This window comes from Apodemus sylvaticus, chromosome 17 (assembly GCF_947179515.1).
Source record: "Apodemus sylvaticus chromosome 17, mApoSyl1.1, whole genome shotgun sequence".
Taxonomy (NCBI): Eukaryota; Metazoa; Chordata; class Mammalia; order Rodentia; family Muridae; genus Apodemus; species Apodemus sylvaticus.
The window spans coordinates 5,782,612-5,848,572 of NC_067488.1; the positions used below are offsets into that span (position 1 = coordinate 5,782,612).

Genomic DNA, 65,961 nt, shown 5'->3' on the forward strand with positions numbered 1-65,961 from the left:
TAGCTACATCTTCTTTTTCTGTCTCCATCACAAAACCCCTATCCCTCTCCTGCCTCCTCTTTTCTCTGTCCTACCCAGAAGTCCCGCTTACTCACCCAGTAATTGGTTTCTTTATTCATTAAGGGAAGGTTCAAAAGAAGTCATCTGAGTACACCTGAGTCTGTGACTGTTTCTGGGGTTCCAAACAACCCCTCCTGGGAAAGTGGAATTAACATCAAAATACAAACAGCACCAGGGCCCTCCACAACACTCCCCGCTTTCTGTCCACTTAAAAGATTCTTTTACCTCATATATAAGTTGAGCACAACTATTACCATTTTGTAATTTATAAAGTACAAGATAGACCTAACACCCAGTTCATCATTTTTGTAAATTAAATAGAACACTCTGCCATCTATCCTAACTTAAAAGACTTATAAATCCATATGTCAAGTCCTGGTTTAGCTTGTATACTATCTGAAAACTATCAAATATATTTTCTCAATGTTAAATAGCCTAGGTTGGCTATGAGACTATAAATAGTCTTTCAACACATCAGAAATCCAAAAGTGACCAATACTATCTGAAAATATAGGAAGCCTAACACAGCTTCCAGAACTGAGACAAACTGCAGAGACAGCTGCCTACCTATACAGCTCTAGTAAGTCAGGAAGTTGGAGCATCAGTCTTCAGCCTTCTGGACCAGGATCATCTGACAGACCTTGAAAAACAGGAGTTATTAAGGACTAGCTTATTCTGTCTCCGCAGAACTAAGCTGTCCTAACCTGTAACTTGTGTCATCTCAAGGGCTGCAGGAGAGATAGGCACTTTCTGCCCAGTGGCCACCTACCCACAATGCACAGCCTCACCTGGAGGTGAGATGCTCAGCTGCTTCTTTGAATCCCAAATGGGAAGCTGCTAGGAGCAGATTGGTCTCAACAACAGTGAATAAATAACATTAAATCTCACATTCTGTGGATTTCTGACGTTTTTGAAAACCAACAATCTATGTAAAGTAATCTGGACTGTTGTCCATTAACTACCCTCAGTTATTTCTAATTAAAATATCTGAAAACACCCCAACAATAAACTCAGAGCCATGAATTTGATATTTAGCCCTTAACTCGTGGGCTCAAACATCTCAGACCAGTGTATAATAACAGTTATAGAAGCACTGGGTCCAAGCCTTGCAATTTTAAAATTTTTGTATCAATAGAAAAAATTTATACCAATGAAAACTTGATTCTGCATCAAAATAAATTCTGCAGCAAAATAAGAAATTATGACTTTAACTTATAAACTGTTGTAAAGATTTCTACCAAATGAGATTATGGCTACGCAATAAATTCTAGCTATTTCCTCCCTGTTTCAATTAGGACTATTCCTCAGAAAGACAACCTTCGAGTAGCCACCTCCAGCCCCAAAGCCCAGGGAACTGGGATGACAACTCTTCATAATTTCTTCAGGCTGAATACGGGTGTTGAGATATCTTTGAAGGGGGGAGAAGGTAGGGAGATGAGGGAGTTGGTTGGCCTTAAGAAGTCCACACCAACAATTGTTATAGTCTCTGACACCTGTGTCCTGACTGGATCTGGCTGAAAGTCCAGGACATCAGGCGTTCAAGCAGCTCAACTCAGCATGTCTGATGATGAGACTCACCAAGGCTGTATATTCTGTAATATACAAATCTCAAAACAAAATGTTAGTATCATCAAGGTATCTTTTTTTTGTTTGATTCTCTGGAATCTAGTCCTCTGGGGGGTCTCCGTCCGTCATATCTGATCTATATGACTCTGGAAGGTGTATAGACATTAATTACCTTTTCTAAAAATGCAAAGAGAAAATCTTCCTCCCAAATCAGCTTATCCTTGAGCCAGTAACTAGAAAAAAAACCTTTATTTTGACCTCTCTCCCAAAGGAATAACATAACCACAAAACTCAAAATCACATCCATTTTGAAAATTAAAACAATCCAAAGCAAATGAAGTAAACTAAGATACTGTTTGTGCCTATTCTTAGGCTTTTTCTATTTTGCCATGCAGAAGAATAATTCGGAATTCCCATGGAGCCCACATTAGACAGAATTTGAGTATCCTGTAAGACACATTAGAGCAGTATGTCTTTATACCACTCTACTGGATCTCACAGGCCTCTGCTGTCCCCAGAAGATGGCCACAGTGCACCTTGAGGGGTAAGGGCTGTATTTCCATACTCAGCCTCTTCATGGTTCCTTGCCTCCACTGTTCACTGGGTTGTATGGCCAACCACACCAAACAGAGCATCTGCCCACCACCTCAAAGCAGTATGCTAAACCATCTTTCCCAATGGCTTCTCAGGCTCTAAGCCTGGGTAACATGCCCTACATTGGGCTCCATCTATTTACGTATTTATTTTTCTTCCTGGTCCCAAGCCTCCGGAATAACAACTCAGACTCAAAATATATTTAGAGATACCTAGGCCGTATAGCTAGGCTCTTCTCTGATCACCCATTTTTATTAGTCTATATTCTGATCACCTCTGCTCAGGCATAACTCATCTGTCCTCCTTACATCTTCCCCAGCAACTCTTCCCATACCTGGCTCTTTCCCAGAATCCTCTCTGCCTACCACCTTCTATTCTACTCTTTCCTATAGGCCATAGGTTTTCTTAATTGGCAGGTAATTCATCCATGAAATTCACAAGCTATTCTTTGTACATTCTTCACTTCCTACTGCATCAGAGTCTGTGTATGATGTTCTGAATCCAACCATATCCAATGGCCTCTTCCTTAAACCACTCTCTCACCTTTTTACTTTTACTTTAAAATGCACACTGGAGAATGTTAAATGTGGCTTCTTCCACAACCTAAATTCTATCTTTAACACTCTAAAAACTAACTTCTGGTATCAGATTACCAGTTCTCTGGCTCCTGTGGCTGTTCAGATCCAGAGTTTTAGAGCTGAATACTGCTCTCTGCGACTTATAGAACTACAACTATTCACAACTAAAGAAATACTACATAATCCTTCTTTCCCATACCCTCCCCTTCCCCCACCCCGTTCCTCTCTTCCAGCTCAAATAACTGTTTAGACCTATTAGGTGAGTCCATCAACTCCCCAGCCAGCTTTTCAGACCTGCTTCTTTCTCTTTAATAGCACAAATTGGGTAGCAATCAAAATATGGATTCACATTTGTTACCCAGTGGCATTTTAAAGTTGGTCCTCAACCACTATGTAAAGACCTGACAGGTACCACGGCCTTTTCTAGTCCTTGAGTTATGGACTCTCCCAAGATCCTTGTGAAGCAAACAGATGTGTTTAGAGTCGTTTCAACTTATCTCCTTTTCTCCTGTTTCAACATGTTCCTGCAATGGCAAAAACTGATACAGGTGGTTATGTGTTGAGGCAACTGCACATAGCTGTACAAATTGGAGACCTCTCGGGTAAGGAGAGAGGACTGCCACTCCTGCTATAGCCTTCACCCCTTGCTTTCATGAACTATCTGTTAGGGAGGGGGCATTTCTTGACCTTCTCCAATTGGCCTAGATCAGAACAGGGATGGAGGTCCAGTGAAAGACAGGAAATGGCCCTTAGACATAGGGCTTCATTGTTGTTATGACCAAGGCAACTCTTATAAAGAAAAACATTAATTAGGGCTGGCTTACAGTTTCAGAGGTTTAGTCAATTATCATCATGGTAGGAAGCATGGCAGCATGCGGGCAGACGTAGTGCTGGAGAAGGAGATTGAAGAGTTATTCATCCAGATCAATAGGCAGCAGAAGGAAACTGTATCACTGGATATAGCTTGAGCATAGGAGACATCAGAGCCTGTCTCCGTGGTGACACATTTCCTCCAACAAGGCCATACCTACTCCAACAAAACCACAGCTCCTAATAGTGCCACTCCCTATAGGCCAAGCATTCAAACATGTGAGTCTATGGGGCCATGCCTACTCAGACCCCAGCACAAGCTATGGATTTAGAAATGCATGACTAGAGGGGAAAGACAATCATCTCATTCTGAATTGCTTTTGAAATAGGAGGCTGTTTTGATGGAGGTGCATTTATTATAAACATAGAAGCCCCAAGTAAAAATGGCTTAGGTCATTTTGGTCCTTATGTCTCAGAACAGAAACACAGAGGCGGGAGGTTGCAAGGAAGTGTTGGGAATTGGTTTGTGCTCTGTGTACTCAGATGCTGATTACTGTGCCCAGAGATCTAGGTATAGTCTAGACTTGGGCTTTGTTAAGCATGTCCTGTCTCAGTCGTTTTCTATTAACTCTGATTGGTTAGATTGGTTAATAAAGACCTGATTGGCCAGCATCTGGGCAGGACTTTCTAGCCCAGTCAGGGGGTCCTGAAAGAGGGAGGGAGGAAGAGAGAGGGAGAGACCATGGAGATATATAAAACTTCTTATACATATGCACACACATACAGAGAGAGAGAGAGAGAGAGAGAGGCTATGTATAAAATTTCTTATACATATGCACACAGAGTGAGGGGGAAGGATAGAGAGAGGGAAAACATGGTTTTGTATAAAACATATACATGTAGATGGATGGATAGATAGATAGATAGATAGATAGATAGATAGATAGATAGATAGATAAGGAAAAACCTTGGCTATGTATAAAATGTCATATACATGTGCACACGGTGGCAGAGAGAGAGAGAGAGAGAGAGAGACCCATTACAGATGTTTATGATACAAGTAATTGAGGCAACCAACAGTGTTATGCCTTCATCTTGCTCTGCCAGGTACTAAATTGGCCTGTGGAGAAGAACGTCCCTCCCTCAGTGTGGTACCCTCTGTGCCTTATGCCCCATGAGGGCAAGGGTTCATGAAAAACTCTCTTGAGTGCTGCCTTCCCTCTTCTCTGTCTGGGCGGGTTTGCACAGCGGCCTCCATGATGCACTCAGGATCTCCGTCCCATCCGGTCACTGGGCAAACCTGTCTCAAGCTTGTCTCCTCCCTCGCTCCAGATACACACAGCAGGCAAACCACCACAGCTGCTTTTCCCCATGAGAGGCTGCACCAAAATTCAAGTATGTGTGGGCTGAGAGCCCCTGAGGCTGAGCCTTTCCTTAGAGCAGCAATACACGTGCTACTGAAGCTCCTTGCAGAGTGTAGTGGGAATTATCCATTGCTGGGACTTATGACTTATTCATGAGCCTTAAAAGGAAGCGGCCATGATTACAGCAACCAAAGACGTTAAGCCTGCACGGATAATTAATGTGAACCCAGCTTCAGTTGCTCTGAATGCCGTAGGCAGAATATTGGTTGAGAAAACATAAGGAAATATTCCCCCAGTAGCAAAAATGCTGTGCAATTTAAAATTTTTCAACCCTACTTTTAATAATGTTTTTTAAATGTTTTACCCTCCTTTCTTGCCTACCACCCACCAGAGGTAGTGGAAAAGAAAGGTTATCAGGATATGGGAGAGTGGACCTGTTTAGAAATAGTTCTTTGGAGCAAATTTCATCGACTTGTCAGGAAATCAGCAGTTCAGTTCACAGGTCAGCAGCGGTAGCCCGATCAACTCACAAATCCTTTATGGATACACCAGCAATCCAGTTCAGTAATGTCGGGAGAGCAGCAGTGGTAGCACCACCTAGCAGGCCAAGCCTCAGCCAACAGCACAAGTCAGCAGGAGGGATTAAGACCACCAGATATGCCAGGAGAATTTCTCAGTGGTGCCTCTCTCAATGAATCAAAGATCAGCAAAGACATGAGATCAGGAAGTGTTGCAGGGCTAGCTGTACAAGCAAGCCCCTCTCATAGTCTGTTGAGTCCCATTTATACTCAGAAGTTTTTTGGCGAGTCTATGGAGTCACAACAAAGTATGCAACGTAAGACAGAACAATAGATGCTTGTTGTTGGTAAAGAATACTTCATCTCACGTTCTTTCACATGGTTGTTTTAGCGGAACATCCTTTCTCCTGTGTCTGCTTCAGCTAAATGTTCCTTTACATTACTGCTTCAGCAAAACATCCTCTCAGGCACAGTGTGGGGTGAGGCTCCCACATTCACACATGAATGTGCACGTATGCACACAAACACACACAGAGACAGACAGACAGACACAAAGACACAGAGAGAAGCAGAGATAGAGAGGGGAAAACGGGAGAGACAGAAAGAGAAGAAAAACAGAAAGGCGGCATGTCAGGTGCCCACAGAACAACTTAGGCCTAGCTAACCTACCGACAGCGTTTTCCACACTAACAGGAATGTTCTAGCATGGAGTTGGAATCTCAATAATTGAAGTTTTGAGAAATAGATTTGTTTACCTAGTACTGTATCCTGAGTTAGTACTTGTACCTCATAAGAAACCCATACTGTTATTCTGCCCAGTAACGGGTCTTTAACTCAAGGCAGAAAGAAGGCAAGTAATGTAGCACAGTCACGCAGCCAGGAGTCGCAGAGCCAGAGCGTGGCTCTACAGCCCGGCCCTTCCTTCCTCACAATGCAGCAGTATACCCCACATTCTGTGGTATTTTCTGTGAGTCGAAAGTGAATGAATGGGCCGGGCATGGTGGTGCACTCTTGTAATCCCAGCACTTGGGAGGCAGAGGCAGGCAGATTTCTGAGTTCAAGGCCAGCCTGGTCTACAGAATGAGTTCCAGGACAGCCAGGGCTACACAGAGAAACCCTGTCTCGGAAAAAAAACAAATCCAAGAAAAAAAAACCAAAAAGAAAGAAAGAAAGGAAGGAAGGAAGGAAAAGAAAGAAAGAAAGAAAGAAAGAAAGAAAGAAAGAAAGAAAGAAAGAAAGAAAGAAAGAAAGAAAGAAAGAAAGAAGGAAGGAAGGAAGGAAGGAAAGAAAGAAAGAAAGAAAGAAAGAAAGAAAGAAAGAAAGAAAGAAAGAAAGAAAGAAAGAAAGAAAGAAAGAAAGAAGGAAGGAAGGAAGAAAGGAAGGAAAGAAAGAAAGAAAGAAAGAAAGAAAGAAAGAAAGAAAGAAAGAAAGAAGGAAAGAAGGAAAGAAGGAAAGAAAGAAGGAAGGAAGGAAAGAAAGAAGGAAGGAAAGAAGGAAAGAAAGAAAGAAAGGAAGGAAGGAAGGAAGGAAGAAAGAAAGAAAGAAAGAAAGAAAGAAAGAAAGAAAGAAAGGAAAGAAAGAAAGAAAGAAAGAAAGAAAGAAAGAAAGAAAGAAAGAAAGAAAGAAAGAAAGAAAGAAAGAAAGAAAGAAAGAAAGAAAGAAAGAAAGAAAGAAAATGAACGACCTGGGTCAAGACAGAATCATGTCTCAAAAAATCAAGTATTATTTAATAACACCACCCCCCAGCTCCCAGGAAAGCTGCCTCCCACACTCAAACTACATATCAGTACCCACCCGCTTGCCCACTGGCTTGACTTCACCCTCGAGTTTCCAGAGCCGAGACTCAGCAGCCCACCGTGCTGAGAGCATACACCCCCTCCCCGTGGGATTGTCCAGGCGTGCAAAAGGCTAAGCCGGCCTTCATTTCTCGTCCCCTTCCCTGCCACCCAGCTGATGATCCCAGGACTCTGTGACTGCTCCAGGCCTCCTGACTCCTCGCCTGGTTTCTTTGCTTCTTGACAGTTGTTCTATAACCACTTAGGATCTGTTTACAGAAACAGACTCGTTCTCTTTCGGTCTGAACCAAAACACAGGCTTTCCCCCTCTGCCGTTATCCGTTTGACTTTGGTCTCTGAACTTCCAGCTGGTCAGAGATGTAATACCCCAGGAGCGCCTTCTGGAATTCTGTCCTAGAGGAGAGGATGAGCACACAGATCGCAGGTGTCCTGTGAGAACAGCTTCCGAGTCTCTGCAATGAGGAAGTCACCCGCCCAGCTGAGACAACGGCGGCTCACGAGCGCCACCGTGTGGAATCCAGGAACGCAGCGCTAAGCAACACAATCCCATAGGTGCTGGTAACAGGTGCCTCCCTCCCGCGTTGAGCCCCAGGCTGCAAAGACAGGTCCCCCTATCTCCCCTTCTCCTTCCCTCTTTTTCCCCTCCCGGCCCTAGGGAAGGCAGGAGACCACAGCAATCTCTGGTACCTAGCTTTCCTCCATCTCCTTATTGGTACATAAGCGCAACTCACAGCTGGCAAGTTGCTGAAACTAATCCTCCCTTTAGGAGACCTAGACAGAATCGATTCCTTAAATTCTCCATTAGCCACATAACACTAAATTCCAACTGAACGCAGCAGCTCTGCTGGCCAGCGGCTATCAAGGGCGTTCTTGCCTCTGCAAGCTTCCCCTGGCTTCTCCCCGAAGCCTGACAAGTCTCTGCACTCTCAGATTTCTCCAGCCCCTTCCAGGCTGGCAAACCTTGGAGGCGGCTACCCACCAGCGCAGCGCCATCTTGCCTGGGACTCTCTAAGGAAATTTCGTGTGCTTTGATGTCAGAACCTGCCCAGAATTCGGGCCTTATCACTTTAAGGCACGATAGCTCCTGAAACTAACTTGAAAAGGAGGACAGTAGTTTGTGCCCTTGGCTTATTGTGTGTCGACCCTCCTAGGAAAGTAGATCCTGGTTTTGTCTCCAGCAACTCTACCGCACCTCACCAGGTGTTTGTGAAGAAAAAAGAAGAAGAAGAAGAAGAAGAAGAAGAAGAAGAAGAAGAAGAAGAAGAAGAAGAAGAAGAAGAAGAAGAAGAAGAAGAAGAAGAAGAAGAAGAAGAAGAAGAAAATACCTCTTGCTAGAATTGTTAGCAAATTGAATGATGCTTGTGGATAACAAGTGAATAATGGTAACTGCCTGTTATTCTGGTGACCTGACAGCTTCACCATGCAACTCATCCTGTTGCCTCATTGTTCATCAAATAACTGTTACTGAGTGTCCTTGTCACCCAGGACAACAACAAGGGTGCCTGTCGCTGCTGCTGTAGCTCTTTGGTGCTAGACAAGCATTCAACCACTGAGCTACATCTCAGGACAAGACAAGTATAAAGACCATATAGGTCCCGACCCTAGACTGGATCAGTCACAAAATCACTGCAACACGTGCCAAAATAATTATAAGTGTAAGGAGCAATAATCACAGAGAGTCACCAGTAAGGAAGACAGGGGCCATAGAAAATCCAAAATGGTTAAGAAAAAAAATCTTATACTACTGTAAGTCACTGAGTCCCCGGAAGCTGAGATGATGAATTTTAATATACACATAAACGATGTTTGGGACAGAGCTTCTGTGAGTCTGCTCGCTCAGAGACGGGAAGGCTAATTCTATATGTGTCTCAGAAAACTATGCCAAGAACACCAGAAGCCCTCTGAGATTTTAGGATTCAACCAGGTTGGTTAGTGTTATCAACTTGATAGAATCTAGACTCACCTGGGAGTTGGGTCTCTGGGTGTGCCTATGAAGGCTTATCTTGATTACAGTGATTGAGAAGGGCCCACCACTGTGCATGACACCATTGCTTAGGCAGGGGATACTAGACTGTGTAGTGTGGAGAGAACATTGGGGTTAGCATGCATGTGTGAATTACTTTCTTCTGACTGCAGGTGTAACTAACAGGATGCTTCAAGCTTTTGCTGTTTTGAGCCCCCTGCCAAGATGGGCTGTAGCCTGAACTAGGAGCCAGAGCAAACCCTTCCCCTGGATGGTTTCTATCACAACAATAGAAAAGAAACCAGAACACCAAGAGAGATAAGCCAACAATGGTAGGAATGAGGCTGCCCCTCCACTCTCCCTCACTCTCTCCCTCCCTCCTTTCTTCCCTCCCTCCCTCCCTCCCTCCCTTCCTCCTTCTTCTGTTCTTCCCTTTGGTTGTTGTTGTTGGTGGTGGTTGGTTGGTTTTTGTTTGTTTGTCTTGGTTTGCATTTTTAAGACAATGAATGGTCTTATTCTGTAGCCCAGCCTGATGTTGAATTCACAGTTCTCCTACCCCAGCCTCCTGATGCTGGGAATACAGGCACGTGGCATTCCACCTGGATTTTGTTTTGGGTTAGTTTTTTGTTTTGTTTTGTTTTGTTTTTAAGACAAGGTGTGACTACATAGCCCAGTCTGGTCATTAACTCTCATGCTGGTACCCTGTTTTACCTGTACCTAATACTTTGAAATGAAATTGCTTTTTACTTAAATCTTTTCCAAGGAGATTGATTCCAAGATATTATTAGCAAACAAGTACCAATTGCCCTTACAGGTTAGGCATCTACATATGCTATGCCTGCTCCAGCCTGGCCCTGGCAGGCATATTTGCCTGTGATTTTATGCTTAGCAAGCTAAGGTGCAGCTCCTGGACAGACAGGTGAGACTCTAAGTTCACACCTACAAGTGGAGTGCTGTGAGTGTGCACAGGTCAAAGGGCACAGGTCAAAGGATCTTTGGAGTATCGCTAGCAGTAGGATAGAAAACTGGGTCCCCTCAATGATCAGATGAAGAGATTTTGAGCCATGACACCTTGGCTGAAATCTTGTTGCAAATATATGTTACCAGTATGACCTCAGATAAGGAACTTGACTTCTCTGTGCCTCAGACCTCTTCACAATAATATTAGCACACTAATCAGTGAGCCAGTGAAGTGATTTCAGTGACATGACTGCAGAAATAACCCAGGAATACACAAGCTTTCGTAAATGTTAATTTTAGTGAAAAATAAACACATGAAGCATTCACGCTTATGAACAGAACTTTGAACACAGCCGGGCGGTGGTGGCACACGCCTGTAATCCCAGCACTTGGGAGGCAGAGGCAGGCGGATTTCTGAGTTCAAGGCCAGCCTGGTCTACAGAGTGAGCTCCAGGACAGCCAGGGCTACACAGAGAAACCTTGTCTCAAAAAACCAAATCCAAAAAAAAAAAAAAAGAACTTTGAACACTATTACTCTTGATGAGGGGCCATTGAGATCATGGCTAATGCCTCTACCAGTACTCAGACAACTTGAGTATGAGCAGCTGGAGGCTCCTTCAGTTACCATTTGTTTGTATTATGTGCAAACTCACAATGTGGGGAAGAGAACAGAAACACAGGGTATGGCTGTAAGAACACAGAAAGAGCCGGGCAGTGGTGGCGCACGCCTGTAATCCCAGCACTTGGGAGGCAGAGGCAGGCAGATTTCTGAGTTCGAGGCCAATCTGGTCTATAGAGTGAGTTCCAGAACATCCAGGGCTACACAGAGAAACCCTGTCTCAAAAAAAAAAAAAAAAAAAAAAATCCAAAAAACAAAAACTAACACAACAACAACAAAAAAGGAACACAGAAAGAGCAGGTGTACAAGTGCCTTGTCACGAGAGGCCCTGGAATGGGGCAGCTGCTTCTCCATACAGTGTGCTAGTTCTTCACTGCCGCCCCAGTGCTGACATTTGAACAAGCCCCCTCCCCGTGGCCCCTGCAGTGTTTCTCCATGCCCTGTTCTTGACTCAGCTTTGCCTATCTAATCCTAAACTAGCAAAATCTCCTCATCTACTTTTTTCTCCTCCCTCTGCTGTCCACAGCAAGGCACTGCTGGGGAAGGTTGTCTCAGGCAGCAGTCCTCCCCAAAGCCTCTTCACACGGGGCCTATGACAGGAGGAGGGTGGAGGCTCTCCCTGGTCTTTATGGTTACCTCCTAACCACGAGCATCTGTTCTGTTACAGCAACCTTGCTCTTCTGAGATGTAGCACCAGCTGCTGTCTCTTTATCTGGTCCTCCGACAGTACCTCTCTTCCACTGAAGAGCCCCTTGGCTTTCGGAGTCCAACTAAAGCACAAAACCCTGGACTCTCTTGACATTCTCGGACTTCCCTCGTCATGCCTCAGGCTTGTTATATTTCGGATTTGCTCCACACCCTAAGTTATTAATGGTAGGATGCTACTCTGATAAGTCTGCCCTCTCTCAGGGGGGTTGACTTGCCTCAGCCCTTAGGCCCCTCACTAGTATACCCCCAACCTCCTTCTTCTCTTTCCCCAAGCACCAAACTGAGTTTGCATATTAAAAACACTTTATTGCAATTAAATCAGAATCTAATATGACCATGAGTTTATTGTCTGACCCTTAGCTTGCATTACTTAATCATTCTAGTTTGTTTGTTAAAGCAGCTATTAGAAGGATTGGGTTTAAGCCTTGTATTCTTAAATGAGTTGCAGAGACACAATGTCTATCTAAGAGTAACAAAATTAATTTTAAATTTTGTGTCAATATATAAAGATTTATACCAATGAAAACCTTAAATTTGCATCAATATATAAATTCTGTACCAATGTAAGAAAATATATCTTCGATTTACATCAAAACGTAATGGTTTCTACCTATGTAAGATTATTGTTGTATTCTGTAGCTGCCTGCAGCTACTACAAACTGGGTTGCTGGAACAGAAGCTGAGGGATAGATGGGGAAGGGGCAAAAAGAACAAGGCCAGGACCATAGCTTACCAATCAAGGCCCCAACTTTAATGGCAGTCAGACAATTTAACAGTTTGGGCAGGCCCCTCCCCCCAGACTCCAGGCTGAGTTCCGGGGCAGTCACCTGGCTCTTGGCTCCACTGCTCCGGCAGCTGGGTGGGTCACCTGCTTAATTCAGGAATTCGTAGACCTGGAGGAACAATGAGCTTAACCTTCACTGAGCTTCTCCACCCTAGGCTGGGAGAAGTTCACCTTGACCAATGTCAAGTACACTCTGAGCACTCCACCCTAGGATAAAAATTCCTGCTGTAACCTACTTCCCTATTATGCCCTAATGTCAGATTCGTGCCTGAAGCCCTTGCCCTTGGCCAATGCCAAGTTACTACCATGTGGCATGATACCCCAATATGGCTCTGAACAGATTATGGCTATAAAATGTTTTGATTAAGACAAAATGATAATTCTTCCTTATTTGTCTAATTTTTATAGTATTACTCTATCCCCCCCTTTTTCTTTTCAACCCCCTTCCCTTTCCCTGAGAAAGAAAGGATAGAGAAGAGGAAAGATAGAAATCCTGAGTCTAAGCTCTCTGTTTAGTTTCCTCCCTGTCCAAAATTATAGCCATTTCCAAATTATCCCTTAAAATTACAACCTATGTAAAATTTATATTAAAAAAAAAAAAAACCCAATAACCAGACACCCAAACCTACGGGATTAGGATGATGACTCTCCACAACTTCTTCCTGCTGAATTGAGGAGATGAATTTTTAATGTGTGGGTAGGAAAATTGGAAAAATTGGTTAGACTTTAAAAAGCTCCCTTTAGATTCCGGTTTCCATCTGCACCAGGAGCTGACCCTGTGCCACACTCTCAGTACCCAAATCCTGCCAGGAGAGAGCTGGTCTCCCAGCAATGCTGACACACTTGAGAGGACAGGTAAGATCACCACTTCTGCTCAAATTCCTGGCCCAAGAGGGACCTGCCTAGAACTTTCAGGACACAGGAACGGAGGAGCAGCCTAGAACAGGATCCTTCCGGTTTCCATCTGTGCCCCAGAGCTGACCTTGTACCACAGCTCTCCATACCCAAATCCTGCCAGGAGAGAGCTGGTCTCCTGGGAGTGCTGACATACAGGCTTATGGGAAGAACAAGCCACAGTCAGAGACCAGTTAACCCAGAGACAACCAGATGGCGAGAAAGGGCAAGAAGATAAGCAACAGAAACCAAGGCTACTTGGCATCATCAGAACCCAGTTCTCCCACCAGAGCAAGCCCTGGATACCCCAACACACCAGAAAAGCAAGACTGCTTTAAAATCACATCTTGATGTAAAGGAATTGAAGAAGGATATAAATAACTCCCTTAAAGAAATACAGGAGTACACAGGTTAACAGGTAGAAGACCTTAAAGAGGAAACACAAAAATCCCTTAAAGAATTACAGGAAAACACAACCAATAGGTGAAGGACTTGAACAAAGCCATCCAGGATCTAAAAATGCAAATAGAAACAATAAAGAAATCACAAAAAGAGACAACCCTGGAGATAGAAAACCTAGGAAAAGGATCAGGAGCCATAGATGCAAGCATCACCAACAGAGTACAAGAGACAGAAGAGAGAATCTCAGATGTAGAAAATACCATAGAAAACATTGACACAACAGTCAAAGAAAATGCAAAATGCAAAACACTCCTCACCCAAAACATCCAGGAAATCCAGGACACAAATGAGAAGATCAAACCTAAGGGTTACAGGCATAAAAGAGAGTAAAGATTCCCAACTTAAAGAAACAGTAAATATCTTCAAAAAAATTAGTGAAGAAAACTTCCCTAACCTAAAGAAAGAGATGCCCATGAACATACAAGAAACCTACAGAACTCCAAATAAATTGGACCAAAAAAGAAATTCCTCCAGTCACATAATAATCAAAACACCAAATGCACAAAACAAAGAATATTAAAAGCAGTAGGGTAAAAGGTCAAGTAACATATAAAGGCAGACCTATCAGAATTATACCAGACTTCTTATCAGAGACTATCAAAACTAGAAGATCCTGGGTAGATGTCATATAGACCCTAAGAAAATACAAATGCCAGCCCATACTACTATACCCAGCAAAACTCTCAGTTACCTTAGATAAAGAAAACAAGATATTCCATGACAAAAACAAATTTACACAATCTCTCTCCACAAATCCATTCCTACAAAGGATAATAGATGGAAAACTCCAACACAAATAGGGAAACTATACCCTAGGAAAACAAGAAAGTAATCTTTTTTCAACAAACCTAAAACTATCGTCACACAAACATAATTCCACCTCTAACAACAAAAAACAACAGGAAGTAACAATCACTATTCTTTAATATCTCTTAACATCAATGGACTCAATTCCCCAATAAAAAAAGACATAGACTAACAGAAATGTACACTTACTTATAGAAAATGACACAACAAAGACATCTCTGCATTTATTATTTGACATATATATTTTAGCATGTATATGTAGGTCAGTCACACTTTCCACATGATATAGCATGCAGACCTAGCATACCTTTTTCTCATATCACGTTCTTTGAGATTTGAAGTGGAGTTTTTGTTTGTATACGGCTTTTTTATTTTTCATTTGTTTGTCTGTTTTAGCTACTTGCAAGGAAAGCTACATTTTCAGTCTATGAAAAGTGTTCCCATGGGACCACATAACTGAATATATGTTGCAAAAATATTTGGCAACTGTTTTGGAAGGTACAACCAAAACTTTAACTCAAATTAAATGCAGAATAAGTATAAAAAGAAAGAAGGAAAGAAAGGAAGGAAGGAAGGAAGGAAGGAAGGAAGGAAGGAAGGAAGGAAGGAAGAAAGAAAGAAAGAAAGAAAGAAAGAAAGAAAGAAAGAAAGAAAGAAAGAAAGAAAGAAAGAAAGAAAGAAAGAAAGGTTTTGCATTTGTTATCTAGTCTCTATGTTTTGAAAGTTCGGGGATTAAGTGAAGTTCTGCCTGGATCCGTCTGATAAACTGGATCCGTCTGATAAACTGGATCCAGCTGGATAGACTGGGGTCATCAGGAACTCGCAGCTATTCCTGAAGCTGCTCTAAGAGCAAGGCTCTGGAAACTGCAGCAGGAGAGGCAGAACCAGGCAGGGAGCTGGAGCTGCCAGTCACCTCAGCATCCCCAAGGATGAATCATATCAGAACTGCCTCCTGTGTTTCATTCTGGAATAGATGAATCTTATAACCAATTTTTCATTTTATAAGGATATTTGTATGGATTGTGCAAGGTGCACAGATCAGTCAAGTTCTGTCTGTAACTAAGATCTTCAGGGGGTCTTCCCCTATTATATCTGATCCATATTACTTTGGAAGAGGTACAACGCCTTTTGTTCTTTCCTGTTAACACAGATATAGAGCCTCTCTCTCAAAATAGTATGCCTTTGATCCAATAACCTGAAATCCATTGGTTCAATTTTGTATTCTCCCTGTTCTTAGGGCCTGTTCTACTCTGACCTCTCTCCCAGACGATTAGTAATCTCATAATTATCATCAAACTTATAACCATCTTCATTATGATAATTAAAACATCTCAAAGTAGTTAAAACAATTTTAAACAATACTTATTATCCATCGAGATGGGGTTCTTCTCCATCTCTGTTCCTTTGTTTCCTACGTTTGAGATCAAAGGCCTGGATTTCTTTATCTTTATCTAGATATCTTCTACGAGGATCAGTGTCTGTGGATATATAATTATATCCCCTTTCTCTTTGTATAACTTGGATTAACATCTCTTCCTATATATTTAACTTTAATTAAATTCTCTTTTATTTTTTGTATAAGCTTATTTTTAGGTTAATTTATGAATGAATGTCATGTTAAGTTATCCCAGAATTTTCACATTCTAAGAATCTGGTTGTTTGCAAAGCCTTGACTTAATATTCTATCTTTTTATTTCTACCTTGTTCTAACTCCCTGTGGCCTGACTTATCTTAGCAGCATAAGCCTGTTCTTTGCTGTCTGTCTTCTCCGAGCAGGAGCTGTTAGCATCTCTGGCTTAAGCTCTCACAACAACCCACAACCTGAGAGAGTGTCCCGCTATCACTAGCCCACTGCCCAGGTTCCTGGGTCAGCCTCAGTGTGTCCTAGACTTAAGCCATGAACCCCAGAATCATGCGTGCCAAACTAGCATGAGCTTCTATCCTAGCTCCCAACTTGTGAAGGTTGGGGAGGAACTACGTGACTCAGCTTGACTTGGCTGAGAAACCAACTCTCCTGCCTCTTAATCTTAAAGGGAAGGCATGTGTACTCCATTTGGGAATCTCCAATGTCTAAAAGTGAGTTCTTGCCCCACATTAGATGCCATCTGTTGAATTAAACATCTAATTAATATTAGATGTTTAATTATAATAATAAATCCCAGCAGCAGGTTCACTGCCCACCTCATTGGTTTGTGTGCCCAAACAAAAGACACACACAGCCTTTATAATGTGCCTTAGGCAGCACAATAGTTGGGCCACTGCCTAATCTCCACCACCAATAATTTTGAGTTACTACTTATTAATTCTACACTCGATCTTGGCTGCTCTGGACCCAGAGGGCTGCCCAACTGGGCGGAGCTCTGCACCATGCTCTTCCTGCTCCTCCACGTGGTAGCTATGTCGCTCTGTCCTGCACTCGTCTCAGGCATGACATCTCTCCTCCACACTCTGCCGGCATGGCGGATTCCCTTCCTTCCTCCTCTTCCGTCCCAGTCCAAGCCCTGGATCCTAAGGTCTCACCTCTGTCTGCCCTGCCCAGGTACTAGTTGTTGGCGTCTTTATTTACCAGTCGGAACCAACTGGGGGCGGGTTCCCAGAAGCTACGTGCAGACTCTCTTGTACAGTTTTTGGGGAACATAATTAACATTCATAATACAAAGAACTACAATCCCACGTTCCTGTATTTGTGCCCAGCAGCTAAATACTAATAAATAAAGACAAAGCAGGCCCGTTTGTCCTTCTCCGGCCCGTTTGTCCTTCTCCCTCCTTCCCAAGGGTGTTTCCCCCATACCTTCTCCCTTTCTGTCTGTACACCAATTCGCTAGGAATACCGCCTTATGCCGGGTGGTGGTGGCGGCGTACGCCTTTAATCCCAGAACTTGGGAGGCAGAGGCAGGCGGATTTTTGAGTTCGAGGCCAGCTAGGGCTACACAGAGAAACCCTGTCTCAAAAAAACAAAAAACAAAAAACAAACAAACAAACAAACAAAAGAATACCACCTTAGTATCAGTTTTATAGACAGACCTATTCAACAGAGGACGTGCTCAGTGTTTCACACTACAGTGACAGCAGCATAGACTTCCTCCCAAATGGGTGTGCCTGGAAGGAGACAGGAAGAAAGGAGCAAGCAATGAGGTCATCTGTCCCCAGGCTTCTTCTCAGCAAAGCTGTCCTGGGCTACTGCCTCCCTCAGAAGGACAGCCACCCTGGTTAAGGCCACCCTCTCATTACCATCCTCCTCCTATGAAACAAACATTCCTTCAATAAACTTCTTTAGCTGGGCCAGAGTAGTGATCCCTGCTCAGCACTACCACAGCCCCAGGCACTGTGTCCCTCCTGTGGATTCCTGCCTACAACTCTAAACTGTCCTTTAATTACTGACAGTGAATTAACTCCTCGAGTTATCCTAATCTGAGTCACCACCTATTTCCTGAAGGGCCCAACTAAAATACTTCTGAACTCATAAGTATCTTGATATTAGAAACTCGATATTAAAAAACAAAAACAAACAAACAAAAAAAAAATCAAAGCACTTGATCTGTATTCTGCAAGTTTAACTTGACCTGTGTCCTGCCAAAGGTAGCCATTTATCATGTTGATAGTGAGAGAAGGCGAGAACAGAGTTTAGCTTTTTGGAGTCTCTCCTCACTGTTATCCCGCAGATAAAAGCGATCCTCTTCTTTCGGTTTCAGAGAGCCCCAGGGGACCCCACCCCTAACTCTGTGCTCAGACAGTGAGGACACAGGTAGAGTGGAAACAGATACTCCAGAACTAAGTGGCCGTTATGTGCACTTAAGGCCCAGGTATGTGCACATGACTCTCATTGTGATGACTCTGCAGACCAAACTATATGCAGAACTTTGTAAATTAATTTGTTACATCTAAAGAAAATCCATTTCCCCAGATTCCATAAGGCAGACTGGACAAATAGCTCTCCATGGTGCCTGTTGGCTTGCAAGTGCGTGCTGGTTCCCAGGCTCCCTCAGTGTCACAAGTACACGTGACACATTTCAAAGTCTATAATAGTGTCCTAGCTCTTCCCACCTCCTCCCTTGCCTAACATTCCCAAACTCACAGGCACCCCTCTCCCAACCACTCATCCTCCTTATAACCCTGAGACTTTGGCTATGCCTCTCTCTCCTCTCTCTCCCTCTTGCCCACTGTTCTGTGTGTGTGTGTGTGTGCCTGTCTGACTTTGTCTCTGCCCTCTCTCTCTCTCTCTCTCTCTCTCTCTCTCTCTCTCTCTCTCTCTCTCTCCTCCTGATTCTCTTCTGGCCAGGTTCAGCCTGCTGGCCATGTTCAATCTACTACTTTCTCTCCCTACTGTGGACTCCTCCAGATGTCTCTGGTCAGTCTCTCTTCCCCTTAACCAGACCATGGGGCAGTCACGTCACCAGTTTATGGTCTGGTGCTGGTACCCTGGTACAAATGGACCCCATTGCAAGAGGTCCAGCATCGCCTACCTGAACCAAGCTGCCCCACTGACTCTCCTCATCACGTGTTTCTGCTGGGTTCTGCCATCCTCTATATTCAAAAGTGACGCCAGTGTGCCACGTAGCATTGCTCACACTATTGGTCTCCTGTCACATGAAAAGGATTCCTCTGCTTTATGCTTTGGGGCATTTCTCTCTGAAAAGTCACTCAGTCCCCTGGCCGTGACTTGGAGGTACCCTGGATTGACATTCTTGTCACAGGACACTTTCCCTTCTCTCTCCCTCCCCGCACAGCCTCCGCTCACTCCTGGAGCACCTTAGACTATTCCTCCCTCTGGTGCACTTCCTGTCTACAACCCTTTCCCCTAAGCCACTCCCGCCTCCTAACCACGGGCTCTTATACTCATCACCTGCTTTCTCTAATCTCTTTTCCTCCTCAGACCCAGAGATTCCATTAAGCCTAGCTGTCCTGTAGCTCTTTTCAAGTGGGTTAGTGTCACTGCAAATGGTTCAAAGGCCAAAGACGGCACACTACATTTCCAAATTCTTGCAGATTATAGCAATGTCTGCCATGGTACAAGTAAATGACCCCTAAATCTCTATCTCTACTCTATTCACAAAAGTCTCTTATCTCTGAGCCTTCTTTGCTCTGCTTTGTTTATCTCCGAATTGCTAAATTCAGTCTTAACAAAAATTCAAGTAACTTTTGGGTGTGCATAATATCTTTTTAAAAAATGTTTTATTATATTCTACTCTCTGAAAAAAGCTGGCTTTGCAGTTGAGTTATGCCCCACCCCTGACCTAAGCATGCTTGTTTAAAAGTTTTCTTCAAAATCTCTATCCAGAATCTGGAGAGCCACCTGACTCTGTGACAGGGAGAAGAGCAAATCAGAGCAGCACAAGGAAAGGCACTGTGTCTGCTGTGAAACAGCTAAGATGCAAACTATTCCCCACAGGCATGATTGCTTCGTATCTCATATGCTCTTCTTGGTTTTATATAAGTTTCATTAAGTTCACTGGGTATAATTTTTAAAGTCTATAAAACATTTAACAGAAAATTAGCTTAAAACTTGTAACAAGAGGCATGAATGCCATAGAGCTAGCCCCACCCCTCATCTGCAGTGAGGTGGCAAGGGCGCAGGAGAGATGCCCTACCCCTTTCCCCCTTACCCCTTGCTGTTGTGGGTAAGAGCGGACCCTGAGTTCATGAGAGACGGAGAGCTGGAAAGTGAGCCCTGCACCTCACCTGGGCAGCACAGTAGAGCTAGCCCTGGTGATGAAGGCACAGGTAAGCTGACCCAAGGGCATGAGAGTGGGAGAACTGACCCACCCCTTGCTGGCTGTGGCATTGGATGATTGAGCTAGGATACTGCTGGAGATCTGGCCCTGGTGGCATAGGTACAGAAGAACTGGTGGGCTGACCAACTCGGCTGCCACCCAGGCCCAGATCCAGGGTTGTAAGATAGCTCACCCCAACATCTACCCCATCTACGATCTGCTGGAGCGCGTGAAGGGGCCAGCCCAGCCAAGTTAAAGCTGCAGTATCTCCATGACAGCAGGCAACAGCAGGATATTGGAAAGGAGTCCTGGTGAGAATCCAGTATTGATCATGGAGCAGATGAGAGCTCTTGAACCAGACCAATGACTCATTGCGATGAATATTTGCAAGTAAAGACATGTAGACAAAAGGATATATTGTAGAACACACCATGACACAACACAGCTTCCACAACAAGATCTTCTGTTGTTGTTGCTTTTGTTTTTAATTTTTAATTTTCCTTTTATTGGGGGGTTGCAAGGGTAGGGGGCAGATACAAAGGGTTGGGGAGATGAATGAGAGTGGAGTATGTGATGAGAAATTCACAAAGAATCCAGAAAAAGTTAAAAAACATGACAGAAGACTTAAAATCTATACATAGGTAATATACAAGCTAGAGCATGTTTGTATGTAACTTGGATTAAAAAAAAATAGGTCTACTACAGAACACTGTACATGTTACTTGGATTCAATCTTGTCTATAAAATTAGGATTTACTAAAAACATATATTTGGTGAATAAGGCATGTTTGATAAACAATGTTTATACATTTCTAAGGTCACAAAGGTCTACTCAAATTAGCAGACACTGACTTAGACATATCAGTCTAGCCACATATGTCTTTGCTGTATCCAACACCAAAGTTTCTAGAAATGTTTAGATAAAGAACAACACATGTTGCATGAATAGGTCTCTTTGGTAAATAAGGTTTATAAATCCTAAGGTCTATCCAAATGAGCAGAAACTAACATGAAGATGCATATCTAGCTTCTTTGTCTTTGCTAATTTTGTGACACTTCAGATATTTGGGTAAACTGAGTCATAAAGGAAAGTGTGATATTATGTAGAGGCACACTATGAAAAGATGATGAAAATAAACTTCCCAGTCTCACTGTAGACTTTATATATAGTTTAAAGTTTTATTTTAATGCTAAAGGATCGTCAAATATTTAAGACTCAAATTTAACAGGGATAAAACTGTAAAATCCTAATCTTATTTTTTTTATATCCTAATCTTATAAAACCCATTAACTTGTTATAAACTATTAACTGATGAATTATGACACAAAAATTAATAGTCACCTTACAAGTGATCCATTGAAGGTACACTTCAATGTGTGTTAAGTACAAGTGTAATTTATTTACGGGTACAACCTTTAGCCTCTGAATATGCTGTGGAGGTTAAGCCTGAAGTGTTGGTTGGTCTGGTACTGATATATTTTCAAATGTTAAATTCAGTATGTAGCCCAAGACGCTGTAAGATGGGAAGATCCTTGTATATACCAACTTTTGTTGTGTAAAGCTTACCCCCAGAACCCCTGATTAATAATGGTGTCCATAGCTTAGGCTGGGCAGAAGAGATTGAACAGAGCAAAGTTCTAGAGCTTGGGGTCTCAGGCTGGGATGAGAAGGAGAGAAGGAAGAAGACAGGGAAGGAAAGCCACCATGGGGTAGGCGGATCACAAACGCGTAGCCGTGAGGGCCAGCTTGTTGGACTAGGAGAGAGCCAGGCAGAACTGCAAGCATCGTCTCAGGGTTATCGACAGGGAAGCAGACAAAATAGCACAGGGCTGACACCTGCCCAGCTCTAGTGCTTTAAGGCGTATTATAAATATAAAGGCTTTGCGTCTTTTATTTGAGAACTAAATCATCTAAGGTGGGATAGAAAGCCCCAAATAATATTTGCCACAACACTAAAGCACCTAACTAAAACAAAGTTTGTTTAAACCCAGATATACTCAGTACATTAGATATGACCCTCAAACTTCTCAGAGGGACCTGAATATGGCATTTAAGGTGTTTGCTGGAGACAGAAATGCCAGCTCCTGGCAGGGACCCTTCAGTGACCTCCAAAAATGAAGGGGTACAAATAGGTGCCACCTGGAGCTTGCTTCAAATGTGGCAAAAACTACCCTTCACCTTGCCTGGCACCAGGACCCTCCCTAAACTATGCACAAGCAGAACACTGGAGAATTTACTGTCCTTCTTTGATTTACCAAAGTAAGTCAGTGTCCCAAGTTCCTCATGCACAGGGAAGAAAGACTCTTGGATCTGGGGCCTGACGGCACAAGTTTGATGCCTCCCTCGGATCTCAGCCCGCAATAAAATCACAGAGGAGCTCAAGATAAACAATCCAGGCAGCAGATAAGTCTCTGTCATTGTAACTAATATGGAGTCCATTTGGATTATATTTTCTCCTTAAATGTATCCTTCTCGGATCTCTGATGGTGTTCGTGGCAAGCTGTAGCTATCACCCTAGAAGCAGCAAGAAGCCAGCTTCTCCTCACTCAGTCCATTTCATACACAAAATGAGGCCATGCCTCTTCTAGAGCTGCAAGGTCGCCTGCCGAGAAAGGCACAGCCACAGGTTTCACACTAAAAGAGAATAACAAACTTATAACGTAAAACTGAACTCAAGCTATGTTACTATATTACTAAGATTTTACTTTTTATTATTCATTTATTTAAAAGAAACTTTTATTAAACATTTATTAAAAGAACTTGATTTTCAACAAGAGTTCTCGGTAGTCAACCACCTACATCTAGTGGTAAACAATTGGATGGGGGGACAGTTTTAAAGTTTATTTAAGCTGTGAGTGTCTCAGAAAATGATTTAATATGTATAAATGTAAGCTGTAAAGGTCTGAGGATATACAAGATTATGTAAGTTGTGAGGGTCTAAGGAAGTAATTTAAGGTAAAAGAGAGACTTAATGACACATGATGAATTTAAAAGTTCAAAGTTTTTTCTAAAAAGTTCAAAGTTTTTTCTATTTTTTTAAGGTTGAGAGTTTTAACATATTAATCAGTGGAGTTCTGATAAGCTATTAATCTAGTCTTAGTAAAGTACAAGTTACAACTATAATCACAGGCTCAGAAACTTAAATAAATTAAGTCTAAATATAGACTTTAAAGTGTTTCTCACTATGCTAAGAACATGCAATATATGCTGTCTTAGTCAGGGTTTCTATTCCTGCACAAACATCATGACCAAGAAGCAAGTTGTGGAGGAAAGGGTTTATTCAGTTTACACTTCCACGTTGCTGTTCGTCACCAAAGGAAGTCAGGACTGGAACTCAAGCAAGTCAGGAAGCAGGAGCTGATACAGAGGCCATGGAGGGATGTTTCTTACTGGCTTGCTTCCTCTGGCTTGCTCAGCCTGCTCTCTTATAGAACCCAAGACTACAGCCCAGGGATGGCACCACCCACAAGGGGCCCTCACCACTTGATCACTAATTGAGAAAATGCCCCACAGCTGGATCTCATGGAGGCACTTCCCCAACTGAAGCTCCTTTCTCTGTGATAACTCCAGCCTGGGTCAAGTTGACACACGAAACCAGCCAGTACATATGCTTCTATATGCACGTGTGTGCATATATACATACATATTGTAGGAGTCCCGTTGTGTGTGTGTGTGTGTGTGTGTGTGTGTGTGTGTGTATGCATGTATGTATGTATCCAGTTCTCTGGACAGAGGGAAAGAGTCCTTACTTAACACAAAACGATCCTCTTGGGTCCCCAAGCTTTTGCTATGATTTAAAGGTGTGAGTCTACTCCAGCTTTTGACGAACACTGGTTCACTGCTTTTTCTACAATGAGGATTGCAGTGCAGATTACAGACGGTAGTCATGCTAATAAATCTAGAACTTTTATCTCTTTTTGTAAACTTTAAAAATCCATGTAATCTCTGGGAAGTTGAGACTTGGATCCAGATCAGCCTGTATAAATCAAATTGACTCCAGAAACGTATTCCTGTCAGTCAATAGCTTAAGCTTTCCTATCTACTCTCTATCCGTTTTTCATTCCCCTGGGTTTGGGATTCCTACCACCTCCACCACCACCACCACCACCACCACCACCACCACCACCACACCACCATACCACCACACCACCACCACCACCACACCACCACCACCACCACACTACCACCACCACACCACCACCACAACCACCACACCACCACCATCACCACCACCACACCACCACCACCACTCCACCACCACCACCACCACCACCACCACCACACAACCACCACCACTACCACCACCATACAACCACCACCACCACCACACAACCACCACCACACCACCACACAATCACCACCACACCACCACACAATCACCACCACACCACCACACCACCACCACCACACAACCACCACCACACCACCACACCACCACCACCACCACCACCACACCACCACACAATCACTACCACACCACCACACCACCACACCACCATACCACCACCACCACACCACCACCACCACACCACCACCACCACCACACTACCACCACCACCCCACCACCACAACCACCACACCACCACCACCACACCACCACCACCACACCACCACCACCACCACACTACCACCACCACCCCACCACCACAACCACCACACCACCACCACCACCACCACCACACCACCACTACCACCACCACCACCACTCCAACTCTCAGGACCACAGGCCTGGAAGTCTCAAGTGTATACCCAAGACAAAGCTTTTCCTGTAAGCTCCTGAACTTCACCTCCTGCCCCTACTCTGTATCTGTTCCATCAGTGGATACTCAGTCGACAGACACCATTCAGGAATCAACCATGGCCTGCAAACTGCTCCAGAACAGTCCACAATGTGCCAGCCCCGGGTGATTCTGGAGAACCAGAGATCTCTGGACTTGCTGAAAGATGTGTAAACCATAGGCTTCTAATGAAAATTTCTCAAGTCTCCAACCATTGCCTACTGGCTTGAGCCCCCGCTTTAGATGAACACTCGAGACTGCTCCAAAGCAGCCTGCCCTTTGACACCCCAGGTGGTCCTTCAGAACCTGGACAGCAAAATAGATCTCCCCTGCTATTACCTAAATACTTGTCCCAGGCTGATCCTGGAGCCATATTCCAGCCTTCCTGGGCCCCCATAACATCCTAATTTCAGCTGGCAAGCAGTTCAGAAGAGATTACATTGTCCCTTATCACGAACAGAAGGCTAGAAGGTCAGATTCAAAGGAAACTCCATTTCCTCATTTCAAAAGGCAGATGGGGCAAATAGCTATCCATCCATTATACCTATTTGCATACAAGTGCGTGCTGGTTCCCAGGCTCCCTCAGTGTCACAAGTACATGTGACACATTTCAAAGTCTATAATAGCGTCCTAGCTCTTCCCACCTCCTCCCTTCCCTAACATTCCCAAACTCACAGGCGCCCCTCTCCTAGCCACTCAACTTCCTTATAACCCTGCTATTTTGGCTTTGCTCCCTCTCCTGGCCCCAACCCCACCTCCCTCTTTCCCCCCCTCCTCTTTTCCACACCATCCCTCTCTCTCTGTTCTTCTCCCCCACTCTCTTTTCTTTTGCTTCTTTGCTGGCCATATCCATTCTTCTAGCTATGTCTAGTCTACTACTTTCTCTCTCTTCTCTGGACTCTTCCAGAAGCCTCTGGCTGATTTGTCTCTCATATCTAGAACAAAAGCATTCCCCTTGCTAGAGCGCAGAGCAGTCTTGTTTGTTTATACAGAATTGCATGGCCAACTTCTTAGGTTCTAGACTTAGGGTTTCAATAATGTCAATGTCTGCTAATTTTTGTGAATATGTGTCAAAAGTCTACAAAGAATAAGGAGTTCAGAAGTTTGGGAATGAGGGTATGGAGAAGGTATGAAAAACAGTCGTGGGTGTGCTGGATAGTTTGAGGACAACCTGACACAATCTGAAGTCATCTGAGAGGAGGGAACTCGATTAAAAGAGAAATGTCTCCATAGTTCAGGGCATTTCTTAATGAGTAACTGATGAGGGAGGCCCCGGCCATTGTGTGTGGCACCACCCCTGACTGTTGGGTCTGTGTTCTAGAAGAGAGCAGGCTGAGCAAGCCAGTAAGCAGCACCCCTCCATGGCCTCTGCATCAGCTCCTGACTTCAGGTTCCTGTCCTGACTTCCTTTGATGATGTATTGTGGAAATAGAAGTCAAATAAACCTTTCCTCTCCAACTTGCGTTTTGGTCGTGACGTTTCATCATAGCAGTAAGAACCCCAATTAAGACAGTGGACAGTGGAGGATGGACTTACCAGACAAATGCCATAGGACTGACAGATAGTGTGGTGTTGAGGCACGCAATCATAAGTTTATAGAGAATTAATCTACTTTGATCCATTATAAGATTTTTAAAGCATTCTGATGTTACTGTTCTGTGTGTGTGTGAAGTGTGGGGGTACACACTGTAGGGCATTTGTGGAGGCCAGAGAACAACCATCAGGGAGTCAGTCCTATCAGCTTTTGTTTTTTTTTAAAAAAAGATTTATTTATTTTATGTATATGAGCACACTGTAGCTGTACTGATGATTGTGAGCCATCATGTGGTTGCTAGGAATTTGAATTCAGGACCTCAGCTCGCTCCAGCTGACCCCGCTCGCTCCAGCTCAAAGATTTTTTTCCTTTTTCTTTAGATACTTTATTTACATTTCAAATGTTACCCCCTTTCCTGGTTTCCCCTCTGAAAACCCCCTATCCCCTCCTCCTCCCCCTGCTCACCAACCCACCCACTCCTGCTTCCCTGTCCTGGTATTCCTCTATACTGGGGCATTAAGCCTTCTCAGGACCAAGGGCCTGAGACCTCCCTTTGATGTCCAACAAGGCCATCCTCTGCTACATATGCAGCTGAAGCCATGGGTCCCTCCATGTGTACTCTTTGGTTGGTGGTTTAGTCCCTGGGAGCTCTGGGGGTATTGGTTTATGGTTTGTTCATATTGTTCCTCCTATGGGGCTGCAAGCTCCTTCGGCTCCTTGGGTCCTTTCTTTAGCTCCTCCATTGGGGACCCTGTGCTCAGTCCAATGGTTGGCTGGGAGTATCCACCTCTGTATTTGTCAGGTACTGGCAGAGCCTCCCAGGAGACAGCTATATCAAGATTCTGTCAGTAAGCACTTGTTTGCATCCATAATAGTGTCTGGGTTTAGACACTAAACCCAGACACTATTATGGCTGGGTGTATATGGGGCGGATCCCCAGATGGGGCAGTCTCTGCTCCACACTTTGTATCTCTTTCTATGGGTACTTTGTTCCCCCTCCTAAGAAGAACCAAAGTATCCATACTTTTGTCTTCCTTCTTCTTGAGCTTAGTTTGGTCTGTGAATTGTATCTTGGGTATTCCAAGTTTCTGGGCTAAAGGACACTGTCAATAGGACAAAACAGCAACCAAAAAATTGGGAAAAGAATTTTATTAACCCAAATCCAATTGAGGGTTAATATCCACTATATATAAAGAATTCAAGAAGTTATAGTTTAGAAAACAAAATAACCCAGTAGCTCCTATAGTACAGAACTAAATTCTCAACTAAGGAATACCAAATGACTGAGAAGCACCTAAAGAAATGTTCAACATCCTTAGTCATCAGGGAAATGCAAATCAAAATGACCCTGAGATTCTACCTCACCCTAGTCATAATGGCTAAGATAAAAAACTCAGGTGACAGCAGGTGCTGGTGAGGATGGGAGAAAGAGGAACACTCCTCCATTGCTGGTGGGATTGCAAGCTGGTATAACCACTCTAGAAATCAGTTTGGTGGTTCTTCAGAAAACTGGACATAGTACTTCCAGAGGACCCAGCTATACCACTCCTGGGCATATACCCAGAGGATTCCCTGGCATGCAATAAGGACACGTGCTCCACTATGTTCATAGGAGCCTTATTTATAATAGCCACAAGCTGGAAAGAACCCAGGTGTCCCTCAACAGAGGAATGGATACAGAAAATGTGGTATATTTACACAATGGAATATTACTCAGCTATTAAAAACAATGAATTCATGAAATTCTTAGGCAAATGGCTGGAACTAGAAAGTGTCATCCTGAGCGAGGTAACCCAGTCACAAACGAATGCACATGGTAGGCACTCACTAATAAGTGGATATTAGCCCAGCTTAAAGATTTATTTTTTGTTATTTCTAAGTACACTGTAGCTGTCTTCAGACACACCAGAAGAGGGTGTGAAATTTCATTACAGATGGTTGTGAGCCACCATGTTATTGCTGGGATTTGAACTCAGATCCTTTGGAAGAACAGTCAGTTCTCTTAACCACTAAGCCATCTCTCCAGCCCTCCTTCCAGCTTTATGTAGATTCTGGGATCTAAGTCAGTCACCAGGCTTGCATAGCAAGCACTTCCCCCTGCTCAGCCATCTCACCAGTCCTGTTATATGACCTTTTCTTTACAACATTTGACTTACTAGTGGGCAGATAAAGAAATCCAGGATTGTTCCAGTGGAATAGTATTGGAGAACTTGTTGGATTTTTCTATACGTAATGAAACAGAGGAGAAAAAGTTCATGGTACTCTTAGTAATGTGGTGGATGAGATGGTTCTCAACTTTCCTAATGATTCAACCCTTTATATAGTTCCTCATGTTGTGCTGACCCCTCAACATAAAATTATTTTTACGTCTACTTCATAATTGTAGTTTTGCTATTGTTAGGAATTGTAATGACAATATTTTTGGTGACAGAGGTTTGCCAAAGGAATTGTGACCCACAGGTTACCAACTGCTGGTCTAGGGGATCTTAGAAGAAAAGAAATGAAACAAAAGAAGGAAGATAGGGCGTGGGCCTGGGCGAGTGAGAGGTCTGAGGGTCGTCGGTGGATGTCAGAAGTCTGGTGGCTTGATTCTGAACAAACTGCATAAATGTGTTGTACTAACCTGCACACACAATTAGAAATACAACACACTCCCCTTGGTAGACACTGAGGTAGCCTGCACAAACCAAAAAAAAGGTCTTACCATTAAAAAAAATGCACAACATGATATAACTATACAATTTATTTCAATAAACTTTATTCAAAAAGTCATAATTTTTCAGAGGGAAAAAAAACCTCAATCTCTACATGCAGAGTTGGTTTGACTGACCATAATGTATTTTAACAAAATATATTTAGGAACATAATGTCTAATAAAGCTTGCTATATAGTTAGTAGATGTTTAAATAATTAGTAATTTAGTTAAATGACCAGACACTTGAAAAAGTCAAAACAAAGTTGTAAAATAGTTAAAATGCATGTTTAAAATATTTGATTTCACTTTTCATTAAAAAAAAAAACCATCATCCTCTAGTCTGCCCTTTTATATGTTTTTTTTTTTAATAGAATTGAACCACAAACGTGAAGGACTGCATCTTTTCCCCCTAGGTTTTCAGGAATATTAAATTCCCCTTCTGACCCAGAGCAGTTTACAAAGGAGCAGATCATTTAAAGAAAAAAGAGGAGAAATACAGACATCTGACTTGTGAGTTGTTAGCTGTCTGAGCTGGGTGACAACTCATTCAGTGAGTTCAAAACATGATACTTTAGAACTAATTTGGCCTTAATGTGCCCCACCAAGAGTTTCCGTATCAAGGAAGTAACTTGGGCTCTTTGCTTAACTGTGAAAAGTAAATCTGGACTCTATGAAAATGGTACAAATACATTTAAATATAAAACACAAAATTCTGAATATTAAATTATTTTGGGACACGCACATTTCTTCATGCACAAAATACAAAGTGGTAGCTGGCATGGAGGCACACACCGCTAACCGGGAGGGAGGCTGAGGCAGGAGGGCGGAGGGTGAGATAGGCCAAACCACATGATGAGACACCAACTGAAAGGAGAATGAACATAATAAAGTAGTAACATACGTAGAACCTGGAGATTTTTAAATTAAACAACAATGACAGGTTCAGAGACATGGCTGGGAGTGGTCTACATCATAAAAATAACTCTTTATTATTGAAACTTAGCCCTTCAAAAAACTCATCCAAAGTTCGTCTACATCATGATTCTATGTGTTGAAGCATGTATTTAAACTATAGTTATAACAAAGTCATTTATCATTTTAAAATATAAAAACATAATTCTATGATAAATTGAACTTCTTTGAAACACATGTGCTGTAAAAAAAGAGAGAGAGAAAGGCATTACATTTTTTTTGTTATCTGTGAGATACTAAAAAGACATTTGATTCTTCCATATATGAGAACCAAAATACTAAACATAATAAATAAATGTGCAACCTGGAGGCATTGAAAGGATACAGAATACTGAGAGTAGTAATATAACAGTGTATTAAGAATTCAGTCTTTCAGAATTAAGACTTCTTTCAAATACAGTTCTGCTTACTGCTACTATTAATATATATCACATAAAGGTTCCTGTCCGTACTCATGAAGATCTAGATTTAAAACTTTGAAAACATACACTTTAAAACAGTTTTCTTTCAGTCTGAGATAATTAAAGTTTTAGCTGTTTTTGTATGATAGTTGATAAATACATACCTGGAACATACTACCCATGTATCCCAAGGTCTGTGATATTTTGATACTCTGCTATGATAGGATGTGATAGTTTAATTAATAAAGGAATAGGCAAAATAAATTATAATGGATGAAATGTAAAGGGTGTGACAGTCTCAACATATTACAGCGTAAGGACAGCGACTGTAAAGTCTTGGTCAAGTTTTTCAGCTTCTCCCATGCCCTCCTCCCTCTCTCCATGTTTAGTAACAGCTGCTCTGTCGTGCTTACAGGGCTATGGTGACAACATGACCACTGGGAAGCACAGAGCCAACAGTCAGTGTGGCCATAAGCTAACATGTTCGTTTCGGGGACTCCCTTTAACAATGGAAGTACGGTTTGCATTTATTTCGGGTTCCACGTTTTGATCAGATATTTGTAGAACAAATAGAATAAAAACTTAAACAGAGATAAATCTCTGAATTTCAGCTGCCACAATTTTATCTGTACTTTGTGTGTGTGCATGTGTGCGTGTGTGAGTGTGTGCTGCTGTGGTTTCTATGGGGTTGCTTAGAATCTGGACTTGGGACCAGGGTTTGGTGGGGTTTAGGCTGATTCTTTCTGAAAATGAAGAAGGGCACATCGCCCAGTGCCCGGCTTCCTGCCTCATTCTTAGAAAGCCTTCCATCCCCCTCATCATCTTAGCACGCAGCACAGACAGGCCACTGACAAAACACCCCTTCATAGAGATAGAAGAGCACAGGCCATACAAACGAAGCCAGCCTTAAATCACCTCTGGTTGGCACAAATCCAACACGGTTCACTCCACCCCCCTTCCTCTCTCCCTTCCAGTGTGTATAAGTGGTTCTAGGCCAGCGTTCCCCAGTGCACTCCACGGCTGTGGGAGGTGCTGACAGACTTCTGTTGTGAGTCCCTCCTTCCTCAGCTGCTGTGCTGACTGCATTCTAGGAAGGGATGGAGAGCACAGCATCTCCAAGTCCACTGCCTGCAGCTCTTTTTCTATCACAAAAACTCTGGAAGATCTACCAGCTCTGAGAATACGGCTTTGAGAAATGCCCACCTAGCCAGGGTCTAAACACTCCAGGGCTGCACCTGGCAACAGTTATCCGTTTAATTCCTAAAGAACCATTTTGCTTACAAGATCCACAACCATGGTAACCTGGAGTCTACTACATATGCCTCCCACACTAAGAAATTAGGAAATATATTATTTCTTTACCACAGATTGATGAATTCAAAGCAGTTGATAAGAATTATGATCTAGGGAGATCCTTACATTCCTCCTGCAAGCATTAAAAGCACAAAGATCTGAGGAATTCTTTATCTCAATCCAGCCTGAGCCACACTTGGGAGAGGAGCAGACTGCCTCGTAATGCTGCGGGACTTGATCTTATCACTAATATGAATTAGCAGTCCAGGTGGTGGAGATAAAAGTACTAGACAAACAAACTATTTCAGTGTATTAACCCTCTGGCCACCTCCATGAATTTGGGACTTACTATACAAATCTTACAGATAAATGTCCTGATTAAGTGACTCGCCAAGGTCACACCAAGGAGTAAGCCAGAATGCCAACTTCATACCTGACTCCTCAGTCTTAATGCCATCTTAAGTGCTTATGACAAAAAAAGACACATTCTCACTGTATAAATAAATAAACTGAAGTACATTTAGATAAAATCAAATCATTTAGAATTTAGTTTTAGATTTTCTTCTATTCAAACTCTCATTCCCTTAAATAAAATACTCAAAGTTTCAAAACAACAGAAAAATAGATTGCTATTTAGCAACAACAGGCTTCCATGTGTTTTGTTTGGTTTTGCTGTTATTTTGTTTTTGAGAAAGATCTCAGTGTGTATCATCACTCACAGAGATCCCCCTGCCCTCAGCCTCCTCTGAAGGCTGGATTAAAGGCATGTGCCACCACAGCCGAATTCTGTAAAAAAAATTTTTTATGAGAAGGGCTTCAGAAATCTGCATCCAAGGTGAAGACATTATCTGTGGTTTCCGCCATGACTGCAAATCGCTGATACTCAGAAACTCGTTTCTCAAAGAAATTTGTTTTCCCTTCTAACGAAATGTTCTCCATAAAATCAAAGGGATTTTCTGCCTGAAAAATCTGGAAAGAAAAGAAATGCCATTAGACATTCTAAAGAATCGAAATTAAATCTCACAGCAAGAGCAAAATGATAAAGCCAGAGGGCGGGCTCCACTGTGCCTGCAACCGCACTGGTCCCCGGAGGGACTGAGAGTTTCTGATGGCTGTTCCCAATTCCATTTAAAGTTTCAAAGGAGTTTGCAAAACCATTTTTTTCCTTATAAAACAAGTCTCTGTCCTACAAATTTTATTTATTTGTCTGCTTATCAGAGATGAGGAATGTAGCCCAGGTTGGCAACAAACTTGCAATCCTCCTGCCTTAGAAATGTTAAAATTACAGATAAACATCATACATCCAAGGTGCCACTGGTATTTTAAAGGCAGACTAATGTACTACAAATGCTTTTAGTAAAATTCCCGGTAGAGACCTTACTCGCCCATAACATTTCATCGGTAGTACGGCCGCTGGAATGAGAGCAGACCCCAGAGGCTCGCGTATTTGCATGTGTGGTTCTGAGCCGGTGAGCTGTTCCGGAAGGATGAGGTGTGTCACGTGGGTGCGCTGTTTGAAGTTTCAGAAGCCGGTGTCAGGGCAGTTGTTTTCTCTGCTTCCTGTCTATCTGTGCTCTGGCCCTGCTCCGGCACCAGCTCGACTGCCTTCCCGTCTGCTCCCGGCATGAGAGCCGTGGACTCACCCTCTCAAACCGTAAGCAAGCCTCCTCTAAGCGCGTTCTTTCATAAGTGCCTGAGTCTTTTCACAGCAATGGAACAGTAACTAAGACCACTAGTAACATGTTTTAAAACAATTTACCTTTGAGAATCCAAGTTCTCTAAGTAATCTGTCAGCTACAAACTCAATATACTGTTTCATCAAAACACAGTTCATTCCAATGAGGTCAACAGGCAAGGCTTCTGTTAAAAACTCCTGGAATGCAAACAAAATCAGAATAAGGTGCAAAACAATAATAATAAATAAGCATACATTTCCCAAATATAAAGTATTATGTCTGGAATTTGAAATGTCCCCTACAAGTTCATGTGTTTGAACATTTGGTCCCTACCTGTGTAGAAAGATCATGGAACCTTTAAGAGCTGAGACTTGGCTGGCAGAAATAGGTCATTGGGTGTGGCTTGAGGACCTTTTCCTCATCCCAACTCTACTTTCTGGTTTGCCAAAATCTAAACAATCTGTGCTTTAAGCTCCTACTAGAACCTTCCTTGCTATGACAGTATCTTCTGAGCCATGAACCAAAATACTTCTTCCCTTAAGTTTCTCACAGAGGAAGTGACTAACACAGAGGAGTTTAGTTTTATTCATACTCTGGACACTGATTTTACTCAAGGCAAGCTATGCCAGGATAAATTTAACATGACAAATGATAGTCATCTGTTTACAAATGTTTGGGATATTACTAATTATATGATTTTACCTTCTCAGGGGACCAAAATTAAGTAGAAAATAGCACATTACTGGATCCTTTAAAGTAGTATGTTTAGGACCTGGCTCCTAGATCTCCTCAACAAAGAGGAGAATGCTTTGTCCTTCAGTATCCAGACAGAGCTTCTACAAAGACCACCACCATGGGGAGCAGGATCGCAACAGGAGCCAGGAGAGAGATATCAGTTCCAGAGAGTATGAGAATAGACAGACAGACATCGGTTCCAGAGGGTATGAGAATAGACAGAGACACATTGGTTCCAGAGGGTATAAGAATGGACAGACAGATATCAGTTCCAGAGGGTATGAGAATGGACAGACAGACATCGGTTCCAGAGGGTATGAGAACGGACAGAGAGACATTGGTTCCAGAGGGTATGAGAATGGACAGACAGATATCAGTTCCAGAGGGTATGAGAATGGACAGACAGACATCGGTTCCAGAGGGTATGAGAATGGACAAACATCGGTTCCAGAGGGTATGAGAATGGACAGACAGACATCGGTTCCAGAGGGTATGAGAATGGACAGACAGATATCGGTTCCAGAGGATATAAGAATGGACAGACATAGATTTGGGAGATAAACTGAAATCCAACTGAGAGACAGTGAGTAGTAAAGTGGTAATAGAAATAAGTAAAAGCACATTAACCATGAAATTCATTTTCAAAGTGTTAAAAGATGCCAAAATGCACATGCCTTCTCCCTCACAGCATGGAAACCATCCTATAAAGAATATACTCTTTAAAAAGAAGGTAAGCACATTTCATTTTTAAGTTAGTTCGTGAGAGTGAAAAAATACATTTAAGTAGACTATCAAGCTGTTTCTAGTTGGAAAGCTTCACAGGCCCCCAATTAAGTTTACTTCACTAATTCACTCACTTATTCACTTTGTGACTGTTTAGTTTGTTCTCCAGCTAGGTAGTCTGTTATGTTATTCAAACTATGAAACAAGAACTGCCACTCCATAGTAAAGAACATAAAAATAAGGCTCAGCAGTTAAGAGCGCTTTTGGAAGAACAAAGGTTTCAATTCCCAGCACCCACATGGCAACTGACAAGTGTCTGAAACTACAGTTCTAGGAACTGACACCCTCATGACACCCTCACATAGACATACATGCAGGCGGCAAAACACCAATGTGTAGAGAAAATAACACAGACACACACACACATATATGATAATTAAACATCTGTTATGGAATAATATTTAAAAGATACATTAAATATATAATATTATAAATATATATATATATTTAAATTAATTTAAAATAAATTAAAACAAAAATATAGTCCTGCAATAAACCAGGTATACAAAAAATCCTGACATATAATGAAGACTAACTTGACAAAATTATAAACTGAGACAGCAACTTCAGTACATATGTGTCAGTCCTGTTGTGTTTGATAAGAAACAGCTGCCATGAGCTCATATATGTTGATACTTGGTCCCTAGTTGATGAAATTGTTTGGGAAGGATTAGGAGGTGTGGTATTGTTAGAGGAAGTGTTTGTCACTGGGGCTAGCCAGTTAGCCTGTTAGGCCTGTCTGCTCCGACTTCTGCTCCAGTACCATGCCTACATGACGCCATGCTCCCTACCATGATGGTCATGGGCTCTGCAACCTTGAGTCCCAAATTAAATGCGGCATCACATCTATGCTTTTCTTTTATAAGTTGGTGTTTTGTCACAGCAATAGAAAAGAAATTAACATAACTATCAAACTGGATTACATGCATTTGCTCCTATTGGCCTACAAATGACAACTTCTGTCTTAATGTCCATGCTTCTGAGGACATTAGCACAGTACCAGGAGAATCAGCTGGAGTGTAAGTCAGCTCAGGAGTTCAGTGCTAGTTCACACGGTATCCTATCGTACCATTTCAAACATATTTTAAAAACAAAATAGTGACTGGAGAGAGTGGTCAGTGGTTAGGAGCACTGGCTGCTCTTCTAAAGGACTGTGCTTTGATTTCCAGCACCCACAAGATACCTTGCAACCACATGCAGTTCTATTTCGAGGGCACCTGACTCCTTTTTTCATCTTCTGTAGGCAGCAGGCATGCATGTGGAGCATACACACATATGCAAGCAAAACACCCATGGATATAAAACAAAAATGAAGCCAAAAAAATTAAATACAAAATAGAATGTGGTCATGTGATGATGAGATGTACTAACCACTTTAGACTCCAGTACTTACCTGCTCAATCTTAACAGCATCAACAATGATTTCCCTCACTCTCTCTTCTGAAGGCTTGTTTACCAAGTACTGAAACATCAGGCAGGCAAAGTCACAGTGAAGTCCCTAACACAGAAGACAAGTGCTATTGTTAAAGAACTTTAATTAGCTACTTGTAAACAATGTGTCCATGTACTATATGAAGTAGGAACTTGGAACTTCCTAGAGATGAAAGGAATAATCAAGGAATCTCTTTTCTTTAAATTGCACTCAATATCATCAATTCAATAACTTAAAAACTTTAAGTGATAATAAATCTTAGTTTATTAACATCAAAACACTAATTTACAATCAAGGATTACCTACCTAGTTACTATTCTCTGTTAAACTATCTGAATAAAAAACACTAACAGGAAACCCTACCCTTTGAAAGCTAACCTTGGACACTGTACTAGTTATTTTCCTGCAGAGCTGACTTGGGAGAACGCTTGGATTAGCAAAGGCAGCATGACAGATCAAAGAGCAGTAGATCAAAGGTATGCGTGACCATCAGACCAATACGTGAATACAATTAACTGCAATTTAAAGCAATTCCAATCAAAATTCTGACATTTTTAAATCCAAAAACTATTTTGAAAGGATAAGTGTAAAAAACCTTACAAACACATCTTAAAAATGAACGTTTTGAGATGCAGTCTACCAACTATTAAAAGATAGTGGTGCCCACTGAAGTACAGGCTTGTAATCTCAGCTATCTGAGCAGTTGAGGCAGGAAAAAAGATGAAGGCCTGCCTGGGCTCCAGAATGTGTTAAGCACCCATCTGGGCAACTGGGTTAGACCCTGTCTCAAAACCGAAGAGAGGAGGAGCCGGGAACCAGCTCAGGGGTAGACCACTTGCCTAGCGTACTTGAGACCCTGGGCTTGTTCCTCAGCACAGGATAAACCTGGGTGTGCTGACTCACATATGTAATTCTAGTAGTCGGGGAGTACAGAGGATCAGAGAAAAGTCTATAAAGGAATATAACAAAATACTAAACATTATTACCTCTGCTTTCATTGGCCTTTTGCTAAATTCTTTGTAATAATCATGGCATTTACTGTCTAAATTATTAGAAAGTTAAAAGATATCAAACAGGAGAGTGTAATTATATGAAGCATTTGTGCACTTAAAAAAATACTATTCATAGGGCTGGAGAGTTAGCTCAGGGGTTCAGAGCACTTACTCTTGAAAAGGACTGGGTTAGCTCCCAGAGGTAGCTCACAACTCATCAATAATTACACTGCTAGGGGCTCCAACTCTGTTCTGAACTCCCAGGGTACCAGGCACACCTTTAGACAAAACATCTATACAGATAAATCTTTTAAAAAGTTAAGTACTTTTCACACATATTGCTTCCTTACATTCTAATAACCCATTAGAGTTTATAGTTGAAGAACTGGAGCATCAGAGAAATAACTTGAGAAGATTACTTAAGAAGAAATGAGCTGAGAAGCCCAGAAGGTTAGTGTGGATGACGAATGTGAACTGGACGGCTATCACAGTCCAAACATTGAAATAAGTGGAAATAAGAATACTCTCTATGCTAAAAAGCCTAGAGCCATTGGGTGGAGCATCTCTGGGACCAGCTGGAGACCTGGGATCGGAGAGGCTACAGGGAGTCTCTAAGGGTGACCGGAGATGAGATTCCTACCAGTGGGAGATACAGCCTGAAGAGCCCACCTCCTGTAGCCAAGCAGGACTTCCACGGGAAGGAGGGAGTATCAACCCACTCACAAAACCTGTAAGCCAAATTTTGCCCTGCCTATAAGATGTGCAGGGATAAAGATGGAGCAGAGACTGAGGGAACGGCCAGCCAACGACTGGCCGAACTGAAGACCCATCCCATGAGAGAGAGAGAGAGAGAGAGAGAGAGAGAGAGAGAGCCAAACCCTAACACTATTAATGATATTTTGCTATGCTTGCAGACAGGAACCTAGCATAACTGTCTTCTGAGAGACCTCACCCACTGGCGGATGGAAACATATATAGAGACCCACAGCCCAACATCAGGTAGAGGCAGAGCTCAGGGAGTCTTGTGGAAGAGTGGATGATAGAATTGGGTGAGCTAGAAGGGCCAGGACACCACAGGAAGACCTACAGAGTCAACTAACCCAGACCCATGGAGGCTCGCAGAGCGTGAACCACCAACCAAAGAGCATGCAGGGGCAGGAACTAGCCACCCCCCACATTTGTAGCAGATGTGCAGCTTGGTCTTCATGAGGGTCCCCTAACAATTGGAGCAGGGGATGGGGCTGTCTCTGACTCTGTTACCTTCCATTGGATCCTCTTTCCCTACCTGGACTGCCTAGTTGGGCCTCGGTGGGATCGGAGGTGCTTCGTCCTAGTGGGACTAGATACCCCAGGGTGGGGGGTACCTAAGTGAGAACTTCCCTTCTCTGAGTAGAAGGGGAAGGGATAATGTGGGAGGGGTCTGCAAAGGTGGGAGTGGAAGGAGAGGAGGGGGGACACTGCAATTGGGATGTAAAGTGAAAAAAAACATGGGGGAGGGAGGAAGCTTCGAGTCTAACACAGCAAGGAAATACATGCATGCTATGAACCCTTAAGGTCAAGATAGACTTAGATTTCAAACTGATGCATTAAAAAAACATGGTCAGCTTCACCTGATGGGATCAGGAACGTTGAGCTGCCTCTTTTGAAAAAGGTGAAACAACAGGTGATAAATAAATAAATAAATAAATAAATAAATAAATAAATAAATAAATAAATAAAACTGGGAGGAAAAGGGAATTGGAGGCAGAAGGAGACAAGACCTAGTTATAACTGGATATGGCAGAGAAAGAAGCACCGTAAAGTGGCTCCTAGGACATTGGAGTTGTGCTATTTGAAAGACAGGAAGACAAATCAAGTAGCACATTTGGGAGATGATTATGAATCTTGATTCCTGAAATACTTGTTAGAGATATGTGTGGAGGCTACCAGGAAAACACCTAGCACGCACTGGAATGTAGGTTTGGAACTTAGAACTATCTGGAATATAAGCAAAGCCTCAGGAATTATGAGCACTTACATGGGGGCTGACTCAACAAGAACAATTAGAATTAGCTAGGGTGTCATGAATAATGAGTGCCCAAGGCAAAAATCTGTAAGTCCATTCATACTTAAGGATGCGTAGAAACCAAGGAGGAAAGGTAGGAGATGCGGAAGGAAAACAACATCTCACAGGTCCAGGAAGAAGTGGGTTTCTATTTCCTTTTCATTTCCAGAATACATGTGTCAGGGAAATACTTCTCCAGGAGAAAGAAAAACAAGTGACCACACATAACACACATGGAAGAACAGGTCTTTCCTTACTTCATCCCTGCTGATGAGTTCATTTGAAAAGGTCAGTCCAGGCATGAGGCCTCTCTTCTTTAGCCAGAATATAGCAGCAAATGATCCAGAGAAGAAAATTCCTTCTACAGCAGCAAAGGCCACCACTCTTTCTCCTAGGAGACAAAACAGTTCCATTTTCTAACTAGATACTGCAGATTTGCAAGTTTATAGTTATATGGGGCCTTTTACAATGTTATACTATCTTCCTAAGAAACAAATCAAAATGTTAGTATTGTGTACAAAGGTCTTCAAAGCAGGGGTTTCCCATTCCTGCCTGCTAAAGTGGAAATACATGTTTATTTCATTTCAAACTCTGTGATTAACACGGACTTGGACAGGTATTGTTGTCTGCATACACACACAAGTGGATTTCCATACACCAAACAAACAAATAAAAGAGGTGATTTGCCTGTAAAGGCATGTGTGAGAGTTACCTGTGTAAACATGTGTGTATACTAGAATGGGAGGTACAAGATAAACTTTTTGACAACTGTCTTCTAACTGGAGGAATGGTTGCTAAGGTTTATATTTTTGTTAGCAATCTATTGTTGCTGAAAGACTACTAGTAAACATTTCACAAACATTGTTATCATTATAGAATAATCTTAAAAATTAGCTGAAGGCAATGAACTCACCTATAGGATAAAATGTTCTGTTAAAGATAGAAGAGTCAACTTAAAAGTTTACTCACTATTAGGCAAGAACTCTGTAGAAACTCATTCCTAAAATGTCTTTAGTGGTATCATATCTGTGACAGTCTCTAGATTTTTTTGGATTATAACACACACACACACACACACAAATAACAAATAAAAAATTTTAATTTAAAATTCATCCTATAGAAATATCCAATTTTTATGTTAAAACCCAGACTTTCTGATCTTTACAACCAAAAGTTAAAGTTCAGAGAGTTCACTGAAGTGCTCCTGGCTGTCACTGAAGGAGTCAGGTTTCTCTTGTTCGTCCCTTGCTGACCTCACATCAAACAGATGAACCAGCAGGGAGATGGGAGTCCAAACTGTCTATTAGAAACTTCCAACATGAAGACTTCTAGCTCATCCTTACAGATACCATTGGTGATCATCAGAGAGGCCTCATCCAGTCGCTGATAGAAACAGATGGAGAGACCTACAGCCAAACATGGAGCAGAGCTCCAGAAATGCTGTGGGAGATGTGGGGAGGAAGGGTTGTAGGAGCCAGAAGGGTCAAGGACACTGTAAGAACAGGGCTCACACAAGCAACGAACCAGGGCTCATTGTGACGCACAGAGACTGAGTTGATAATCAGGAAGCCTTTACAGGACTGACCTAGGTCCTCCGTATCTGTCATGGCTCTGTAGCTTGGGGGTACTTATGGGACTCCTGACACTGAGAACAGGGACTGTCTCTGACTCTGCCTGCTTTTGCAACCCTTTTCCTCCTACTGGGTTGACTCATCCAGCTTTAACAGGAGGGGATGTGCCTACTCATATGGCAACTTGATACGGCAGGTTTGGCTGGTAATCCCTGCGAGGTTTGTCCTTTCCTGAAGGGAAACTGAGAAGGAGTAGATCTGGGAGAGAGGGGAGGTGTGGGAAGGGTCTGGGAGGAGAAGAGGGAAGGGAAACTGGGTTTAGGATGTAATATAAGAGAAAAGAATGGGAAAAAAGCTGCTTTGGAAAAACTGAAATAAAACTTTAAAAAGTGCCGACTGAGTACTATTAAAGGAAACTTTAATGTGCATATAGTAAATATTACAATATAAATATAAGCACTGCTTCAATTATTTTACCTATAATTGGATATTAGTTTATGATACTTTTAGCTTGCAACTAATTATATTACAGACAATGACTGATACTTTTAATTATTAAAGTAATTCTAGATAGATAATTATCTGTAAGAGAACTGGACTAAATTATAAGTGCTATAAATAAAAGGAGAGTTATTTTAACCACTCTGTACATTTATGTGAATGCTGAAGAATGAAAACCATAACAAATCACTACAGAAAACGATTTTTTTGTAAAGAACTAAACAATTTTAAGGAGGAGCTTAAGAGCATGAGAAGCAGAGTTTGCGTCCCAGGTCCAGGGACATGGATGGCCATGTGGAAAGGCAGGAGCAGCAGACACACCTGTAACCCAGCACTGGGCCAAGCATCCAAGACATCCCTGGAGAGACTTGCCCAGTGGTGAGCTCCCATGCCTGTCTTCAGTGGCAGAGCCGCTGGGCTAAGGCGCCTATGTCCCTGCAAGCAGACTCTGCTGACATTTCTATAAGCAGTGCTAACGAGACTCTCTGGGTCTCCCGCTCCCCTCCCCCACACTTACCCCCACACACCCACATATGTGTAGACATGAAAAGTAAAGGGGAGGCTGACTGAGGAGAGGAAGGGGTTAACAGGAACTTGAAGGGGACAAGAAAGACTAACAGAGGTGTGTGTGACTATGGTCAAATGCATTATGTACACGGATGTAGATGTCATAATGAAAGCCATTATTATGAACAATTAACATATGCTAATTAAAATGAGGAGTTGCTTGGGAGACCCTATGCCAGTAGCTGAGATGCTCTTGTCAGTTAATGCTGCTGGAGGAGGAGCAATTTTTTTTTCCTTTCGGTGTTTGGCTGCTGGTAGGTTACCCATGCTCTGTGGATGGGTTCCCATCCATACACGCGTGGAGAACATTAAATGGACTTGGTGGATCATAAAAAGATAAGACATAAAGGTGGGAATGGAACATGTTGGAGGAGGGTCCTAGAGAAGTAGAAGGAGAGGTGTATGAGCAAGTATTTTACACATATGTATGAAAATTTCAAAGGATAAATGAAACTATTCTTTACTAAATATTCATTAAGGGACTGGATAAATGACTTGGTAGTTAAGAGTGCTTACTGCTCTTGCAGGGACCAGTTTCCGGCATCCATATCAGAAGGCTCACAACTGCCTGCATCTCCAGCTCCAGAGAAACAATTCTTTTTGGCCTCTGTGGGTGTCTGTATACATATAGTGCACATGAAGTCATGTAGGCACACACACATACACAAACATTCTTAAATGAATAATCTTTTAAAAATATATTAAACATAAAGTGGAGATCAATAAAGGGAGACACTTGATAATCAACCTCTGCTTTCATACTCGTACATGTGGTGAACACCTGTGTACATACGTGCATAGACATGTGGGGAACACAGGTGTATATAACTGTATCTATGCAAGTGTACCTGTGTACATATGTGCACAGATGCATGTACAATGATACACCACAAACGAAAAGAGAGAAGGAAGGAAGGAAAGGAGAAATGACTCAGAAGACACCAGCTTCTGGCCTCCACAGGATATGCACACATAACATATGCTTACACCTATAGAAGCACATACACATCACACATGGACACATTCATGCACAGAAAGATTCTAAGAGATACATCTTATAAACTTTTGAAATAAAAAGACAACCAGGATATTTATTCTAAAAAACTGTAATGAAGGTAAATACCTCATAATTTGTTAAGAGAGAAAACAGGATATAGAACAGTTGCTCTACTGGGCCCCACTTGGTCCAGAAGTCTCCACAAGGATTAGGCGAAGCCCTGCCAGGGGAAGAGCTGCCGTAGAGGGTACTGAGGTGCAGGTGGCTCCGTAGAACTGCATTTCCTCTGCTGCAGAGCAAAGAGTATCCCCACACTACTGACTTTTAGTTCTACCACCCAAAAGAGGAGAGCTAGGAATCGCATGTCCCCCTCCCCTCCCTCCACAGGCACTGTCCACCCTCTCCACTCCTCTACCACACCTGTTCCTGGGAGGTGCTTTATCAGAAGACTGAGATGGATTTACTGTGAGATAAAGCAACAGGGAGGCTCTAACTGGAGCCCATAGTATGACTGCAGTGTGATTACCACCTTATGTTGTTTTCTAGTCTATTTCTTGGGTAGTGTCAGTAAATACATGCCTCAAACAAGGTAAGAGGCAAAGATGGACACATCCCAAGGTCGTCTCTGATCTCCACAGACGTGCTGCAGCTGTGCATGCCCACACTTACATACATGACCATGTGCACACAGGGGAGAAGGGGAGGGCATAATAGGTAAAGGAACTGAAAGTTCTCCTGAAATTCCTGACCTCTATACATGCACTATGGCACTCACAAGCCTCTGCCCCCACACACATACAAAATATTAATAAGTTAAAAAATTAGAAGGCTAGGCTGAGTGACACATGCTTGTCCCAGCACTCAGAAGGCTGAGCAGGAGAACAGAAGTTAGATACCATCCTGAGGTATATATATGGTGAGACCCTGCTTCAGGGGAAAAAAGTGGGCCATCTCAACTTCCCCAGAAGCGTATCTGCATTTCACTTACCAGTGAAAACTAAGTTTGTTACTGTAAACTGTTTCTTGTCCTAGTTGACTAAAATAAATCTCGCATTTTTTAGAAACTAGATCTTTGCTTCCCAACAATTGTTAGGCCTTTACATGCTCTAAATCCCTTTAGTTCTTTGACATTGACACAAACTGCAGGTCACTCCATCACTCTCTGCGAGATGCCTTATTGTCACTGTGCATGTTGAGATCTTACCTTTTCAAGTTCTAACATATTAAACACACAAGTAACAGCTTTACTTAGCACCAGTTTCTAAGTAACCATTACAAATAACGGCCACAGCACACTGAAGTCTCTGTATTCTACTCTGATGCATCACGACCCCCAAGGCTTCTCTGATACGTACAAGTTAACACTACATACCAAAAGTAGATTTCCTGTCCGCTATCCAGCGCAGAGCCCAGTCTGCTTTTTTCTTAACATATGGCATTGTTTCAATTGCGTTGAATAAAAACTCCCTATAAAAACAAAAAATCATGCAAAAATTATTCATTTGTTTTTATTAATTAGACTTTTAATAATCAGAGACAGTATAACTCTTACCGTATACTATCAAATCTAGATTTTCTATATTTTGTATGTTCATACTTATGGATATAAGTAAATAAAAGTAAAACTCAAGATTAGTGACTTAGATATAAAGCTGATAAGAAAATCAATGAAATGCAAATATCCAATTTATAGTACAATGTACTAACAAGGTTTTAAGATGCTGTGAGTTATCTAAAGACTAATTGGTTCTATGCCATGTTTTACTTGAACACATTATTGAGCAATAGAAAACTACACTCATGATCTTCCATATGTAAATTATCTTTAACAATGTAGCTTAATGTAAGCAAATAGCTAAACCCTTGTAAATAAAAGCCCTGCAGTAATACCTTTTCTTCGGATCTCTGATGTAAGTGTCTATTAGTAAACTGTACATCTCTGAGTGAACATTCTCGATGAGGATCTGAAAGCCATAGAAGCAGCGAGCCTCTGGGACCTGCACCTCCTGACTAAAGCGCTCCACCTAAGAAAATAAAGGAGACAGAAAAATCCAATGAGCAGGCTCTCACTAAACACTGCTCACACTTCACAAGGACAACTGTCTCAGACAACTGCTCTGACATCAGAGCTTTCACTGAAAGTCTTTTCTGTTTTCCAGCACTCAGGAAGCTCAACAGGAGAATACAGATTTTGAGACCAACCAGGGGAACACAGTAAGACCACTGTCTCAAAATATGAACAAGTGGTCGATGAGAAGGCTCAGAAGGTAAGGGTACTTGCTGCCAAACCTAATGACCAGAGCTCCATCCCTGGAACCTCGTGATGGAAGGAGAGAGGCGATTCCTCTGAGTTGTCCTGACTTCTACATATACACCATGGCATGTGTGCACACATGTGCACATGTATGTGCATATGCACACATGCACACACACAAACATACATACATAAAGTTTAATACAATTTTTTGGGGAAAAAAACATGTCTGTTATACAACGAATGGGATGCTAAAGCGTATCAGTCTTTTCCTTCTTTTCTCTTTTCTTGTTCTGTAGTTCCCTGGACTGAACCCAGCATCTTGCTCAATGTTAGGCAGACACTATCTACCAAGCAACACATATGCTCAGCCTTTATGGATCTTTTAAAGCAGCAACTTTAGCAGTATTGTTCAGTCAGCAATTTTGGTGCTGGAGATTGAGCCCAGCATCTTACTTGTATTAGGCAGGTGCCCGTGGAACTGTGCCTACAACCCCAAAGAATGTCTTACAAAGCCATAGAATGAATTTATCTTTTATGCAGAAACACTGCTAATGAACAGTAAATTTTAGAATATCTCCAAAAAACAAACCCAAAAACAAAACAGTGATTTTGCTTTGTAGAATTTCTTTCCCAATAGTAGACTGGTGAGTTTAACTTCTTCTGGTTCATTGTTGATGTCCCTTAGCAAAATCCTAGCTCTCCTGACTGATCATAATACAATTTCTGAGTGAGGGCAATCTACACAGATCTGCAGAGGTCAAAAAGGCCACATTCTTACCTGAGGGGAAAATCAAGTTTATGAAATCTGTGCATTTTCTGGATCTTGTTTTCTCGGCACTGATGATAAAGCTCAGGGCCTCTGTAATGCTAGCTGAGTGGTATATAGTCACAGGGACATTTCAGCCTGTCACTGTATGTAGTTTTATTTGGTATAATTTATGCTTGATTTTGTAATTTATCACTAGCCATTTGATAGTTAGCTGTCTTTCCCTAGGAAACTTCACCAGAAAATATAGTCAGAAATTAAACTTTGGTGTCTAGGGAGATGCCTTTACTGATAGGAACCGCTACGTCAGCATGAGAACCTAGGTTTGAACTCCCTAGCACCCACATGAGACTCTGGGCATCTGTCTGTGAGCCCGCCATCCCAAGGCTGTGGCCCCGGAGACAGAGGTCTGTGAGGCTCTCTCAGCACTCAGCTTATCCAAGTAATGGTGAGCTCCAAGCTCAATGAAGACTTAGGGGGACAACAGAGGGAGACTGCTAAGGTCCTCCTCCGGCTCTGCCTGCACATGCACACACGAGCAGAAGTTAATCTTCATTACTGGGAGGCTTTCTTTCCTCAGGCAAGAGCTACAGAGATCTTACTATCATTCAAGTACAAAACAGAAAAAACAGTAAAATAAAGTCTTACCAAGTTTTCATTTACAATTCCATCACTGGCTGCAAAAAAGGCTAAGATGTGGGAGATAAAATACTTCTCGTCAGATTTAAGCCTGTTCCAGTGAGGGAGGTCCTTTGATAAGTCAACCTAGAATAGAAACACTCCAATTTTTTCACTTAGTTAGAGAGTTTAGAAAACTTTCAAGACGAGCTATGACATTGCTAGTAATCTATTAGAAAGAAAACATTAAAAATCACAAAAGTCAAACAAAGACAAGCACTGTGCTAACAACATGTTGAACTCAGAACATTTGCTAATTAATAAATTATAATGCTCCTGCCACATGGGAGGAAACAGATAAATATGTGAGACAGTACATGTTTGTTAATGGGAGAAAGTTTCTATACATGTGTATGTGTGTGCTCTGTGTGTATGTGTGCATGTACATATTTTACAACATCATGATCTATACCTTAAACATATCCAGTAAAATTTGTTTAAAAGAACACAAAACAATCGTGTCATGTTCAAGGAAGTGGGGGTAGGGGAGGAAGGAGAGAGGGAGGGAAGAAAGAAGGGAAGGACATTTGTGAAGGAACCTGTTTTGGGGTTTTTGCTTGTTTGTTTGCTAATTTAGTTAGCCAGGATATACTTTTAAGATATTAAAATTAATAAAGTGGCATTGCACAAAGTGAAGGAATGAACAAAAAGAAAGGATAGAGTAAAAACTAGTCAAGTACATAAAGTAGCTCAACTAAGGTCAGTAGTCATTTGTTCCATACAATAGTTACCTCAGTACTAACAGGTAATTCAGCACCTGCAAACAAATTATAGCTTCTATTCTACTGCTACTCTTCCTTAATGAGAAGTCATCCTGTCAGAAAGATGGTGACCTGGGTTTTAAAGTAGTTTATGGGTATGGCTTCGGGACTAGAAATGCCTATAAAAATGCTCACTAGGGTTACTCTAGAACTAGAAGAATGGTGCACTTTAAGATTCGGCAAATCCAAACTTTTCAAGTGGTCCTTAAATGTACCTTACTGTTTCTTAGCTGGCTCTTACTTCTATTCATTACTACAGACACGAAAGCTTAAAATCAAAAACAAACAAAAAACTACCACATTTACTTCTCACAGTTATGAAAACTTAAGTCCAAGATCAGGGTGTGTGCCAGCTAAATTTATGTCCACTTAACACAAGATAGAGTCATTTTGAAAGAAAAAACCCCAATTGAGAGTGATACAAACACCGAAGGCCTGGCTTGTGACATTTCAGAGGGAAGTTTAAGAGTCCCTAGAAAGGCCATAGGAGGGTAGGATATTTTGAATTAGAAATCTGTGCTTCTGTGGAGCAGCTGGGATGGAAGTCCTCCCTCCAGGGAGCCTAGCAGATCCACAGCCTTCTGTGCATAGCCCTCCAGGAGAGAGTGATCTCCCAGCAGTGCTTTCACTTCTGAGCACAGAGGTGAGATCTCCACCTCCTTCCTGGAGGGGAACAGCGCGGAGCACACAGGGCATGCGATCAGTGGAGCAGTTGGGACAGAGGTCTTCAGGCTGCCATTTGCACCAGGAAGCCAGGCAACTCTACAGCCTTCTGTGCACAGACACTGACAGAAGAGAGTTGGTCTCCCAAGAGTACAGACACAGGCTTACAGGCTCACAGGAGGGAGAAGCTCCAGCCAGAGACAGCAAGACCAACCAGCACCAGAGATAACCAGATGGCGAAAGGCAAGCACAAGAACCTTACCAACAGAAACCAAGGCTACTTGGCAACATCAGAACCCAGTTCTCCCACCACAGCAAGTCCTGGATACCCCAACATACTGGAAAAGCAAGAGCTGGATTTAAAATCATATCTTATGATGCCGATAGAGGGCTTCAAGAAGGACTTAAATAACTCCCTTAAAGAAATACAGGAGAACATCGGTCAACAGGTAAAAGCCCTTAAAGAGGAAACACAAAAATCCCTTAAAGAATTACAGCAAAACACAATCAAGTGAAGGATCTGAACAAAACTATCCAGGATCTAAAAGTGGAAGTAGAAACAAAGAAATCACCAAGTGAGACATCTCTGGAGATAGAAAACCTTGGAAAGAATTCAGGAGTCATAGATGCAAGCATCAACAGCAGAGTTCAAGAGACAGAAGAAAGAATCTCAGGTGCTGAAGATACCATAGAAAACATTGACTCAACAGTCAAAGAAAATGCAAAATGCATAAAGCCTGTAACCCAAAACATCCAGGAAATCCAGGACACAATGAGAAGACCAAACCTAAGAATTATAGGTATAAAAGAGAGCAAAGATTTCCAACTTAAAGGGTCAGTAAATATCTTCAATAAAATGACAGAAGAAAACTTCCCTAACCTAAAGAAAGAGATGCCCATGAACATACAAGAAGCCTACAGAACTCCAAACAGACTGGATCAGAATAGAAAGTCCTCCCAGCACATAATAATCAAAACACCAAATGCACTAAACAAAGAAAGAATATTAAAAGCAGTAAGGGAAAAGGGGCAAGTAACTTATAAAGGCAGGCCTATCAGAATCACACCAGACTTCTCACCAGAGACCATGAAAGCTAGAAGATCCCAGGCAGATCTCATACAGGCCCTAAGAGAACACAAATGCCAGCCCAGACTACTATACCCAGCAAAACTCTCAATCACCATAGATGGAGAAACCAAGATATTCGATGACAAAACCAAATTTACACAATAACTGTCCACAAATCCAGCCCTACAAAGGATAATAGATGGAAAACGCCAACACAAGGAGGGAAACTATAACCTAGAAAAAGCAAGAAAGTAATCTTCTTCCAACAAACCCAAAAAGATACCCACACAAACACAGGAAGCAACAATCACTATCCCTTAATATCTCTTAACATCAATGGACTCAATTCCCCAATAAAAAGACAAAGACTAACAAAAATAATTTTCATGTAAATCTTCAATTTTATCAGAAAATGTTTATAATTCTTCTTTCAATTAACTTAGTAAATTTTTGTGTCTACCATTTTATCTGCATTATTTTTCATGATAATCTTCAATTTTAACATGCTTTTCTATATCTTTCCTCTATTTTATCAGAAATGTTTTCCATGTAAATCTCTGATTATATCACAAAATGTTTTTAATTCTACCTTCAATTAATTTAGAAAGTTTTTTATGTCTACCATTTTATCTGTATAATTTTCCATGAAATAGTCAATTTTAACTTGTTTGTCTATATATTTCTTGAATTTTATCAGAATTATTTTCCATGCAAATCTTCAATTTTACCTTAAAATGTTTATAATTCCAATCAACTTAGAATTATTTTTATGCCTACCATTTTATCTGTATAATTTCCATGATAATCTTCAATTTTAACATGTTTTTCTATATATTTCTTCCATTTTATCTGAAATATTTTCCATGTAAATCTTCAACTTTATCAGAAAATGTTTATAATTCCACTTTCAGTCAACTTAGGAATACTTTTATGCCTACCATTATTATATCTATATAAAATTTTCCATGATAATCTTCAATTTTAACATGTTTTTCTATGTTTTCTACAATTTTATCAGAAATATTTTCCATGTAAATCTTCAACTCTATCATAAAATGTTTTTATTTCATTTTTCAATTAATTTAGCAATGTTTCTGTCTACCACTTTACTCTTTAATTTTCCATGAAAATTGTCGATTTTAATGTGTTTTTCTATATATCTCTTCTATCTTATCAGAATTATTTTCCATGTAAACCTTCAATTTTATCATAAAATGTTTTTACTTCCCTTTTCAATAAAAGAACATGCTTTTCAAAAAAAAAGAAAGAAAGAAAGAAAGAAAGAAAGAAAGAAAGAAAGAAAGAAAGAAAGAAAGAAAGAAAGAAAGAAAGAAAAAGAAAAAAGAAAAAAAGAAATCTGTGCTTCCTGGTCAGATGGAGCTGAAGACTCAGCTGTGATTAACCAGGTCCAGGACCACTGAAGCCAGCCTCTGCTTTCCTGAGTCAGCTGATGCTGATTAGAGGGATGAGACATTAGCAGTGATCTGGAAGTATGTGTGATCCTGCTGGGACCAAGGCTGCATTAAGATGGCTGCCACCCAGGTGGTACTGGTTCTGAAGGCATGCAGGGGTCCTAAAGAGAGGATGAAGCTGGACCCTACACTGCAGGCTAGAGTCCCTCAAAAGGCCAGGGAATGCCAATGAAGCTGCAGCCCAGGCACAACAGCAAGTCCAAAAATTTGAAGATGCCAGTACCATGGGACAGCTACCAAAGACAGCAGGAGCTATGGAGGGGAGCCAGCCTGAGGCCAGGGGACAGATACAGTGTGACAGAGGGGCGGCAGAGAAACATAGCTTGAGTCCTCTGCTGGAGTCTGAGATCACTGAGTGAACCTCAGAGGAGCAACACTGAACTTTTTACACTGTTGGACTTCGATTTTGCTGTGATTGTGCACTTTTCTTCCCTCTTACTAAGAAAGTCCTTAGCTTTTTTTGTTGTTGTTGTTGTTGTTGTTTTTAACAAGAGGCTAGTGTTAAGACACAACTGTAAAAAGATTCAAAGTTTTGAAGAGACTTTGAACTTTCAGAGAGATTTTGAATATTTGAGAGAAACTATGAATATTTTAGGGATTTAGAATATTTTAAAGTGACTAAACTTTTAAAGTGATTGAATTTATAAAGACTATGGGCCTTTTCAAAGCTGGGATGTGGGGCTGGAGATACAGCTCAGAGATTAAGAGCACTGACTGCTCTTCCAGAGGTCCTGAGTTCAAATCCCAACACCCACATGGGGTTCATCTATAAAGAGATCTGGTGGCCTCTTCCTGTGTGCACACATAATGTAGACAGAACACTGTATACATAGTAAATAAATAGTCTTTAATCAATAACTTTTGGAATGTTTTATATTGTAAAAGTGATATGAAATCTTAGGTAAGAGAAAGATAGGAAATGGTTATGGTTTAATAGTGATGAGTTTGTGTGTCAAGTTGACAAAGGGCCAGTTGTGCTGGCTAGTTTCATGTAAACTTAACATGTCCTCCTATGCAGAGCAGATTAACCCACACGCAAACCTGTGGGTATTTTCTTAATTGATGATTGATGTTAGAGGACCCTGCTCACTAGGGGCGGTATCACCCCTACACTAGTGGTCCTCAGTGCTATTAGAAAGCAGGCTTAGCAGGGCATAAAGAGCAAGCCTCTGTATCAGTTCCTGCCTCCAGGTTCCTGCCTTGAGTACCTGCCCTGACTTCCCTGGAAAACAGTCTACAAGCTGAAATAAACCCTTTCCTCCCTAAGCTGCTTCTGGTCATGGTGTTTCATCATAGCAACGGAAACCCTTTGTAAGACAGTAGGAGGACAATATGTCTGGATTTTCTTTTACATGTATGGATATTTTGTCTGGATGTATGTTTGTGTACTGTCTGCATATTGGGTGCCCACAGAGGCTGAAGGAGAAATGTTAGATTCCCTGAAACTGAAGTTACAGATCATTCTGAGCCACCACGTGGACCTGGGAATCAAACTTCCATCCTCTGGAAGAGCAGCCAGTGCTCTACCTCCGTCGCCATGGCGGTCCTAATTTATAGTTTACACGGGCACCTTCCTGCCCTGTGCTCACAGGGCAGAGAGAAAGCTCCCGTCTCATGTTTCTCTGTATAAAGACATTCATCCCATCTTGAGATCTCTATCCTCATTAGCAAATACCTTCCATTGCCTGCTCCGAGCACCTTCACACTGGCGAAGGTGGGGGTGAATGACCTGACTTACAAATTTGGGGAAGACAAAACAGTGCATAGCTCTTGTAGCTATTGTTCTGTTTATAAAAATCTCTAAGCATGTTTAACAATAATATGACAAATATTTGAAACTATAACTGTCCTTTGTAAATGCTGCTGGTTTTGTTCTCCTTTTAATTATTCTAACAAAACCTCAGTCTCCTTAACTCTTTTACTGCTATACTTTTAAGTGTTCACTGAGCTATTAATACATGCCAGATGCTAAGTGCTGGAGATGGAATAGGATGGGGGGGATTCCTGGCAGTAAATGTAATACTGTGACATGTCTAGTCTTAAATATTAAACTTGCCTCTTTAAACACCGAGCTTTAAAATGCACCATAACTTTTACTTACACTGTTATATAATTATGGTTATATTCTCTTTTAGAAACATAAAATTTATTGTACAGTTTTATATCATTTGAGCTCATCCTCCATTTCATCATCTACATATTAATTCCAGACTTGCTGCTACAGTTTTAGATCCTCACTGTTCCCCACAGAACCATGTGTTAATGTAAAGGTTTGATTGTGCTACCCTGTGGCACACTTATACTATATAGCTTCATTTTCTTAGGTATTTATGTCATATTAACAAAAAAGCTGACTACAGAAATTGTCCAACTAGCTTAAAAAAAAATTCCCAAGCCTATACTTTGTCTTCTGAGTCAGTACCTAATATTAGGGAATTAAATTCAACCACTGATTTTAAAACTAGAATATAAAGTTAATTGTTTTTAACATAATTTGTTTAATATGTGGGACTAAAAATATCTTTGACTTCCTTTCAAAACATGTATTTGAAGCTTCCTGCAAAATCCATACCAACTTATGTGTTTTAATTTTTTAAATTAGCATTTTTTGGTCATAAGATATTTATTACAGTTTCAAAAAGAAGCAATTAATTTCCAATGAATTTTCCAGAAACCCAAATATCACAGTTACCTTTTAAAAACATGACAAACAAAAACATCAATTGAGTGCTTGACTTGTTCTCTGAACCATATCTAACAGAAGCTTTCTAAAAACCACAGACAAATTGGGAAAGTCAGGTGTGCAAATCAGACTGAGTACTTAGTTCAGTTGGGTGTTTTTGCTCTACATGTCAACTACAATACACAATAATAATTTAGATAATATAACAAAGGTAGATAAATATTAAAAAATAGTGTAAAAGAAATTTCAGGCATTGGTATCTTTAAAATTTTTAGGTTAAAATTCCCCTTTCTTTGTATGAAGTCATAGTTTACATTTATTTAGTGCTTACTAAGTGTCAAATATAATTGTAACTATTTCATTGATCCTTATAACAACCCAATATGTTATACACAATTAGCCCGATTTAGCAATGAGAATGCAGGGAGAGAGCTACTTCCACAGACAGTATGCGGCAGGGCAGGCTTTGGACCAAAGCAGCCTGGCCTCAGACCCTACACTCTTCCCAAGTGTTATTTCCATAGATAACCATCTCTTTGTTTATCTATTTATTTATTGTACACATGTGTGGTGTGGTGGTGGTGGTGGTAGTGGTGGTGGTGGTGGGTGTGTAAGAGGTGGCATGAGAGAAAAAGCTCATGTGTGTGCCACAACACACGTGTAGAGATCAGAGGAAAATTCAAGAGTTAGTCCACTCCTTCCACTGTAGACTCCACAAATTAAACTCAGGCCATCAGACTTGTTCAGAAAGTTCTTTTGTCCAATGAGTCCTCTCGCTAGCCCAGATTTGGTCTCTTGACTGACAGGCATACAGATCCAGTGATATTTATTCACATAGATACAGCTATCCAGAGATAGGGATGCTTATTGATTTATATACAGAGCAAGGATGTTATGTCGCTATCATGAACAATAAGAAATAAATAATAAATTATTAGTATTAATTATTAATTAAATTATACAGCAATGATTCGCATGACTAATTGTTCTTATTAAACCAGGAAATATTATCTAATTTGTGTGTTCAGCTCCCTCTGAAGGTGGAAAAAGTTACATTCCCAGTAAGTGCTCGGTAGTTGCCTGCTGGGGCAGCTGCCTCAGGTTTGCTGCAGCTGAAGGCAGAGCTAGACTGTGAACTCACGGGGCAGGCTCCGAGCTGAGTGCCCTGCAGAGACGGCCAAACTGCCTACATGGCTGAACCTTCGTCCAGCCAGAGCCACCTCTCAAGCTAGCGTAGGGTCCTCACAGTTTTCACCCTTTTGGCAGGTTTTTGTTGTTGTTTTCTTTTGGAGCCAGGGTTTCTCTCTATAGTCCTGGCTGTCCCAGAACTCACTCAGTAGACCAGGCTGGCCTCAAACTCAGGGATTTGCCTGCCTCTGCCTTCTGAATGCAGGGATTAAAGGTGTGCACCACCACACCTGGTTCTCACCCTTCATTTTTTTTTTTTTTTAAACTACAGCTGCCACTCTTTCCATTCTGCTGGCCATAAGTATAAACTGGTGTTGGCCTGCTGAGACGGCTCAGCAGGGGAAGCTGTTTGCTGCCAAAGGCCTAGCCTGATGATGTCAGTTCATGTGCACTAACACATGCACACATAAATGAGTATAAAAACAAACAAACAAAAAATTCAGAACTGGTCTCATAGTCACAGTGAACCAAGAACCTGGTTAAAAATAAAGCCTTGTGGGCTGTCTGCAGAGCCAGCTCAGTGGTTCAGAGCACAGACCGCAGCACTCCCATGATGGTTCACATCCACCTCTAACTCCAGGTCCTGGGAACTTAATAGTCTCTGCTGGTCCCTCAGGGCACCAGGCACACATGTGGCACATGCACATACTTGCAGGCAAGCACTCATGCACACAGAATAAAAATAATAAATCTTAAAAAGTAGAAAATGATCTGCAATAAATGAGAAGACAAGAGGATCATGACTATGGACTTACAGAAAGATTTTGGGAAAAAACACAAAAATCTGGCAGAATGACTTGTCATTTTCTTGTACCAAGAAACTTATTTACAGATACTAACCTAATTATGTTCAATTTAAGTTGATTAATAGTTCTATTTATCATTGATGAACATGAATAATCTATATTAATTATGAGCCATACTTATAAGTAAAACCTTTTCACTATTCTTTAAGGCAAAAGTGAATGAGTTCCAGGCGATGGCACATACCTCTTCTGCTGTCCAGAAAGATGCCTGTGCTTGCTTATACATTCTCCAGATATCAGGATACTGGATTGGAAAGATGACAAACCGTCGGCAACTCTTTCTTAGGAGTGGCTCTTCATTTGACCTCACCACATTTTCTTTTGTCTCTGAACACAATTGCTTAAAAAAAAAACACACACACACACACAAATGCTTTTATTCCATGGAAATTTCTGACTCAAGCTTAAACAGACATCTGGGAAAGTTCAGGAGGCAGCACAGGTTGGGGAAGCAGTGTGATGTATAGAATCCTGTCAGTTATCTGGGTAGTGGCAACTGTAGACAGCCAGTTGCATGACTCTAGGAAGCTGCTTCATTTCCCTAAGCCTTCACTTTCTGCTGCGCTACTTACTGAATAAGATTGCTCTGATTATTAAAAATCCTCTTAAGCTATACCAGGCGTATAGCAGGCACTAAAATCATGTTATTACTGCTACTCTAAGAGTAATGCAAGTCAAACCAACAAATTGTAACAATGGGAAAATATCTAAGTTTGTGAATGAAATGTCCCTTTAGTGCCACTCTGACTCAGAATGCTGATGTGAACGAGCCATTGTTACTAGCTACACTTTTAATTTTTCCCAATCTTAGCTGAAATACTGTAATATTTACCTGAAAACTTCTTACCAATAATGTATCTCCTTTATCTACCTTAACATTCCCATATACCACTGTTATTCTTATTTACATTTCAGATTATTCTTTATGGAAAGAAAATTGTTTTTACTTGTATGGACAAATTAGCATCTTCCCTCACAGGTTAGCAGTTGTCACACTCATAGCAAAAGATTGCTACAAAAAGCTAAGAAGGTATTTTTCATGGTTTCAAATGCTGTATTTTTAAAAATTATTTTGTTACCATTGATTACTAAGACACTTCTGATTGGCTTTTGAAAGGTCCTTCCTATGTTTGTAGAGTTATTATAGTGGATTTTCGGTCCATCAGTACCTCCTTATAACTCTGGTAACTCAGTAACAGAGAATGGTAGTGGAGTGCGTCTTAGCTAAGCATACTGACACATGCCTGTAACACCAACTCTCAGGAGTTGGTTGAAAGCAGGAAGATTGCTAAGTAGAGGCCAGTCTGGGCTACAGTGACACTCTGAAGAGAAGGGGAGAGACAGAGACAGACACTCAAATACAACATTAGCTAGACCTTAGTGGAAATGAAAAAGGCCGAGGTCTAGAGTAAACAGGTGTGTGAGTGTGTGTGTGTGTGTGTGTGTGTGTACTGGTCAATGACATTAATCCATGAAGGATTAAAAGAGACATTAGGAAGTAGTACTACACATTTTGTCATATAAAAAGGGTTAACTAACATAAACCTTTGAACTGGGCCAGAGTTGACATATTTCATAATGTATATGTTAATACAATCTGAAGAGGTCCAGGTAAAGCTCTTCAGGGTACACCTGGTAGACCTGTGGTAAGAAACCACATTTTAGAAAAGTGGTCCTTTTCCTAATGCTGTGGCCCTTTAATGCAGTTTCTCATGATATGGTGACCCCCCAACCATAAAATTATTTTCATTGTTACTTCATAACTTTAATTTTGCTACTGTTATGAATTATAATGTAAATAGCTGTGCTTCATGATAGTCTTAGGCAACCCCTGTGAAAGGGTCATTCACCCTTAAAGGGGTCATGTATCTCACCTGGTGAACAGATTAATAGCAAGATGATTAAGAGAACTTCTTTTTGGTTTGGTTTTGGTTTTGGTTTTTTTTTTTTTGGGGGGGGGGGAGTTCGAGACAGGGTTTCTCTGTGTAGTCCTGCCTGTCCTAGAACTCACTCTGTAGAACAGGCTGGCTTTGAACTCAGAAATCCGCTTGCCTCTGTCTCCCAAGTGCTGGGATTAAAGGCGTGTGCCACCACTGCCCAGCTTAAGAGAACTTCTAATGTCAGGTATTAATCCAATATTCAGGAGGTAGAAGCTAGTCTGATCTACAAAATGAGTTCCAGGCCAGCCAGGGATCACAGAGAAACTTTGTCTTGAAAAAAGAAAAAGATAATATACAAAGAAATTGTTGACTAAGTCAGATATAAATCTTTACCTTCTATTTATATCTGAATTCAAAACAAACTTGTCAAGTCTCACAATTTTATTGAATGATTTTATAAATAATTTTATAAATAGAAACAATATTATTGTACTAGACAAAAGTGGATTTATCAATTGGTATTATAATTACGATTTTATTTGAAAAATGAGCTCAGGTATTAGTCCCATGAAAAGGGCCTTGAATGTATATATAAATTTTGCCATAGCTATTTTCCTATAACCACTCTGAAACAATGCTTTTTTACTTGAAAAAAAAATTCACTATCATCATTTTATGAAAAAAAAAAGACAAATTAACCTTTGGATTCTAAAGCATTACCTCTTGGCTAAATTTTATCTGAAGTTAGTCTGGGTATGTCAATTTTGCATACTAAATGGAAATTAAGAAATTAATTTTTAAAAACTTTGGAGTAGTCCATCTAACTTCTAAATGTAAAGTTTTAGAGGTCAGTGAAGGTTTTTAATCCAACAAGTACATTACTGGATATGTATTTTATGATAACTTGTAGAAATGAGGCAAATTAGGCTGGAGAGATGGCTCAGTGGTTAAGAGCACTGACTGCTCTTTCAGAGGTCCTGAGTTCAACTCCCAGCAATCACATGGTGGCTCACAACCATCTGTAATGGGATTTGATGCTCTCTATTGGTGTGTATCTTAAACAGCTACAGTGTATTCATATAAATTTTTAAAAAAGAAAAAGAAAAAAGAAAAAAAAAAGAAATGAGGCAGATCTGAAAAGAACTAGAAAAAAAATTTAAATCAGTATGTTTTCCACTTCAAGCCCAGTAGGATATGTGCACCCACCCAAACACACACATATATCCTCCTCCCAATACATACATACTTACTACAAACACACATACAACCACAATACGTTTTTAAAAATAAAACAATTAGTTCTTGCTAAAAATGTTTAACCTCTGCAACTGCAAAATTTTTACAAGAAATAACAGCAATGTAGACTATCCTCAATATTAGAAAACAGGTGACTATTCAGATAAAAGCCTGTTTGTTCTCAAATTAACTTAACAAAACTTGAATCAACTGACTCTACTAGCCCAAGCACCACTAACACAAAGCTGTTAATACAGAGAACCTATGGTTGAGAGAAAGCTTCCTAAGTCTAAGTTACTCCACAAGGTATAAAAGTGGCTTGTTTAGGCTGTGCCCAGAGAGATCCCATTTTACAGGCAACTTCTGAGTCAGTTTTATGGATGGAGGAAGACAACGCTCCTAGGTGGATAAGAAAATTTCACTGTCTGTCTAGCACTACCAGTGCTGTACAGTGACAAATGATTTATTCCCAGTAGTAGAAAGGGTACCTCCCTTACATTCATCAGGTGAACACGAGAATACTACCATCTTAGCAGGAAACCCAGGCTCAAGAACTTATCAGACACAACAGATTGAAGGAATGGCTGTCTCCGGGGCTTGAGTTCAGCTTGGTCCCTTCTGTTGATATGACCTACTTGACTGGCTTTACCCACCTGGACCAGAAGCTACTAATACACAGTTCTGTCCCCCTTGCCTCTGTAGCCAACGACATCTTCAGTTTCAGTTGTGACTCACCCTGATCTCTACAACAGCTTCTTCAATATGGCTGACTCTGAGTTCATTATTTTACCAATACATACTCTATTTTTGCATTTCTCTTAGGCAGCTTCTGAAACCTCTTGAACGCTTTCATAGTCATTTTAACTTATATTTATTCTGTAAACTGCATATATTCTAGGTCTAAAACCCCGTTCTGTCTTTATTAATCAAGGGTAATAAAAAAAGTTAACTTTCAGGTGTTAAGCCAGAATGATTCCTGGTGTCATTGGCAAACCAGAGAAGTCGATTATCACCTGAGCGAACCTCCAGAGACTCAACATCACTCAGGTGATGGATGGTCCGCCTCTCTTGCGTGATCCATCACAGCCCTCCTTCACCCGCCAGGCTCCAGACCAGAAAGACTGGAGAGCAGAGGTGGGAGAAGAGGGGGGCACGGAGCCTTCCCGAGGCGCCACCGCAGAGCAGCACAGCGTCCCTGCTCGCCCTCCCGAGGGCCGGCTTCCCCGACCTCTAGCCTGCGGTGAGGGCGCTTCCTTACGGCCTGCACGGTGTTTCTCAAGGTGACGAATAAACTACTACCCTACAGCGGACCTGCGACTTGCAGGTTCCTGCAACTTGAAACCTAAAGTCAGGGTGGGACCCTGGGGTGGAGGATGAAGCGACTGCGACATTTACCTCACCCTCCTCCGGCCCGGCCGCTTCCGGCCTTTCCGGGTCGCCCATCGCGCAGACTCTGCCTGAGTCAACCGAGCTGAGGAACTGAGCGCAGCAAGCCAAACCCGAGTGGGACCAGCTCGCACCGAGCGAACCTCCTCCGGCTCCGGGCCCGCCCCGCTGCGCCTGTGTTGGGTTCCAGCCCACCCATTGAGGGGCCTTCCGTGCGGTGGCTCCGCCCAGCACGCTTTTCCCTGAGCCTCAAAGATCCGCCCACCGTAGCCGGCCCCGCCCCGTCCCTCAGAGATCCGCCTACCTCAGATGGCCCCGCCCCGCCCCTCAGAGACCCGCCCACCGTAGCCGGCCCCGCCCCGTCCCTCAGAGATCCGCCTACCTCAGATGGCACCGCCCCGCCCCTCAGAGACCCGCCCACCGTAGCGGCCCCGCTCCGTCCTTTAGAGATCCGCCCACCTCAGACGGCCCCGCCCCGGCCTCAAAGATCTGCTTCCTCAACTGGCCCCTTTCTCTTCACTGAGCAGGGTCCCCCACAGCAGCCTAAGTCCAATTCGCACTACCAAAGCACTTCAAGCCTGTTCTTCAGCGCCGCACGACCCCGCCCACTCTTGCTCCCTCAACCTCCATGCTCTCGCCCAGCCTTTCATCTGCTTTGAATTCTGGAGCGTCTCGTGAGCTTGCAGTCTGCCTTACTTGTGCCAGACTAGCTAGTGCACAAGGTGCCAGGCACGCCGGGACATTCCCTAGCCCTCGCAATGCCCCAGCGACCCGGTAGCTTGCACTCAGCCCTAGAGACTGCCAGAGTAGCTGGAGAGCTGCCCATGGATGGGGCATGGAGGTCGACACTGTTAAAACCTCCACGGAGAAAGGAACTCTTGTATTTCAGCGACCAAAAGGAGAACCTGGAGGGGGGCCAGAAGTGTGTGTGCGCAAAGGAAGCTTGAGAATGAGAAGGAAAAATAGCTAAATTCAGGGAAATACCTTGAAATCTTTGTGAAACTGTTTAAGCAACTGAGTAACATTAATTGAACTTTCACAACCTGATGGGCTCCATACTGCTGAGCCCTTTATGTCAATTAATCTTTGAGATTATTTCCCTGTAGTCGATACTGCAATTTTCATGTTCCAGATTAAACAAATGAACCTGAAGATAAATAAACCAAGGTTAAAACAGCCAAAATACAGTAGACTCCAATATCCTTGCTACATACACTTTTCAAAGCAAAGATTAAAGTGGTAGAGAGATGTGACACTTCTGTATTATAAGGGCCAAAGACGGTGAACAATGATGGTGGTAATAATCTTGTTTGAACTGCTTGTATGTTTTCAGAATATGGTACATATATGATACATACGACAGAGAAACTATAATAAATGGGATGAGATTGTAGCTTGGGTTCAACCCCAGCACTACTCCTACCTGTACACAAATCCAAGTAAGATAAACAAATACTAAGGTAAGAGAAGAGCTGAGGATGGTATTGAACACGTGTGATCCCAGCATTTTGGACGGGGGTAGGGGGTAGGGACAGGAGGATCGCAAAACCAAGGTTGGCTTGGGCTACACAGGAAGATCCAATCTAGAAAAACAAAAACCAAAAACGTGAAAAAGAAGAGGTCTTTGTAGATTCTGAAAAGAGCCTTGTTATGACTTCAACAACTGGCATCTGTTTTGTGATTAGCCTCTAAAATATAAAGTAGGATAGAAATGTTGCTTTACGCTCTCAAGCCTACCCTGAAGTGGGGAGTTAGCCTTACTCTTTCTTTGAGCAATATGATCAAATGCTGAGTGAAAACTTTTTTGTTTTTTTGGTTTTTTTGGATTTGGTTTTTTCGAGACAGGGTTTCTCTGTGTAGCCCTGGCTGTCCTGGAACTCACTCTGTAGACCAGGCTGGCCTCGAACTCAGAAATCCGCCTGCCTCTGCCTCCCAAGTGCTAGGATTACAGGCGTGCGCCACCACTGCCCGGCGCGTGAAAACTTTTTATATATTAAATTCTTGGAGGAAAGTCATTCTCACAAAAGATAACTTAGCAGAGTGCATGGCAAATAAATTACAACGAAGGGTTCATCCGTTCAAAGTCATCAAACAATACATCTCAAAGCATTTTTTAAGAGTAATTCTGCATGGAGACATAGAACATTTAGATGCAGATAAAGCGGCCTGCTTAATACTCCCTAAAATGTGTAATTTTGGAAGGAAATGAATGCTTAGCATGACACAGAATTCCAAAATCTGCTTCCCCAAGTAAAGAATATGAGGAACCCCGAGGCACGCTTCTCAGAGCACAGGCGGACAGGCCTTCCTTCCTTCCTTCAGCGCTTTGCTGATGCTCCATCTGTGCTGATTTCTTACAGCTTTCACAGCTCTGTTCCATTGAAGGCTCCTCAGTTTGCAGAGCCCCACGTGGCCTTTTCACAGGGCAGACAGTCTCCCCTAACCCCCCACCCAGCTGAGGGGGACACCGGGCAGCACTTCCCCTCTAGTACCTGGAAGAACCTGTTTGGGCCTACACTAAAGCAAGGAGACTATTTTTAAAATGTTTTTGAAGTATATGAATGTTCTGTCTCTGTGTGCAGGCACCTCTGGAGTTCAGAAGAGTACTGAACGCCTTGGAGCTGGAAATACAGGTACCTGGAGACAACTTGTTTGTATTGGAGCAGAGGGGATCTCTGTCCTTGGTGCTCATGTTACTCACAGTAGTACAAAAGGCCAAGAAAAAACTTTTTACTTCCCATCACTTCTCGGCCCCTGAGAGACTGAAGTACAAAAGCAACAAAAAGACAATATTCAGTGGCCATAAATAAATGTCATTTTGTTTTCAGAAGCAGATAAGACAGAAATCACTCCTCTTGCTAGCTGCACTAATAGTTTGCTTCCCTAGTATTGTGGCTTCTCTTCTACCCTGATTGTGATTCCTTAGCCCATGGAAAAGGTGCAATGTGACTTTCTTGGAAGTGGCAGCAGACATCCATGTGGTGAACACAGATGATCTTTGCTGTAAGAGCCATTCGTGAGAACAAAAAAATGTTCCAAAGGAAGACAACTTATTTTTAATGTCAGAAACAATAAGCACTAGTCGAGCACAATGTCAGATATTGAGTACACAAAAAAACGAAACATGGAACAGAAAAGGGCCACAGGGCAGTAAACTATTCATGGGACATTCTGGTTTCCTCACTTAATATCGGTGTCTTTTCACTAAAAATTTCCTATCTGCTTAGGAACACAACAATTTTATCCTCGACGAGCATTCCCAGTGCTGTGTTATGTGTTAGTGTTGTGTTGGTGTTTTCCAGTGCTGTGTTATGTGTTACAACAGTTGGCTGCCTTCTGATGCAGTCAGCCTCATAGACAAACCATAATGCTTTCCATTCCTTAACTAAATGATGCATGTCTCTTAAATGATCGCTCTTAAGTCTTGACTCCTTTATTACTCTTCTGAAATCACTGCAAACAGAAAGTCTACTTACTGTTTCACAGAGGTGGTGCCAGGTCTAAGAACACACAAACACACGTTAGCTTGATTCCTACGTTTTCCTTTTGAAATCTGGATAGATACAAATTTGGACAACTCAAGTCTACAAAACCAGCATAGTGAGGAAAATGCAAAGACTTACTCCCAGGTCAGATGGCTAACCACAGTCACTTCCTAACATAGACAAAGTTATGGGGGTGGGGGGAGTTCAATATGGGGAAAGCAATTCCCTGTGAAAACAAATCCCTGGGCAACCCTATGGGAACAGTAAGCCTTGAGGCTCTCTGTTAAAGTAAAATCCTTGCAGAAAGCTGGCAAACACCAATCTCTTGCTTTTAAACCATGGAAATACATGTTAACAAGCCATGCTTACTATTCAGAAAGACATCCAATGGAGAGGAGGGTTGCATATTTGGAAGTGTAGAGACTAGAGCCGATTGGGATAGGCTATGTGCAGAATAGTGCAAGCTTCACATAAGGCAATGGGAATACAAGAATGAGTTAATACTTTTTAACATCTCCCTAGGGCTGGAGAGATGGCTCAGCTGGTAAGAGCACCAACCGCTCTTTCTGGGTTCCATTCCTAGCTCCCACGTGGAGGCTAATGAGCATCTCTTAGTTCCAGGAGAACCAACTCCACAAAACCGTCCTCCGACTTCTGCATGTATAGGCTGTGGATCACGGAACTTTTAGGACACAGCTTTGGGTGTACTAGGTCTTAAACTCGGGGTTTCACCCATGATAGAGCATGTATTTGTGTTCTACATTTCCCACCCCTATGCCATTTATTTTTTAAAATGAAGTATGCACCCCGCCTTCTTTCAGGGTATACAGAATGTTTTAGTCAAACAATTACACTGAAGCAGACGTTAGCCTTTGGCACTCAGACACATTAATGTTCAAATACTTTAGGCCAGTCTAGTGTTACGTTTCACCATAAACCAGCTCTTGTGCTGCGTTTCATTACCTTCCTGGTTCCAAGTTCTGCTACTTCCACTTGCATGGGGCAGGAATCCGGGGCTCTCACTCCACACCTATGCTTTCCGCTCTGGTGATTTGGTGATCCGTGCCCATAACTGTACCTCATTGTTATTTTACTACCCCAATCCATTTCTTGGTAGTTGAAGATTATGATGTTTTCCTGGGGGCACAATTTTCCTAATAAAATATGGCAAAAATGTGTTTACTCCCTAAATGCACTAGATGGATATGGCAGTAAATAACCGCATAAGCCTTCCTTCCACTTCTGTAGCCTATGATCCCAAGAGACAAATGAAAAAAGCTGGCTACCTAGGAGCACGAGACACTTTAGAGCTCCTTAAGGCCAGTGTGTGAGACATAAAGCCCACCTAGCCACTACCATTCAAACTTGGCACACATCATGTGCCTTATTATATTATTATCTGTAGGGAGCAGGGCAGGCATGCCAAGGAGCAAGTGAAGAACCAGACTACAATTTGCACTTGGCTCTCCTACCTTGTGGGTTCTGAAGATCAAACTCAGATTATCAAGCAAGGCAGTCAGTGTCTTTACCCATTGAGCCATCTTTTTGAGTTTGGAGTCCCTTTAATTTTAAGAAAACTTAGAACAAAATCATTTCATTTTATCCTTTTCATTTTAAGATTCTTTGATATAAATGGATAGAACATGATTAACTTTAGAGAATGTCTGCATCTTCAAAATTCTGGAGACCACTGGGGAAAATTACTGAAAGATATGTCTGTTTTCAAATCTTTACCAAGCTTATGAATTGCTTTTTCAAAACAGCCAAGTCAGCGCATCAGGTACCAGACTAAATAGAATGAAGCTAGAGCCTTACTGCACATGTCATAAGTCTCTAACTCAGTTGCATGATCACACCTTCAACTGTAGCCCAATGACAGGAATGCAAACTCTGCAATGCTTGTGACAGAACCTATCAATTTAGAACTTCACAGGTGTATAACCTTCACTACATCAGTTCCCTGAGGACAGCAAGGGGACAAATATTGAGAAAGTGCTTAGCACTTTGTATCCGTGTTTTTAAATAAATCACATTGTAAATACATTTATGTGGTAATTGAATGGTATTTAAAAGTTTTATCTGTATATTCGTACCCATTTTAGTTGATGTAAAGTTAGTTGATGGTGAAGAATAGCAGTCCATTAAAGGCATATTCATCCAGCCCTGATCAAGTGAGAGTCACAACTGATCAACAGTTTCACTTTTTCATGGATTCAAAATTGGAAAGGCTTGGCTTTAAAAAAAAATTTATATTCCTGAGTGAAATGGAATGCTCTTTGGGCTGAGTTTTAAGAGTTCATCTGGATGCTGCTCTATTATAAAGACTGCTGGGTTCAACCATTTAGTGTTATCAGAAAAGTGACCAGAAGACAAACAGTACCCAGGAATCTGCAACATCAAGTAAATCCTTGCAATGTGGGAGCATGAGAATTATTCCCTGAACACACGTTATTCCTTTTAGACAC

The 65,961-nt window shown here is 41.8% G+C and overlaps 1 protein-coding gene across 3 annotated transcripts; it reads right to left on the minus strand.

Annotated features, from left to right (window-relative positions):
• Window positions 1-29,231: 29,231 nt before the first annotated feature.
• Rrm2b (ribonucleotide reductase regulatory TP53 inducible subunit M2B) lies at window positions 29,232-60,220 on the minus strand. Of its 3 annotated transcripts, none has more exons than XM_052160780.1 (9): window positions 60,021-60,220; window positions 55,694-55,846; window positions 46,838-46,954; window positions 45,057-45,190; window positions 44,539-44,633; window positions 39,788-39,921; window positions 36,456-36,560; window positions 33,628-33,741; window positions 29,232-32,837 (listed from the first exon to the last, which is right to left on the minus strand). In XM_052160780.1, the coding sequence occupies exons 1-9, from the start codon at window positions 60,066-60,068 to the stop codon at window positions 32,685-32,687; spliced, it is 1,053 nt and encodes a 350-aa protein (XP_052016740.1). In that variant the 5' UTR covers window positions 60,069-60,220; the 3' UTR covers window positions 29,232-32,684. The 3 variants fall into 3 exon arrangements, with proteins under 3 accessions (XP_052016740.1, XP_052016739.1, XP_052016741.1); XM_052160779.1 differs by having other exon boundaries at window positions 55,694-55,849; XM_052160781.1 differs by lacking the exon at window positions 60,021-60,220 and adding an exon at window positions 59,639-59,994 and having other exon boundaries at window positions 55,694-55,849.
• Window positions 60,221-65,961: the final 5,741 nt, after the last annotated feature.

What these genes read in the sequence shown, in the direction of transcription:
- Rrm2b (XM_052160779.1), bottom strand. Translation starts at nt 60,068, where the DNA reads ATGGGCGACCCGGAAAGGCCGGAAGCGGCCGGGCCGGAGGAGGGTGAG. An exon ending in GAATTGTAAATGAAAACTTG is followed by an intron (nt 45,191 to 46,837) that starts GTAAGACTTTAT and finishes TTATTTTCTTAG; the next exon opens with GTGGAGCGCTTTAGTCAGGA. An exon ending in GGACAGGAAATCTACTTTTG is followed by an intron (nt 39,922 to 44,538) that starts GTATGTAGTGTT and finishes TTTGTCTCCTAG; the next exon opens with GAGAAAGAGTGGTGGCCTTT.